Source organism: Triticum aestivum, chromosome 7D (genome assembly GCF_018294505.1).
Source record: "Triticum aestivum cultivar Chinese Spring chromosome 7D, IWGSC CS RefSeq v2.1, whole genome shotgun sequence".
In the NCBI taxonomy this organism is placed as follows: domain Eukaryota; kingdom Viridiplantae; phylum Streptophyta; class Magnoliopsida; order Poales; family Poaceae; genus Triticum; species Triticum aestivum.
The window spans coordinates 495,429,978-495,501,483 of record NC_057814.1 but is presented as its reverse complement, the minus strand read 5'-3'; the positions used below and the strand labels follow the sequence as shown (position 1 = coordinate 495,501,483).

The 71,506-nt window shown below is 47.4% G+C and overlaps 3 protein-coding genes across 3 annotated transcripts; 2 read left to right on the top strand and 1 right to left on the bottom strand.

The window, feature by feature from the left end:
- Positions 1-19,616: 19,616 nt before the first annotated feature.
- Positions 19,617-24,831, top strand: LOC123166179 (PHAF1 protein At3g51130). The gene is made up of 14 exons (XM_044583948.1): positions 19,617-19,915; positions 20,120-20,202; positions 20,289-20,363; positions 20,708-20,775; positions 20,944-21,049; positions 21,157-21,217; positions 21,299-21,468; positions 22,416-22,478; positions 22,562-22,609; positions 23,382-23,495; positions 23,602-23,701; positions 23,774-23,847; positions 24,336-24,440; positions 24,560-24,831. Exons 1-14 carry the CDS (start codon positions 19,750-19,752, stop codon positions 24,605-24,607), a joined length of 1,281 nt encoding a protein of 426 aa, XP_044439883.1. The 5' UTR covers positions 19,617-19,749; the 3' UTR covers positions 24,608-24,831.
- A 920-nt stretch (positions 24,832-25,751) lies between these two features.
- On the top strand, positions 25,752-29,327 carry LOC123164938 (uncharacterized). The gene is made up of 5 exons (XM_044582556.1): positions 25,752-26,090; positions 27,365-27,534; positions 28,028-28,106; positions 28,670-28,724; positions 28,814-29,327. The coding sequence occupies exons 1-5, from the start codon at positions 25,877-25,879 to the stop codon at positions 28,932-28,934; spliced, it is 639 nt and encodes a 212-aa protein (XP_044438491.1). The 5' UTR covers positions 25,752-25,876; the 3' UTR covers positions 28,935-29,327.
- Positions 29,328-29,343: 16 nt separating this feature from the next.
- LOC123164937 (alpha-amylase type A isozyme) lies at positions 29,344-31,807 on the bottom strand. The gene is made up of 4 exons (XM_044582555.1): positions 31,601-31,807; positions 31,346-31,478; positions 30,118-30,932; positions 29,344-30,022 (listed from the first exon to the last, which is right to left on the bottom strand). The coding sequence occupies exons 1-4, from the start codon at positions 31,694-31,696 to the stop codon at positions 29,744-29,746; spliced, it is 1,323 nt and encodes a 440-aa protein (XP_044438490.1). The 5' UTR covers positions 31,697-31,807; the 3' UTR covers positions 29,344-29,743.
- Positions 31,808-71,506: the final 39,699 nt, after the last annotated feature.

Sequence of the window (71,506 nt, the reverse complement as noted above, 5' to 3'; positions counted from 1 at the left end):
TGCACCATGTTTTCCATCCCGGTACCATGCTCGTCGGTGCGACGACGATCCACCTCAGCTCGGTCACGTTGGGCAGACTCACCATGAAATGTCCACACCGTATAATCGGGCGTAAAACCACTCTTCTGCAGGTGTTTGCCCATTTCAGCCTCTGTCCTCTTTTCCCAATTGCCGCACCGTAAACAGGGGCACCAGGTTTTCCTCTGGCCATTTGCAAATGCGGCTCGCACAAACCCCTTGGTTTTTGTGAACCATTCAGTGCTCCATTTGTTCTGACCAGTGTGACCGGTGTACATCCACGCACGATCACTCATCTTGACTTTCAGAGCTACTAGACACACAACAAATATATATATATAATTCACCATGTATGTATTCATCAGTTGATCTACTTTGTCAATTTTATTACGTCCATGCAACCTACACTCTAATAGGTAATGATAGGTCCTAATCCCACCCGAGTATGTTTAGATTGGGTTCATTTTCCCATGCTATGCCCCGGATCCTACGCAAAATTTCGGCAGCACCTCCCCGCTGTTCTCCTGATACACGTCTCTGCAATAAACAGAGAGGATGTGTACCCGGAGAACAACAGGGGAGGCACTGACGAAATTTATGCGTCGGATCCGGAGCAAAGCATATGGGAAAACGAACCCAATCTAAACATACTCGGGCTGTCCATGGATAGCGTTGGACAATTCGAAAGAATCAAGGTTATAAATATGCAAATGCATGCATATTTATAACTATGACGCTTTCGAATGGGAGACACATATTGGTTACGCATACTGATGATTCAAGACACATATATATCTAGCTATCAAGTTTCATCGGAATAGATCAAATAATTAATGGGGGAGGAGGACATGTCATTTGTGCTCACCCACGAACGAAGGGGCAGAGCTCGTCAAACGCACGGCGAGGTCGTCGAACACCAAACCTCGCAGCGATGAAACAACTGCACATTTAAAACTACCCGATCAACACAATTATATATGATGTTTTTCATAACAAAATCGAAAGATATATGACCTAACTAATAATTCACAAATATATGACCCCGTCGGCTTCTGGAAGGCCAAAGAACACCTTTTCGGGAGGTGTCGGGGGTCGGGGTGTCGTGTCGGTCTCGGGGTGCCGTGTCGGGGTCGGGGTCTCGGGGTCGGGGTGTCGGGTCGGGGTCGGGGTGCCGTGTCGGTGTCGGGGTCGGGGTGTCGGGTCAGGCTCGGGGTCGGGGTGTCGGGGTCGGGGTCGGGGGGTCTCGGGGTCGGGGTCGGGGTCGGGGTCTCGGGGTCGGGGTGTCGGGGTGTCGGGGGTGTCGTGTCGGGGGTCGGCGTGTCGTGTCGGTGTCGGGGTGCCGTGTCGGGGTCGGGGTGCTGTTTCGGGGTCGGGGGGTCGGGCTGTCGTGTCGGGGTCAGGGGGTTAGGGGGTCGGGGGGTCGGGGTGTCGTGTCGGGGTCAGGGGGTTAGGGGGTCGGGTGTCGGGGTGGAGTCGGGGTCGGGTGTCGGGGTGTGGTGTCGGGGTTGGGGTCAGGGTCAGGGGGTCTTCTCATTCTTCTACTACTTCTACTTCTTCTCATTCTTCTACTTCTTCTCATCCCCCGTCTTCTTCTTCTTCTTTCTCCTCCTCCTCCTCCTCCTCTTCTTCTTCTTCTTCTTCTTCTTCTTTCTCCTCCTCCTCCTCCTCCTCCTCTTCTTCTTCTTCTTCTTCTTCTTCTTTCTCCTCCTCCTCCTCCTCCTCCTCTTCTTCTTCTTCTTCTTCTTTCTCCTCCTCCTCCTCCTCCTCCTCCTCTTCTTCTTCTTCTTCTTCTTCTTCTTCTTCTTCTTCTTCTTCTTCTTCTCTTCTTCTTCTTCTTCTTCTTCTTCTTCTTCTTCTTCTTTCTCTCCTCCTCCTCCTCCTCCTCTCCTCTTCCTCTTCTTCTTCTTCTTCTTCTTCTTCTTCTTCCCCCTTCTACTTAACCTAAACCTAAACTAAAAACCTAAACTAATTAAAACTAAACTATTTAAACTAATTAAACTAAATAACCTAAACTAATTAATTCTAAACTGAAAAAACATAAACTAAAAAACCTTATCTAAACAGAAAAAACAAAAAAACAGAAAAAAATGGGAGGGGCTCACTGTGGGGGGCGCCGACGGGTCGGGGAGGGGCCGGCGACGGGGGGCCGGGGCGGGGCGGTGGAGGAGGCGGGGCGGCGGGGGCCGGCCGGCAGGGGGCCGGGGCGGGGCGGTGGAGGAGGCGGGCGGCGGGCCGGGGCGGGGGGGCCGGGCGGCGGGGGGCCGGGGCGGGGCGGTGGAGGAGGCGGCGGGGGGCGCGGGGTGGCGGGGGGCCGGGGCGGCGGTGGGGCGGGGCGGCGGGGGGCCGGGGCGGGGGGGCGACGGGGCGGTGGGGCGGCGGGGAGCCGGGGCGGCGGGGGCGACGGGGCGGCGGGCGGCGGCGGCGGCGGCGGGGTCGGAGGAGAAGGGCGCGCGAGGACGAAGTGAGTAACGGGCGGGGGGGCACTTGCCGTTAGTCAAGTGCCCTCTTTGCCGTCCGCCAGCCTTTGCCGTCCGCTTTTTTGCCTCTTTGTCGTCTGCTAGCGGACGGCAAAGAGGTGGGCCGTTAACATTTTTTCAAATGAGCGGGGGGTGGGGGCCACCACACTCTTTGTCGTCAGCTGGCAGACGGCAAAGAGCTGGCAGATGGCAAAGAGCTTCTTTGCCGTCAGCCTTTTCTTTGCCGTCTGCTTATGCGTAGCTGATGGCAAAGAGCTGCTTTGCCGTCAGCTAGCAGACGGCAAAGAGCTGGCAGATGGCAAATTAGCTGATTCCAGTAGTGTCAGAGGAGGATTCAGAGACTGATGACCAGTCCTATTTCCCCCCTGAGTTCTGTGCTCAAACTTGGCAGGGTTATATTACCCATGTCATGCATGTTGTCTTGCATTGCTTAGTTTTTACATCATATATGGATTGCCATCTGCTTACTTGCTTACTATATAAATCATATATTTGAATTATATCATGCCATCATGTTTACATAGTACATACACATCATCTATCTGAATTATGGCATGGCAACCCATTTAATAAAGACATCATATAGTTATATCATCTCATCCTGTTTAGTGTTTACAGTCATCATATTTTGAATTATGGCATTCTATCCGTGAATGTATGTGAATTATGGCATGCCAACCTATTTAATAAACACATTATATAGTTATGTCATGTCATCCTGTTTACATAGTCTCATATTTCGAACTATGTCTTTCCATCTTTTTTAGTTAGCCATCATAATGTGAAATTGTGTCATGCTATCCTGTTTAGTTAGCCATCATATATGTGAAATTGTGTCACGCTGTCCTGTTTGGTTAGACAACATAAATATGAATTATTTCATGCCCTCTTTTATTCCCCACTATCCATTGCACCTGTCTATCATACAATGTCTATACTTTCAATTACTTTTCTTGTTTATCAGCCATTTGAATTGGAGAGCGTGATGGCAGTATCTAAGGGAGTAACAGCACGGTCTTCAGAAAAGATAGTGCTACCAGTTGATGCAGATAGAACCACGGTTGTACTTGCCCAAGGACCAGATCCACCACACATAACCCAGACTCCCGCAGATTGTACCCCTACCCAGTTGGACAGAGAACCAGCTACACCCCTTCTAACCCCAACCCCGGCAGATAGTAACCCAGTTCCAGTTGACACAGCACCGTCTCCACCACAGAGCACCCAAACACGAGCAGTTAGTAAGGGAACTGTAGTGCCCAAAGCACGAGGACCACCACTCCGAATCCCAACTCAACGCTTAAAGGAGAAGAAGATTTGTTCTTAGGTCAGGTTCTGTAGCTATGGTTCATACTCCTTTGCTCTTGCATTACTGTATTTACTCATACCAACTATTTTCAAATTTGAAGGATGGAATTGAAACTCCAATGGCGCAACAGGTATGTTTTAAACCTGTTTCTTTAACTGGTTTGCTGTTGTAACCTGCTTTATGTTGATTTCAGTTTCAATTGAATAAACAGTTATGTTCTCATGTCATGCACATTACAAGTGTTGTTATTGCTCTATAGTTACCCACACTTATATTCTGTCTATTCTGCTTTGTCTTGAACAAATATTATTTGAACTGTGTCTCTATCTTGATTTGGCAACAAAAACTAGAATGATATAAACCATAAAGTGACCATGGTACATAGATATATGTTTGTTTCATGATGTTATCCTGTCCACTTTACTACTGAACTCATTTACCAAAATGAGTTTCATATACAACATGGTAAACATGTGATGTGTCTACTTGTTTCTCTTTTAGAATGCGGACAAAATATTGGAGAACAGTACCGCGTTATCCAATGGTAAAGGAAGTAATGCAGATAAGGTTCAAGATAGTGAGACATCCCTGTTGGCCTCCAAGAAAGCTGATAAAAACTATCTTGACGACAGTGAGGGAACCCAAAAGTCCTGTCTTGATGTAGTGTTCGAGTTACTGGCCACTACTGCTGGCACAAGCTCTTCGAACTCGCTGCCTGAATCAGTTCGTCTTCTTGAGTCTCAACTTCAAGTTGAAAGACATCGATCAGATGTGCTGTGACAGGGAGCTGAAGGACTAAGGAAGTCCCTGCAGAATTCAGATGCATATTTTCTGGTGCAACAGCAAGCGCTGGAGGATTTAAGCGCCAAACAAGAGAAAGTTAATAAGCTTGCTAAGCATCTTGCCAGCATTATGGGTACCCAGGATATTGTTTCTTGAGATCTTCTGAAGTGGTTTCAGTTCTGGATTTGTTTTGCTGCGGCGTTTATTTGCGCTGGTTGCCAACTTTGACAACCAGTGTATATGATATGCTGCTTTGTTCCCTATATTTGCACTGGTGGCGAACTTTGATGCCCAGTGGATGTAATATGTGTAATAGCCGTGATAGCCTAGCGTTAGTTGCTTGCTTATTTATTTCCTTGTTCTCTTGTTTATTTGTTTGCTTGTAGTCATTGCAGTTCTTTTTCCGCGGTTAGCTAGTGGCTGCAATAACCTATTTTTTTAAAACTAGGCCACAATAACCATGGGCTAATATTTACTGTAGTGACACTGGGCCTCCTACTGGCCGTAGAAACAGTGGGCCTTCTACGGGCCGTAGAAACAATGGGCCTTCTACGGGCCATAGAAACAATGGGCCTTGCGGGCCGTATCATCAATGGGCCTTATACGGGCCGTATGATCGATTGGCCAAACATGGGCCAAACAGACCGCATTATGGCCGTAAACGGGCTAGAGTTGGAATCGTTCGTTCATGGGCCGACCATAACGGGCCATCGTTAATAGGCCGTATTTGGTGATTCTATGAAAATGGCCCAACAGACTAACGGTCCACAAACGGGCCGACTGTAACGACGGGCTGAATTTGGCCCACAAGCAGAAAATGACAGTAACGGGCCGTAAGTAACCGAATGCTGCAAATGAGCCCAAGAATAAATGGGCCCTCAGAAGGCCGAAAGTTAACTTGGGCTGGAAACGGCCCAACGGAATAACGGGCCGTTAATGGGTATAAAGTGATACACTGTTCATTACGGGCCAGTTTCACCACAGGCCGTTAATGGGTGTAAAGTAATACACTGTTCATTACGGGCCAGTTTCAGCACGGGCCGCTAATGGGCCAAGAGTTACAAAGGGCCTCATATGGGCCGAAAGACGTCATGGGCTATACATGGGCCAGAAGTGAAAATGGGTTGGAATCATATTGGATGGCCCAGATGACGCTACTGGGCCTAATTCGGATAGGGCGTAACGGGCCTTGGGTTAGCGGGCTGTAAATGGGCTATATGCGAACAGGCCGTTAACAAGCTTTCCATGGGCCGGCCCGCCAGCTTTTGACCAAGTCAAACAGGCCGGCCTTTTCACAGGAATGGGCCACTGTTGGGCCGTGCCACGTGTCGATGTCTTATAGGCGCCTTCTGTCCAGTGAGTGGATGACATCTGTCCCAATGATGAGCCGACACGTGTTTCCTCTAGCCAATGATGATTTTACACGTGGAAAATCCCCATTGGTTGGGGCTGTTAACGGGTTACCGGATCCAAAACCCGACCCGATAGCTTAACGGCATTCCGTTACGGTGGATGCCACGTGTCGATCACCCTTGACGAAAGCACTTTTGTGACGCGCGATTTATCATCATGGAAGTGGACACTTCCGTGATGATAATTTTGGTAATGTCATGGAACACTTCTACGACAGCACAGGTATGACTATCTTGATTCTGTCATAAATTTGTCATGGATGTACATGCATGACAAAAACGCGACCTACTGTGACAAACACGTATCATCACGGAAGTGTATTTTTTTGTAGTGAGTGCACTCAACTAACTACCAATAGGTTCATCATAGTTGGATCTTTTAAAAAGATTAGCAAGTGGATGAGGATCCATAAGCTTTTTGTTCTTGGTTCCCAATAAACACACAATTATGCCAAGCGAACAAGCAAACAAACCAAGTAAGACATAAAGGCAAACGAAAAGAAGGCGGAAAGAAAAAAAACAAATATTTTTGTGTTTTTCTGAAAAAACATTTTAGAAGTGGGGGAGAGGAAAACGAGAGGCAAATGGCAAATAATGTAATGCAAGAGATGAGAGTTTATGATGGGTACTTGGTAGGCTTGATGTAGAAGCTCCCTGGCAACGACGCCAGAAATTCTTCCTGCTACTTCTTGAGCTTGCGTTGGTTTTTTCCTTGAAGAGCAAACGGTGATGCAACAAAGTAGATAAGTATTTCCCTCAGTTAATAACCAAGGTATCAATCCAGTAGGAGAAACACGCAAGTCCCCAATATATGCACCTACACAAACAATCAAACACTTGCACCCAACGCGAAAAAGGGGTTGTCAATGTTGGAAATATGCCCTAGAGGCAATAATAAATGGTTATTATTATATTTCTTTGTTCATGGTAATTGTCTATTGTTCATGCTATAATGGTATTGTCCGGAAATCGTAATACATGTGTGAATACATAGACCACAAAGTGTCCCTAGTAAGCCTCTAGTTGACTAGCTCGTTGATCAACAGATAGTCATGGTTTCCTGACTATGGACATTGGATGCCATTGATAACGGGATCACATCATTAGGAGAATGATGTGATGGACATAACCCAATCCTAAGCATAGCATAAAAGATCGTGTAGTTTCGTTTGCTAGAGCTTTTCCAATGTCAAGTATCTTTTCCTTAGACCATGAGATTGTGCAACTCCCGGATACCGTAGGAGTGCTTTGGGTGTGCCAAACGTCACAACGTGACTGGGTGACTATAAAGGTGCACTACGGGTATCTCTGAAAGTGTCTGTTGGGTTGGCACGGATCGAGACTGGGATTTGTCACTCCGTATGACGGAGAGGTATCTCTGGGCCCACTCGGTAATGCATCATCATAATGAGCTCAATGTGACTAAGGCGTTAGTCACGGGATCATGCATTGCGGTACGAGTAAAGAGACTTGCCGGTAACGAGATTGAACAAGGTATTGTGATACCGACGATCGAATCTCGGGCAAGTAACATACGATTGACAAAGGGAATTGCATACGGGATTGATTGAATCCTCGACATTGTGGTTCATCCGATGAGATCATCGTGGAACATGTGGGAGCCAACATGGGTATCCAGATCCCGCTATTGGTTATTGACCGGAGAGGCGTCTCGGTCATGTCTGCATGTCTCCCGAACCCGTAGGGTCTACACACTTAAGGTTCGGCGATGCTAGGGTTGTAGAGATATATGTATGCGGAAACCCGAAAGTTGTCCGGAGTCCCGGATGAGATCCCGAACGTCATGAGAGGTTCCGAAATGGTCCGGAGGTGAAGAATTATATATAGGAAGTCCAGTTTCGGCCACCGGGAAAGTTTCGGGGGTTACCGGTATTGTACCGGGACCACCGGAAGGGTCCCGGGGGTCCACCGGGTGGGGCCACCTATCCCGGAGGGCCCCATGGGCTGAAAGTGGAAGGGAACCAGCCCCTAGTGGGCTGGGCGCCCCCCTTGGGCCTCCCCCCATGCGCCTAGGGTTGGGAACCCTAGGGTGGGGGGACTTCCCCCTTGGCTTGGGGGGCAAGGCAACCCCTTCCACCCCTTGGCCGCCGCCCCCCCAACCCTAGATGGGTTTTGGCCGGCACCTCCTCCCAAGGGGGCCTATATAAAGGGGGGAGGGAGGGCAGCAACCTACAGCCTTGGGCGCCTCCCTCTCCCCCTGCAACACCTCTCTCTCTGGCAGAAGCTCGGCGAAGCCCTGCCGGAGACCCGCTACATCCACCACCACGCCGTCGTGCTGCTGGATCTCCATCAACCTCTCCTTCCCCCTTGCTGGATCAAGAAGGAGGAGACGTCGCTGCACCGTACGTGTGTTGAACGCGGAGGTGCCGTCCGTTCGGCACTCGGTCATCGGTGATTTGGATCACGGCGAGTACGACTCCGTCATCCACGTTCATTGGAACGCTTCCGCTCGCGATCTACAAGGGTATGTAGATGCACTCCTTTCCCCTCGTTGCTAGTATACTCCATAGATGCATCTTGGTGAGCGTAGGAAAATTTTAAAAGTATGCTACGATTCCCAACAGTGGCATCATGAGCCAGGCCTATGCGTAGTTACTATGCACGAGTAGAACACAAAGAAGTTGTGGGCGTTGAGTTTGCCAATTCTTCTTGCCGCTACTAGTCTTTTCTTGTTTTGGCGGCATTGTGGGATGAAGCGGCCCGGACCGACCTTACACGTACGCTTACGTGAGATAGGTTCCACCGACTGACATGCACTAGTTGCATAAGGTGGCTAGCGGGTGTCTGTCTCTCCTACTTTAGTCGGAATGGATTCGATGAAAAGGGTCCTTATGAAGGGTAAATAGAAATTGGCAAATCACGTTGTGGTCATACGTAGGTAAGAAAACGTTCTTGATAGAAACCTACAAACCACGTAAAAACTTGCAACAACAATTAGAGGACGTCTAACTTGTTTTTGCAGCAAGTGCTATGTGATGTGATATGGCCAGAAGATGTGATGAATGATATATGTGATGTATGAGATTGATCATATTCTTGTAATAGGAATCACGACTTGCATGTCGATGAGTATGACAACCAGCAGGAGCCATAGGAGTTGTCTTTATTATTTTGCATGACCTGCGTGTCATTGAATAACGCCATGTAAATTACTTTACTTTGTTGCTAAACGCGTTAGCCATAGAAGTAGAAGTAATCATTGGCGTGACGACTTCATGAAGACACAATGATGGAGATCATGATGATGGAGATCATGGTGTCATGCCGGTGACGAAGATGATCATGGTGCCCCGAAGATGGAGATCAAAGGAGCATGATGATATTGGCCATATCATGTCACTATTTGATTGCATGTGATGTTTATCATGTTTTTGCATCTTATTTGCTTAGAACGACGGTAGTAAGTAAGATGATCCCTTATAATAATTTCAAGAAAGTGTTCACCCTAACTGTGCACCGTTGCGAAGGTTCGTTGTTTCGAAGCACCACGTGATGATCGGGTGCGATAGATTCTAACGTTCGAATACAACGGGTGTTGACGAGCCTAGCATGTACAGACATGGCCTCGGAACACACGCAATACACTTAGGTTGACTTGACGAGCCTAGCATGTACAGACATGGCCTCGAAACACGGAGGACCGAAAGGTCGAGCATGAGTTGTATAGAAGATACGATCAACATGGAGATGTTCACCGATCTTGACTAGTCCGTCTCACGTGATGATCGGACACGGCCTAGTTAAACTCGGATCATGTTTCACTTAGATGACTAGAGGGATGTCTATCTGAGTGGGAGTTCATTAAATAATTTGATTATATGAACTTAATTATCATGAACTTAGTCTAAAATCTTTACACTATGTCTTGTAGATCTAATGGCCAACGTTGTCCTCAATTTCAACGCGTTCCTAGAGAAAACCAAGCTGAAAGATGATGGCAGCAACTATACGGACTGGGTCCGGAACCTGAGGCTCATACTGATAGTAGCCAAGAAAGATTATGTCTTAGAAGCACCGCTAGGTGATGCACCAATCCCACAGAACCAAGACGTTATGAACGCTTGGCAATCACGTGCTGATGATTACTCCCTCGTTCAGTGCGGCATGCTTTACAGCTTAGAACCGGGTCTCCAAAAGCGTTTTGAGAAACATGGAGCATATGAGATGTTCGAGGAGCTGAAATTGGTCTTCCAAGCTCATGCCCGGGTCGAGAGATATGATGTCTCCGACAAGTTCTTCAGCTGTAAAATGGAGGAGAACAGTTCTGTTAGTGAGCACATACTCAGAATGTCTGGGTTGCACAACCGCTTGTCTCAGCTGGGAGTTAATCTCCCGGATGACGCGGTCATTGACAGAATCCTCCAGTCGCTTCCACCAAGCTACAAGAGCTTTGTGATGAACTACAATATGCAGGGGATGGAAAAGACCATTCCCGAGGTATATTCAATGCTGAAATCAGCGGAAGGGGAGATCAGAAAAGAACATCAAGTGTTGATGGTGAATAAAACCACTAAGTTCAAGAAGGGCAAGGGTAAGAAGAACTTCAAGAAGGACGGCAAGGGAGTTGCCGCGCCCGGTAAACCAGTTACTAGGAAGAAGTCAAAGTATGGACCCAAGCCCGAGACTGAGTGCTTTTATTGCAAGGGAAGTGGTCACTGGAAGCGGAACTGCCCCAAATACTTAGCGGACAAGAAGAAGGCCGGCAACACCAAAGGTATATGTGATATACATGTAATTGATGTGTACCTTACCAGTACTCGTAGTAGCTCCTGGGTATTTGATACCGGTGCGGTTGCTCATATTTGTAACTCAAAACAGGAACTACGGAATAAACGGAGACTGGCGAAGGACGAGGTGACGATGCGCGTCGGGAATGGTTCCAAAGTCGATGTGATCGCCGTCGGCACGCTACCTCTGCATCTACCTACGGGATTAGTTTTAAACCTCAATAATTGTTATTTAGTGCCAGCTTTGAGCATGAACATTGTATCTGGATCTCGTTTAATTCGAGATGGCTACTCATTTAAATCCGAGAATAATGGTTGTTCTATTTATTTGAGAGATATGTTTTATGGTCATGCCCCGCTGGTCAATGGTTTATTTTTGATGAATCTCGAACGTGATGTTACACATGTTCATAGTGTGAATACCAAAAGATGTAAAGTTGATAACGATAGTCCCACATACTTGTGGCACTGCCGCCTTGGTCACATTGGTGTCAAGCGCATGAAGAAGCTCCATGCAGATGGACTTTTGGAGTCTCTTGATTACGAATCATTTGACACGTGCGAACCATGCCTCATGGGTAAGATGACCAAGACTCCGTTCTCCGGAACAATGGAGCGAGCAACCAACTTATTAGAAATCATACATACCGATGTGTGTGGTCCAATGAGTGTTGAGGCTCGCGGAGGATATCGTTATGTTCTCACTCTCACTGATGATTTAAGTAGATATGGGTATGTCTACCTAATGAAACACAAGTCTGAAACCTTTGAAAAGTTCAAGGAATTTCAGAGTGAAGTTGAGAATCAACGTGACAGGAAAATAAAATTCTTACGATTAGATCGTGGTGGAGAATATTTAAGTCACAAATTTGGTACACACTTAAGGAAATGTGGAATAGTTTCACAACTCACGCCGCCTGGAACACCTCAGAGAAATGGTGTGTCCGAACGTCGTAATCGCACTCTATTGGATATGGTGCGATCTATGATGTCTCTTACCGATTTACCGCTCTCATTTTGGGGCTATGCTTTAGAGACTGCCGCATTCACTTTAAATAGGGCTCCGTCGAAATCCGTTGAGACGACACCGTATGAATTATGGTTTGGGAAGAAACCTAAGCTGTCGTTTCTAAAAGTTTGGGGATGCGATGCTTATGTCAAGAAACTTCAACCTGAAAAGCTCGAACCCAAGTCGGAAAAATGTGTCTTCATAGGATACCCTAAGGAAATTATTGGGTATACCTTCTACCTCAGATCCGAAGGCAAGATCTTCGTTGCCAAGAACGGGTCCTTTCTAGAGAAGGAGTTTCTCTCGAAAGAATTGAGTGGGAGGAAAGTGGAACTTGATGAGGTGATAGTCACCCCTTCCGAACCGGAAAGTAGCGCAGCGCGGGAAAATGTTCCTGTGGTGCCTACACCGACTGGGGAGGAAGTTAATGATGATGATCATGAAGCTTCGGATCAAGTTACTGAACTTCGTAGGTCCACAAGGACACGTTCCACACCAGAGTGGTACGGCAACCCTGTCCTGGAAATCATGTTGTTAGACAACGGTGAACCTTCGAACTATGAAGAAGCGATGGCGGGCCCGGATTCCGGCAAATGGCTAGAAGCCATGAAATCCGAGATAGAATCCATGTATGAAAACAAAGTATGGACTTTGACTGACTTGCCCGATGAGCGGCGAGCCATAGAAAACAAATGGATCTTTAAGAAGAAGACGGACGCAGATGGTAATGTGACCATCTACAAAGCTCGACTTGTCGGTAAGGGTTATCGACAAGTACAAGGGGTTGACTACGATGAGACTTCCTCACCCGTAGCGAAGCTGAAGTCCGTCCGAATCATGTTAGCAATTGCCGCATACTATGATTATGAGATATGGCAGATGGACGTCAAAACGGCATTCCTTAATGGCTTCCTTAAGGAAGAGTTGTATATGATGCAGCCGGAAGGTTTTGTCGATCCTAAGAATGCTAACAAAGTATGCAGGCTCCAGCGCTCAATCTATGGGCTGGTGCAAGCATCTCGGAGTTGGAACATTCGCTTTGACGAAATGATCAAAGCGTTTGGGTTTACACAGACTTATGGAGAAGCCTGTGTTTGCAAGAAAGTGAGTGGGAGCTCTGTAGCATTTCTCATATTATATGTGGATGACATACTATTGATGGGAAATGATATAGAATTCTTGGAAAGTATAAAGGCATATTTGAATAAGTGTTTTTCAATGAAGAACCTTGGAGAAGCTGCTTATATATTAGGCATCAAGATCTATAGAGATAGATCAAGACGCCTCATTGGTCTTTCACAGAGTACATACCTTGACAAGATATTGAAGAAGTTCAGTATGGATCAGTCCAAGAAGGGGTTCTTGCCTGTATTGCAAGGTGTGCAATTGAGCACGGCTCAATGCCCGACCACGGCAGAAGATATAGAAAAGATGAGTGTCATCCCCTATGCCTCGGCCATAGGGTCTATTATGTATGCCATGCTGTGTACCAGACCTAATGTAAACCTTGCCGTAAGTTTGGTAGGAAGATACCAAAGTAATCCCGGCATGGAACACTGGACAGCGGTCAAGAATATCCTGAAGTACCTGAAGAGGACTAAGGATATGTTTCTCGTTTATGGAGGTGACGAAGAGCTCGTCGTAAAGGGTTACGTCGACGCTAGCTTCGACACAGATCTGGATGACTCGAAGTCACAAACCGGATACGTGTATATTTTGAATGGAGGAGCAGTAAGCTGGTGCAGTTGCAAGCAAAGCGTCGTGGCGGGATCTACATGTGAAGCGGAGTACATGGCAGCCTCGGAGGCAGCGCAGGAAGCAATCTGGATGAAGGAGTTCATTACCGACCTAGGGGTGATTCCCAATGCGTCGGGCCCGATGACTCTCTTCTGTGACAACACTGGAGCTATTGCCCTTGCGAAGGAGCCCAGGTTTCACAGGAAGACCAGGCATATCAAGCGTCGCTTCAACTCCATTCGTGAAAGTGTTCAAAATGGAGACATAGATATTTGTAAAGTACATACGGACCTGAATGTAGCAGATCCGTTGACTAAACCTCTCCCTAGGGCAAAACATGATCAACACCAGGACGCAAATGGGTGTTCGATTCATCACAATGTAACTAGATTATTGACTCTAGTGCAAGTGGGAGACTGTTGGAAATATGCCCTAGAGGCAATAATAAATGGTTATTATTATATTTCTTTGTTCATGGTAATTGTCTATTGTTCATGCTATAATTGTATTGTCCGGAAATCGTAATACATGTGTGAATACATAGACCACAAAGTGTCCCTAGTAAGCCTCTAGTTGACTAGCTCGTTGATCAACAGATAGTCATGGTTTCCTGACTATGGACATTGGATGTCATTGATAACGGGATCACATCATTAGGAGAATGATGTGATGGACAGGACCCAATCCTAAGCATAGCATAAAAGATCGTGTAGTTTCGTTTGCTAGAGCTTTTCCAATGTCAAGTATCTTTTCCTTAGACCATGAGATCGTGCAACTCCCGGATACCGTAGGAGTGCTTTGGGTGTGCCAAACGTCACAACGTAACTGGGTGACTATAAAGGTGCACTACGGGTATCTCTGAAAGTGTCTGTTGGGTTGGCACGGATCGAGATTGGGATTTGTCACTCCGTATGACGGAGAGGTATCTCTGGGCCCACTCGGTAATGCATCATCATAATGAGCTCAATGTGACTAAGGCGTTAGTCACGGGATCATGCATTGCGGTACGAGTAAAGAGACTTGCCGGTAACGAGATTGAACAAGGTATTGGGATACCGACGATCGAATCTCGGGCAAGTAACATACCGATTGACAAAGGGAATTGCATACGGGATTGATTGAATCCTCGACACCGTGGTTCATCCGATGAGATCATCGTGGAACATGTGGGAGCCAACATGGGTATCCAGATCCCGCTGTTGGTTATTGACCGGAGAGGCGTCTCGGTCATGTCTGCATGTCTCCCGAACCCGTAGGGTCTACACACTTAAGGTTCGGTGACGCTAGGGTTGTAGAGATATATGTATGCGGAAACCCGAAAGTTGTTCGGAGTCCCGGATGAGATCCCGGACATCACGAGAGGTTCCGGAATGGTCCGGAGGTGAAGAATTATATATAGGAAGTCCAGTTTCGGCCACCGGGAAAGTTTCGGGGGTTACCGGTATTGTACCGGGACCACCGGAAGGGTCCCGGGGGTCCACCGGGTGGGGCCACCTATCCCGGAGGGCCCCATGGGCTGAAAGTGGAAGGGAACCAGCCCCTAGTGGGCTGGGCGCCCCCCCTTGGGCCTCCCCCCATGCGCCTAGGGTTGGGAACCCTAGGGTGGGGGGACTTCCCCCTTGGCTTGGGGGGCAAGGCAACCCCTTCCACCCCTTGGCCGCCGCCCCCCCAACCCTAGATGGGTTTTGGCCGGCCCCCCCTCCCAAGGGGGCCTATATAAAGGGGGGGAGGGAGGGCAGCAACCTACAGCCTTGGGCGCCTCCCTCTCCCCCTGCAACACCTCTCTCTCTGGCAGAAGCTCGGCGAAGCCCTGCCGGAGACCCGCTACATCCACCACCACGCCGTCGTGCTGCTGGATCTCCATCAACCTCTCCTTCCCCCTTGCTGGATCAAGAAGGAGGAGACGTCGCTGCACCGTACGTGTGTTGAACGCGGAGGTGCCGTCCGTTCGGCACTCGGTCATCGGTGATTTGGATCACGGCGAGTACGACTCCGTCATCCACGTTCATTGGGACGCTTCCGCTCGCGATCTACAAGGGTATGTAGATGCACTCCTTTCCCCTCGTTGCTAGTATACTCCATAGATGCATCTTGGTGAGCGTAGGAAAATTTTAAAATTATGCTACGATTCCCAACAGTCAATCCCTTCACGGTCAATCGCAACGGTGAGATCTCATAAAGATAGATATAAAAGATTACTAAAACGTAAAACAAAATAAAAGTAAATAAAACTCAGCGAGGTATTTTTGGTATATAGACCTGAAAATATATGAAGGAAAATAGACCCGGGAGCCATAGGTTTCACTAGAGGCTTCTCTCTTGAAAGAAAATAATACGGTGGGTGAACAAATTACTGTCGAGCAATTGATAGAAAAGCGCAAAGTTATGACGATATCCAAGGCAATGATTATAATATAGGCATCACGTCCGTGTCAAGTAGACCGACTCCTACCTGCATCTACTACTATTACTTCACACATCGTCCGCTATCCAGCATGCATCTAGAGTATTAAGTTCATAAATAACGGAGTAACGCCTTAAGCAAGATGACATGATGTAGAGGGATAAACTCAAGCAATATGATGAAACCCCCATCTTTTTACCCTTGATGGCAACAATACAAATACGTGCCTCGTTACCCGTACTTTGTCACTGGGTGAGGGCACCGCAAGATTGAACCCAAAACTAAGCACCTCTCCCATTGCAAGAACTACCAATCTAGTTGGCCAAACCAACCAATAATTCGAAAAGAAATACAAAGATATCAAATCATGCATATAAGAATTTAGAGAAGATTCAAATAATATTCATAGATAAGCTGATCATAAATTCACAATTCATCGGATCTCGACAAACACACCGCAAAAGAAGATTACATTGGATAGATCTCCAAGAACATCAAGGAGAACATTGTATTGAGAATCAAAGAGAGAGAAGAAGCCATCTAGCTACTAGCTATGGACCCGTAGGTCTGTGGTAAACTACTCACGCTTCACCGGAAGGGCAATAGGGTTGATGTAGAAGCCCTCCGTGATCGAACCCCCCTCTAGTAGAGTACCGGAAAAATCCTCCAAATGGGATCTCACGAGGTCAGAGACCTGCGGCAACGGAAAAGTATTTTAGTGGACGCTTCTGGTCATTTGGGAATATTTGGGAATTTATAGGCCAAGAATTAGGGTTAGAGGACCTCCGAGGGGCCCACAAGCCAGGGGCGCCCCCCACTAGGGCTCGCCCTGGAGGCTTGTGGCCTCCTCGGGACTCCTCTGACTTCATCTCCAAGTCCTACGTATGTCTTCTAGTCCAAGAAAAATCATCGCGAAAGTTTTATTCCGTTTGGACTCCGTTTGATATTCCTTTTCTGTAAAACTCAAAAACAAGGAAAAAACAGAAACTGACACTGGGCTCTAGGTTAATAAGTTAGTCCCAAAAATAATATAAAATAGCATATTAATGCATATAAAACATCCAAAACAGATAATATAATAGCATGGAACAATAAAAAATTATAGATACGTTGGAGACGTATCAGTAGCCCTTTGTGCCGATGTCGAGGTAGCCGAGAGTGTAGGGGTGGTGTAGCCGTGGTCGAGGTAGCCATGCGAAGATTGCCATGGTCGATGTCGAGTCGGGGTAGCCGGTGTCGAGGAAGTCGCCGTGGAGCCGCTGGCGCAAAGAGGCGCCGAGTTAGTCATGGGCGCAGTGGTGCGCCAGGAAGAAGACGTTGTTGACGAGGTGTCGCACCGGGTTTGCCAAACCCGGGGACACGTCGTAGACGAAGACACATGTCAATATTGCCAGCACCAGGCATGCGTAGACGGACGAAGGCGAAGTTGACGAAGCGCCACACCAGGCTTGCCAGGCCCGGGAACACGTCATGGACAAAGGCACACATCGGTGTTGCCAGCATCGGGCATGCTTAGACGAGGGACCTACACAAGTTGTACGCCATGTAGAGGAGTCAGAGAGGCCAACAGAGAAGGAGACTCGACGACAGTTGTGGCGCCAATCGGCGTGGGGCCGATGTCACCAACGGTGGACGAAGTAGACGAAGTGGTCGGGGAAGATGATGGTGACGCTGGCAACGGGCTGGTGTTGCATGAAGACGAAGGGAGTGCAAGGGCGTCGCCACTCGGGTGAGCGAGCGGAAACAACGCCGAAGAAGAGCGACGGCGGGCAGCAGCAACTGTGTTAGGAGTGCGGCATCGACGCTCGAAGTAGGCGAGAAAAACCCAACAACGTGACAAAGACCGGCGCGGACGGTGGCGTTCACACGCCAAGGGAGGCGCGCGCGGCGCATACCACAGGAAGTCGACGTGCGGGGACGGCGGGGTGGACCGCGGGGCGCGGCGCTACGGCCCGAAGGGGCGACAGCGGGAAGACCTAGGGGCAGCGGCGTGGACTGCGGTGCTACGACCTGAAGGGGCGGCGCAGCGCGGGTCGGTGCAGCCACGGGAATGGCCTTGTGCAATGGCAGGGACCGCGTGTTGCGGCCTTACAGCCTGAAGGGACGGTGTAGCGGCGGTGCAGCGGGTCGGTGCAGCCATGGGAACGGCCTCGGGCGGCAGCGGGAACCGTGTGCTGCGACCTTACAGCCTGAAGGGGCGGTGTAGCGGCGGCTCGCGGGTCGGGGTGGCCGCGGTGAGAACCACTTGCCGGCGGCGACAACCTGACAGGCGGCGGCGGAGGTAGCCGTCGGGAGGATCGCGGGGTGGCGGTGTGAACCGTGTGTTGCAGCAGGATGTCCCGAAGGGGCGTCGACGGGAGTGGCGTGCGGGCAGGGCAGCCGGCGGGATGACCTCGGGGCGGCGACATAGCGATCCAAAGGGACGACACGACAACAACCTGTGGCTCAATCGGCGGTAGGCGCGTGCTAGGGGACGGCTTGGTGGAGACAGGCGCGTGATCGGTTGATCAGACCGACGGCGGCGCTATACGCGCCATGGCGGGGACAATGCGCATATCAGAGTCGATGGCAACATTGTCGGTGATGTCCCGGTCGATGACGACGAAGACAGACCGGCAATGGAGACCACGCGGATGAGCGACCGGCGTCGACGCACGAAGGCGTCCCCTTGGCGGCGCGTCCAGTCTTGCCGCGAGGTTGATGACGAAGTGGCCAGTGTAGTCGACGCCGATGTCGAAGTAGAGGTGCAGGGGTCAACGGCGGCGGCGGGCGACGCAAACCAATCTTAGATCGGAAAACTAAAAAATAAACGCCGATCAAAGCGACCGGCGAGAGAGAGAAAATCCGGATTAAAGAATCGGGAAAAAGACTCTCTAGGGCAGCCGGTCGACACGGCCGGCGGACGAACCCTAGGTACGGACGACGCGGCCCCCAGCGACAGTCATGGAGGCCGACCGCCTGGGGGTGGCGCGCGGGCGGCGGCTAGGATTGGATCGGTTAGGCTGATACCATGTTAGAAGGATAGATAGGAATTGGTGGAGTTGTTGTTTATTGCTTGAGCCACGTGTACATATATATATAGGAGTACAATACCAATTTAAAGCAGTACTCCCTCTGTAAATTAATATAAGAGCGTTTAGATCACTACTTTAGTCATCTAAACGCTCTAAAAGCATTTAGATGACTAAAGTAGTGATCTAAACGCTCTTATATTAATTTGAGACTAAAGTAGTGATCTAAACGCTTTTATATTAATTTGAGCGTTTAGATAACTAAAGTAGTGATCTAAACGCTCTTATATTAATTTACAGAGGGAGTACAAAACAAGGCAGGAACAAATCCTATTCTATCATATACTTCCTAATAATCATAATACTCAACACTTCAAAATATTATTTCATCACGAAATTTTCCACGCGGGTCAAACATTCATCAATGTTTATCGTAAAAAGAATTCAAAATATCTTGACATTTTTCTACTATTGTTTTGAATTTTACTGTTCATCCAAGTGCATGTGAGCTCGGGATTAGAGGAGGGCTTTCGAAAAAGAAAACCCTAACGGGGAAGCAAACGTAACGTGATAAAACGTGAGCACAAGCAAGTAAGCAACCGGTGGCCTTGCCAAGTGTGAAGCCGGCGCCAACCTTACTGACAGGTGGGGCCCACGCCCGCGGTCCTCACACTGACAAGGCGGCCCCGCGCACCGTTCGTTGGCTTCTCGTTAAGCTAAACTACTAGTCGGCGAGAAGAAGGAATCGAAGTAGACGCAAGCCCACGCGAATCCCCGAACCCAATCGGAGCGACGAGAGGAACAAACCGGCCGACGAGGGGAAGGAAGGCCCGCCGCAGCGATGCAGACGCAGAGGTCACCGGCGATGGTGGGGGGAGGGCCCGGGTCAGCGGTCGGGTCGCCGTCCCCGGCGACGGTGCCGGTGAGGCGGCGCTGCGAGGGCACGGCCATGGGGGCCGTCACCCTCGACCTCCGCCCCGGCCTCGGCGTCGGCCCCTTCACCCTCGGTGAGTTTCCCCCAACAACCCTAGCGAACCAACCAACCGCCGTCGCCGCGTCGGTTGGGATCCGATTTCCGAACCCGTCGGTTGCTTCCTTTCGCCCCGCACGCGACAACGGAAGAGAAACCTGCGTTTGAAGCAACCGCTTAGCTGAAAGTTTCGATTTTTTTTGCCAATTCTGACACAAGAGCTCGGGGATGGTCCGTGCAGGGATGCCGATTTCCGATGCATTTGCGCAGATTGAACACCAGCCAAACATTTACGATGTTGTCCACGTGAAGTACTTCGACGAGGTTCGTGATGGGCAGCCCTTGTTTAGTGTTACCAGAGCCACCAAAATAACCTTAACTGATTGGTGTGGTTCATTCTGTGATTCCAGGAGCCTCTAAAGTTGGACTTCGTCATAAGCTTTCCGGATCACGGGTTTCACTTGCGCTTCGATCCTTGGTCGCAGGTTTGTTTCAGTCATATGCTTGGGTTTTCCTTATACTCTGGTTGCATTGTAGACATCGTTGATCTCACTTGTACTGAATTCATATATACAGTAGCATTTGTTTGTTGGTATTGAATACTGTACTGAAATGTTTATATAACCAAATTATAGTGGTTCTATGCTTCGTTGACAGTAGGAAGTGTAATGCAGACCCGTCAGTAGTTTAGTGCCGTAGTTATTTGAATTCTGCAGCAAAATTTACTTAAAGAATCTGGTATAAAAACTTGTACATGCTTTGCATTTGAGATTTGTGAAAAAATTCACTATCGATCAGGAAATCTTGTTCTTTTATTTTTCTCCTGCAGAGGCTTCGTCTCATCGAGATTTTTGATGTTAAGAGACTGCAATTGCGTTACGCGACGTCTTTAATTGGGTGAGGAGCTTCTACGCATTCCCTCTTTTCTGTTTAGTCTATTTTCAAGAACCCTTGGGTCGAGTAAAGCTTATATGTGGCATGGTCACTCATTTTTTGCCCTAACCGTTCAGCAAAAGGTTAGGTGCTGTGTTACTGACGATTTCCTTCTCCCTTCTATTCTTTCAGCGGTCCATCGACGCTAGCTACTTTTGTATCTGTTTATGCTCTATTTGGACCGACTTTCCCTGGGATATATGATAAAGAGAGGGGCATGTATACCCTCTTCTATCCAGTATGCCATGACAAATAGCCCTTGCTTTGTTTTATTTCTTTCAAGATTTTGTTCCATGTTCCATTTCTTGGTCTGTTTGGGTTTATCTTATTCACAAGATTTTGCAGGGTTTATCATTCGCATTCCCTATCCCCAGTCAATATACAAATTTCTTCAACAATGGGGAAGGTATGTTGCTAAATAGTCACATTCATTTCTGCATAACTATCATCCGCAGCATTTCTTCTCAGCTTCTTATTGCACTTGCAGTGGCAGATTTGCCCCTGGAATTTCCCGATGGAACAACTCCAGTTACGTGCCGTGTTTCTATATATGATAGCTCAACAGATAGCAAAGTTGGTGTTGGATCATTGATGGATAAGGCAGTTATTCCTGCCTTACCTGCGGGCAGCCTATATATGGAGGAAGTACATGCAAAGGTACATTGCCTATTTATTGATGATATTTCCAGTCCATTAATCCTGTGAAAACTGCAGAGATTTTCCTGTTTCATGATTCAGTAATCCATACGATCTGGTTTTACAACTGCACACCACCACCACCACCACCACCACCACCACAACAACAAAGCCTGAAGTCCCAAACAAGTTGGAGTAGGCTAGAGCTGAAACCTATAAGATCTCGCAACCAACTCATGGTTCTGGCACATGGATAGCTAGCTTCCACGCACCCCTGTCCATGGCTAGTTCTTTGGTGATACTCCACTCCTTTAGATCTCTCTTTACAGACTCCTGCCATGTCAAGTTCGGTCTACCCCGACCTCTCTTGACATTATCAGCACGCTTTAGCTGTCGGGTATGGAGCTTCTGGAGGCCTACGCTGAATATGCCCAAACCATCTCAGACGATGTTGGACAAGCTTCTCTTCAATCGGTGCTACCCCAACCCTATCACATATGTCATCATTCCGGACCCGGTCCTTCCTTGCGTGGCCACACATCCATCTCAATATGCGCATCTCCGCTACACCTAACTGTTGAACATGTTGCCTTTTAGTCGGCCACACTCAGTGCCATACAACATTTCGGGTCGAATCGCCGTCCTATAGAACCTGCCTTTTAGCTTTTGTGGCACTCTCTTGTCACAGAGAACACCAGAAGCTTGGCGCCACTTCATCCATCCGGCTTTGATTCGATGGTTCACATCTTCATCGATATCCCCATCCTTCTGCAGCAAAATGTTTTTGAGCAAGTATATACACCAAAAGAAAGTAAATGCAGAATTGTAGGTGAACAGCTGGTAGTGTATGTGTCATGCACCATTGTTACTGTCTTTTGTGCGTATGATAAAATACATATGTGACTGAATAAGCTCTCGACATAACATCACTGGAGCAAACCTTTTTTAAAGCTTCATCTTGTTTTCAGCTTGGTGAAGAGCTTTGGCTCACTACTGGGGGGCAGCATATTCCTTTCGGAGCATCGCCACAGGTGTAAATCATTGTACTGTCTGCTCTCTTTTTCTGAAGCATGCTTTAATGGTTTCTTACGTGATGATGCGGTATCTTTGGCAGGATATCTGGACCGAATTGGGTCGTCCATGTGGTATCCACCAAAAGCAGGTGTGCCTGTAATTTTGATTTTTTTTACTGAAGCATTGCAATATGGATTTTCATAGAGATTGTGGCAAGCTAATCTTTCAATTGTTACAAATAACATGTGCTAGATTACTAGAATGCATACTTTCCAGTTTATTCTTTGGAAACATGTATCTCTACCTCCATATTTTATCCTATACTGAGCTGGTGACGATAACCAGGATGTCACTTCTAGTTTATATTCTGGGCATGCTAGAGAAGCCAGAGTTTTCTGTTATTTCAAAGATCAGTAAACAATAAATGATTCCATGCACTCAAGCAATTCAACATATGGTCAAAAATATCCGAGGACATCTCAGTCTCATACTGAACTAGGTGTTTGGTGCTGTTGCAACATGTGAGTATTGGTAGAATACAATGTGGAAATTTGATCGAATAACCCAAAAAATATGCTTGGAACATGTGAAATGTCATAGTTCGACAAGTACTTTTCTTGCACTTGCAGATTGCTTTGAGGTTTGAGTGTTACTTGCAAAACAATGCTGCGTCAGATGCAGTTTAAAGATAAAGTAGCCAAAGCCCAAAAGGCTGTTTCACCTTTCGCTTTCTGATTTTCTGATTTATATTTTATATCCAGAACCATTATTTTACCTCTTGGTACATGTCAACTCTTCTGTAATATATGCTCTCCCTTTTTTGTTATTGAAAGAATAATATAAGGAAAGACCAAAATCCTAAGCACTCTCAATACTGCATTCTCATCTTTAACGCTTAGCACATCGTGCTCTCATGTTAGGTGGACCAAATGGTTATACACTCCGCATCCGACCTCCGCCCTCGGACTACTCTTTGTGGAGACTACTTCTACAACTACTTCTCGCGTGGTATAGATATCTTATTTGATGGTCAGGTATGGAGCTTTGTATAGTAGGTGTGCCTGCACACTTCAAAGTTTACAACATTTCTTTTGTGAGGTTCAACCAGCATGTTGACCAGTTGATTTTGTTTCATTGCAGACTCACAAGATAAAGAAGTTTGTTTTACATACAAACTTCCCTGGCCATTCTGATTTCAATTCGTACATGAAATGCAACTTTGTTATCTATGACGCTGAAGGTACGAACTGCTCGCTACAGTCAGTTTGCTGCTGATGAGGTCAATACTAATTAACTATTGGCTTTGTTTCAGCTGAAGGGGCGCAGCAGCCGGGTAACACTTCCAAAAATTGCATAACACCTCGAACAAAATGGGAACAGGTCAAGGTATGGTGTTCACCATGAGTTTATGCTGCATTGATTCCCATATAGATTTATCAGTTAACCTATAACTATCAGCTTTGCTTTGAGTTGCCATTTCATTACTAAACCTTTTGTGCTCCCTTTATGACAACTTGTTTTTCCTAGATTTATTTATGAGATATCTTGATCTTTTAATGGTCCTTCGTGAAAAGTTGGTGAATGACAGACTTTTTGAACTTGTATGCAAATAAATGAGTTACTGATGCTTCTTTGACCCCGGTAAAGAAAATGTTTCTTTGATTGGCATACAACTAAAAGTAAAATCAGGTCGTGGGCAATGTGCTCCCATATTTAAACAGCATCAGTTCTTTTACTTCTTAAAAGCAGCTCAGCATGCCATGTAGCAATTGTTTGAGCAGTAACGCTGTTTCTCGGTCATGGCCATTATTTTTCTTTTGATTTCTCATGCTTATTTGCTAACTGACTAATGTGTGTTGATTCTACTGTATTAGGAGATCCTTGGCGACTGCGGTCGAGCAGCAATCCAGACGCAGGGCTCGATGAATAACCCATTTGGATCAACTTTCGTCTATGGATACCAAAATATTGCTTTTGAGGTGGGCTACCTATCACTCGGCATCAGAAACCTTCTTTTCCTGCGCGAACTGTGTCATCAATTTGTTTGTTATCACTCTGATCTGACATTGGCAACTCTTCTGTTCCCATTGACCAACAGGTGATGAAAAATGGATATATCGCCACCGTTACTCTCTTCCAGTCATGATTAGCATAGTCGCACCAGCACCCGCACCTGATGTACGCGGCATGCAATGTCTGTGAAGCATGCCCCTTCTTTACGTTGTAAATTAACCTGTATATCCCACTCATTGTACAGGAACTGCGTTCCTCGGGTCTCTCTGTAAATATCATTCCATCACTATTGTTTTATGAACTAATTAATCATGATGTCGGCGTGATTCCGTATCACCCTGAACACAACCTTGTACAGGGCTTCTTTTGCTGTCAGGATACCTTGAACAATAATTCCGTGCAAAATCAAACTCCTTCCATTCTGAGTCGGCAAAAGGGAACAGAAATGTTAAAATCTGACAACTGGGTTGGCAAATTATGTTGTCGTGAGTATGACAATTTCCTTAAACCAACACGGCAAATCCAAGAATGAAAATGCTTAAAAAGAAAACTATTTGCCAACCGGGGAGTTAACCTTACGTGTGACAACCTCTAAGGCAGCCTTAGGCACAAACCGAACACCTTTATAGCGAAATCCAAGGACAGAAATGTTAAAAAGAAAATTAGTCTCTCTGTTTCAAAATAGATAACTCAACTTTGTACTAACTTTAATACAAAGTTAATATAAAGTTGGATCATCTATTTTGGAACGGAGGGAGTATTTTTTTCTAGCGCAACCAAGTGACATAAATGTGTATCCCTTCAGACGGGTAGTACATAGGGTGTGCGCGTTTTTTATGTCGCTGATTCTGACTAATTTAATATATGTTATACGCCATCAAAATTGTATATTTAGAAACTTTGCTTGAATATGAATCCAATGACATGCTTTTTATGTCCGGCATGCGAACGGAATATGATACAAGTACATGTTTAGAAACTTTGTTTGAGTACGAATGGTATATGATACATGTACCCGGCACACCTGACCGGTGTGACTGAGTTTGATGAAAAAATATCAACATTTAAAATATCAAATACTATCTCCGGAACAAAATGTAAGACCTTTTTATGTCCTATGCAAAATCAAAAATTTGGTCAAATGGACCTTTTTTTTTGAATTGTGGTCAAACAGACTTGGGATAGAAGCAATATGCAAAGTACTCCTATCTGAAACGGAGGGAGTGCTCCAAATTCTTGATAAGACTGCACAAAACGAAATCAAAAAACAAACACAAGAAGCTCCGACTGAATAAACGCCAGAGGCGGCGGCACCAGGAAAGCGAAGCCCTCTCCCTCTACAGTCTCTCCACGCGGGGCACAGATCACCACTCGTCGCCGCCGCACCTCCACGCCGGTGGATATGGAGCGCGCCGGCTCCGGCGCCGGCGCCGCGCCGGGGGTCCCTGCGGCAGGGGAGGGCGCCGCGGCGGCGGCGGCGGCAGCGGCGACCCCGGTGGCAGGGGCAGGGGTGGTGAAGGGGAGGTCGTGCAAGGGCTGCCTCTTCTACTCGTCGGTGCTCAGGTCCAAAGGGCGCGGCCCCGTCTGCGTCGGCGTCACCCGCGGCATCCCCCAAGGTCGAAGATCGCGCCCGCACCACCCTCCTCCTCTCCTCTTCTCTTACCCTCGATTGCCTGCTGCTTGCTTTAGGGTCTCTAGTGGGCTAGGGTTCCCCTGTTCCTAGTTCAGCCATTAGCCATGCAATCTGTGCCCCCTGAGCTTTCGCTGGGCTCCCTGTTCTGCACAAGATTTCGTTTTTTGCGGTGATGCACACACGCACCAACCATGGGGATGCATAGGGATTAGGGCTCCTGTGTTGTTTGCAAACAGGGATACCCATTCCCACACACCGGGAAGAAATCACCTTGATTGCAACTCATGTCTTCAGTGGAATTCGACAAAATTGCAATGCTCACATCATAGGTTTATCTGGAAACTAAGCTGTATTGTGGTACTGGGTTTCCCCATTCTGTTAGTTGCATAACGGAGACAAACAAAGTTCGCAACCGTACAATGGGAAAACATGAAACGGGAAACAGCTCGGCACGCCTGAGGAAAACCCACTGTCCGCCCCTGCTTCCGGAAAAAGACAATTGGACGAAAACAAATCCTAGCACCATCCCGTCAAACATTCAAAGTTATCACATCCCATACTGACGTGTAACATCAGTGCCACAAAAGAGTTCTACCAATCAATCTAGTAGGCTATCGATCATACAGATCCCAGGAAGCTTGCTGTAAAAGTATTCTCTACTACTGCCAGTTAGTGTTAATACCTGGACCTGTGGGAAGGATAAGCGCCTGGGTTTGTTTGTTGACTCTTCAGAGCAGTACAAGAAAGTCACTGCATTTATGTGATTATGTCATTACGTATCAGATTCTGGATCTTCTGTTGAGTTTATATGTGCCACCGATGTTCTGGGAACCGCACAAGGACAATCGAGTGTATGAGATTAGGTCCTCATTATGTGACTGCAAAGATGGCTAGAAGCAGATATCCAGAATGTTGTTGATCAACCTAGGTTCACCAATAAACTCTTGTATTTCATTTGTACTCTGTACTGATGATCAGTTGAATATGCAAAATCAGTAAAAAAAATACGATCCATTCTATAACTTTGAGATTGTCTCTCATGACAATCTCTGCAGAACAGCAGAAGTACCGCTTCCTATCATGAATGTTTATCTCTGTATCATGTGCACTGGATTTATCGTCTCACCAGTCACCATAGCAGTAATAATAGCTGACTTAAATTCCTGACTTAATTTTATCTGATTTTTGTGATTCTTAACTTTTGGGTTGACTTGTTTTGTCCTATTCTGGGTGTTTTGAACTTGCTACGGATACCAGTTCCTGATCGTATGGTTGGAGAAATTGAGCTGGGAGCTATCCAAGAAGGTCGCAACCTGTCCAACTTCAAATATGCATGTGCTGGATATTCCATATACCTAGATGACAAGGATAGCTCTACAGTGAAGGGAGAGAAGCATGCAGAGCTCCCTATCTGTGTTGGAGTTGAGGTATTTCTTCTTCTTCTTAAGCATTTATTGCTCTGAAATTGTGCTTAACATGTCAGCTCACACATAAGCAGTATGTCAGTGTGACTTAATGTGCATGGGAATTATGCTGTCTGTTTATGGTTTATACTGTATAGGCCGTCTTAGTATAGCAGGCATAGTCTATGACAGTTGATTTTTTTTATAAAAGAAGCAATTTAGTGTGCAAGCCTAGTTCTGTATTATGTATATGGAAAAAATGGCTGGCGTGTTCATGGCAATCCATATACCTTTTATTTGTTTACAATGATGAATTGATGCCACTTCCCTTCTTTTCTCAATCACAGTAGGAATGAATGCTGGGCATGCCATAACAGTAAACATATATTCTTGATCTTTTCCCTAATATGTTTATTATTATTATTGAAACTGCTTGGCCAGTATCTTACTGTAAGTATATGTCAAAGGATAAATTATGTGTAAGCAAGAAGTGTTTTTCTTTTTTCTTTTTCTGCAGCTATTGACAGACAGAGCTCCAACTAAACAAGCTCCAGCTCACGTGACTAAACAAGCTCCAGCTCACATGAAAAAAGATGGTAAGGAAAATATTTATTTTATTGCCTGACAAGTATGTAACTGTATAAAATAATACTACAATAGCAACTGCAAAGCCTACCACGGTATGCTAGATCACTGCCAGAGCCCAGAGGTGCTTAACATGTCACACTTTCCTTCAGTAGCCTCTGTACTGCAGATTCTCTGTAGAATGTAATGAACGGTCTCACCTGTTACTTATAGCCTGCCTGTTAATGAAGAAATGAGTGGATATGCTAATGTTGCATCGTTGGTTATTGCATGATTCAAAGCTGCCAAATCTTATTCTTAAAGTTAATTTTGCCACAGTAGACAAACAATACAGAAAATGTTCCCTAAAACATAATATCAGAAAAGGTACTTTAATTTACTCGCGGTGATTGGAGGAACTGGATCCTAAAGTAGTCTGCATTCTGAGTCGAATAATCTTGGAGCTCGCCTATATCTCAGTGTGCCTGAAACTAAACTTATTTTACGTTGGTTAGTAAGACTCGCTCTTCACGAGAAAGATGTGATGATTAACTTATTGGATCTAGAAATTTCACTCATCTTGATAACATTGCAGCTACTCAAGCACATGGGCACAAACCTGCGCTGACACAAGCCGATTTCATAACCAAGTACGTTGCTCTTTTGGTTTAAACTCTAATCGAGTCCATGGATTTGCATTGAATTTTAACAAACGGCGAATTTTCAACTGAACCTGCAGATTTCAGAGGAATGCTGGGCTTGTGGCCAGTGGTGTGGTTAGGAACATGAATAAAGTTGGGACTTACGTCAAAGACACTGTGGATGACATCCTGTACCCATACCGCAAGCGTCCCAAGTAAAACCCAGCTCTTGTTCTCCTTAAATCCTGGAGTAGAATAGAGAAAAAATGTGGGAGCATGTAACCTATTACTTCAGGGGACACTAGCGTAGGAGTAGCCTTGCTTGGTTTCTGAGGCTCTGGCTGGGATTTCGCTGTTTGTCAGTTGCCTAACGCTAGCAGGCTGTTGTATGCCTGTTTTGCTTCTTATCGTGTTTCCTTCGGTAGAGCCTCTCTGCTCCCCAACTTGCAATGCCATCTTCATTCTGCTGGTTCCTCCAGCAATGTATGGGATGCAATGTAACAAAACTATGAAAGAGCTCATCTTTCGCCTATTTGAGGCTAGCCTTTGGAGAATAATAAATTAATAATAGGCTGCCATTTTGGCTTCCTTTGCTGGATTTATTTGGATTCATGGCAGTGTCTTGGTATTACTGAGGAAATCTTATTTGCAGTAGTCAGAAAAACCGTCGATTTGTTGTTTCTTACTTCCTGGCATGCCGGCGTGCTCCTCATATTACTGGAACCATTGTGTAAATCATATATGGTGTGTCATCGTCATAACAATGTCATCGTCAGGTATTACCGTTGATTTTTTCTTTCTTGCCCTGGAACTGTATTTTCCTTTCCTTTATCCTGAAGCATCCAAATGGCCCAATTGCCTTCTATACCTCTTCGTATCCTCAATACTTTATTTACTATAGTCGTGTGAGCCATTCGTAAAGCTCATTTCTGGGTACAAGTATATACTACAATAACAATATCTGCGTGTGTATAGCAGAACGGACAATGTAGTTCAAATCATGTTGCCGCCGCGCTTCAGTGGAGGCTTCAGCTCCGTTGTAGTGTGGCCGCGGCTGCGGTCTTCTCCCAGACGGCGTAGTCGTTGCCGTGCGCCGTGGTCACGAACCCGGCTGGGATCACCGCCCCGACGTCGTACCTGGACCCGATCTTCACCACCACCTTGCCGTCGATCTCGGCGACGTAGGCGTCCCCTTCGTGCATGAGGATCTTCAGGGCGCTCGTCGCCGTGATGCCGTTGCGCTTCCTGATCGCCACCAGGGCCGCGATCTGGTCCTTGAACCCCAGGTTGAAGAAATGGTCGTAGAACTGCAAATCATTGAAGCAACAATTCTGAGTTTCCTGAATGAATGAATGGTCGTGACTTAGTGAGAGTGAAGGCGAGCTCGGAGCTGTTTGCTTACGATGCATGGGATGCCGGGATGGGTGAGGATGTACGCGTAGCCCTGCATGACCTTGTCGTAGGGGAATGGCCACTTGGCCTGGGTGGAGCCGGTGTCGTGGTTGTCGACGAAGGTGACGGCCTTGGCCGGCCACCACCCCATCACGCCGGGAGCCTTCCCCTGCGGGTCGATCAGCCGCCACAGCTCGCCCTCCACGGCGGCGTTCAGAATCCCTTTGGTCGTGAAGTCGAACACCATGCCCGCAGACGCAACGCCGCCCACCTTGTCCACCCAGTTCACCAGATTCTGCCGATGCGCGTCCTGGTCGTAGTTGGGCTTGCCGTCGCCGCCGGGGACCATGTCGTCCCAAATCTCGGCCACGGCGAGGCTCGGGGACGTGCCGTCAATGTACACCTTGGCCATCTCCGGCGAGTAGCCCTTGGCGAAGTCCAGGCGCCACGCGTCGAAGCCGAGGTCGCTCTTGAGCCAGAGGAGCCACTCCTTGAGCTCCCTTTGGACGCGTTCATTGAGGTGATCGATGTCAGGCGCGTGGTCGAAGTCAGCGCCGGTGTCGAGGTTGGCGGTGCCGTCGGAGTAGGTGGTGTCGTCGCGGCAGATCATGTGGGGGCCCCAGTCGAGGCGGCCGTCGGAGGTGCCGCCCTCGTAGATGCAGTAGATGCCGCGGCTGTCCTTGTAGTCGGCGCACCGGTGGTTGATGACGATGTCGGCGATCGCCTGCACGCCCTTGCCGTGGAGCGCCGCGATGAGCGACTTGAGCTCCGCCGCGTTGCCGTACTTGGATGCGTCGATGTCGTACAGCCGACCTGGCATGTAACCTGCACCCAAGTCGATCGTTTTAGTTTGTATCTATACCTGATCCTATTTGTACATTTTTCTTTTTCGTCACTAGTGTAGTACTAATATCTTTTGAAATCTATTGCCCGCCTCTCCTCCAGTTCAAATTTTTAGACAGTGCATGAATTTAATACGATATCACAGCCGGAGGTCGGGAAGTGTTGAAACATATGGTCTGCCTATTCCATGGGTTCGGACTTTTGGATAACCGGATTGGTTCATGGATGCAGTCAACTCATACTGTACTTTGCATCGCAATCGAACTTAGCATGTTGTCCGTCCCACGGCCACGCGTCTATGATTGAATGATTCCCTCCCTTCTTTTTTTGTTGCCTCTAGATGTTGAGACACGAATGATTTAGTGGGAAGAGGGAGGGGGAGACTGGAGGAGGACCTTCGTTGGCGACAGAGTGCGACGGCGGCGGGAGCCAGACGTGGGTGACTCCGGCGGCGGCGATGTCATCGACCTTGCCCATCATCATGTTGTACCACCCACCGCTCTGCTTCCACGACTCCCAGTTGAACCCCTGCAACATGATTTCGCGCCATGAACAAACATCCATTAAGCTCCCACAGTTAATGAAACCCCTGAGCTCAAATTCTTTTCCTCAGAGAATCAAACCAAACCCCCACAGATACGCACGCGTACCTGAAACAGGACCTGGTGGCCGGATGCCAGCCCGGCGAACAGAAGCAGCAGCAGCAGCAGCAGCGAGAAACAGCACAGGTGGGTGTTCTTCCCCATGGCTCTATCTCAAAAGGCACTCTGCTTCTTCTCCGAATGACTGGCCGGTTGATGGCTACAAGGGTACTACGTGCTTGGTATTTATAGGCAGGGGACTCGATGGTACTCCAGAATTTAGCACGAGCTGCTACGCACTGTGGAGTGTTGCTTGCAGGCAATGCAGGGGTACCGAACTCTGTTATGGAAAAGAGAGGGAGTAATTGATGATGGTCAAGTCAAGTAGGGGCGGCACTGGCACAGCCTCCATGGAAAACGATCGATGATCCAAGTTGAGATCGCAAAGCAGCATTGCCTTTTGCTTTCGGAGCAACCGATTGTCTGAAGAAAAATAAGCATGGAAGGATTCGTGCAAAAGATTGTCATGCCTTCAAGGCAGAACACACCTCTCGGCGATTGACTTACCAATGTTCCAAGATTGGCTTGTTGATTTGCACGTAAATATTCTGACGCGGAGCAAATCTGAAGCTGGAACCGAGAACTGCGGCGTGCTTGGCAGAAGGGCCATGGAAACATCAGATCGAAGACACTCCTGTTGTGTCAGAGGAATGAACGGCGGGAAACGAAGCCGTAAAGTAACTGCTGCGCCTCCACAGCATGATGGTGAGTCATACAAGTATGTACTGTTGTAGACGAATGGCGTGTCAGTGTTGCGTGAAGGCGAGAGCGAATTGCGACAGTGACACCTTTTGTCCTCGGTACTAGCGCGTCCGTGTTGCAGACACTGTCAGCAGCAAATGCAGGCAAAATTTCGTGTTTTGACCCTTTTCACATCTAAAATCAGGATCTGATCCCGGTTTGATTTTTTTTGACATTTGACCCTTTTGGCTACCGCCGGAACCTTCGGCGGTAGATGTGTACAGGCTACCGCCGTCCTCCCTGGCGGTAGGTTGCTTTGACGGCCGTCTGGCCGTTAACGGGGTCTGACGTGGCAAAGGGACCTACCGCCGCACCCCTCAGCGGTAGGCTCCAACACCCTACCGCCGAGGTCTCTGGCGGTAGGGTCCTGGAGATAAGGTTCGGTGGGGTTCACTCACCACCCACCCACTCCACTCATCTTCTTCCTCCCCGAGCTCACACTCTCTCCCCCTTTTCTCCCCCACCCAAGCACCCACTAGATCCACCTCCATTGCTTGAGATTTGTCCCGTGGATCGAGGCCATTTGCATCACCCAAGGTACCTCCCCCATCCCCCTTCATTTGGTTGGTTCAAATCATCTAGTTTTGTTGGAATCAACTAGTTTTGCAACCCCCCTAGTTCTTCCTCTAGTTTAGCATTTATTGTGCATTTATGGCACATTTATGGGGCATTTATGGTGTATTTATGGTTGATCTAAGTAATATGTGTCACTCTTTGTTGTGGCAAGCTAGCTTAAGAGTTAGGGTTAGGGGTTTAGTTAGGTTAGGGTTAGGGTTAGTGCTATGATTAAGGTATACTAGTTGTTAGATTCAAAATCTTATATTTTAGATAGTTCATCCATATGAAATGACTGGTCCATGGATGACTCAATTTTGTTCCATTGTTTTTAGATGGATAAACTAGTGAATGTGCATTATTTGGACAAGGCGGCTTTCATGGATGGAAATGCCGACGAAGGGGAGGAGGCCATGGTTTTTGACACAAGCCCGAGCTATGATGATATTGTCGTGAAAGTGAGAAACGTCCTCAATTGGATTAACCCAAGTGATGGTGTGAAGCTTATTGGACGGTATGATGTGGGAGTGGGAGTAAGATCTCGATTAAAGAGTATGCCCATCACCTCTCAATTGCATTGGGATGTTTATAAGGAGAAAGTTGAGGGATCACAAGACAAGTCACTTGAGTTATTTGCCACAAGACAAGTAAAGGTTGAAGTTCCTCAGCCACTACTTGACTTGAACCGGAATGTGTCCTCCCCAATACATGATGCTGTCGTGGTGTATGACCACAATGCGGCTAGCCAACCACCAAGTAGCCAACCAAATGAAGAGGACATAAATGCTAGAGCAATAGTTCTTGTAGGTGATGATCATGTTGAAGATGAGGCCGTTGCTCATGTTGATGAACATGCAAATGTTCATGTTGATGAAGATGCCATTGCTCATGTTGATGGAGATGCTATTGCTCAAGAAGATGTGTATGCGGAAGAAGAAGAGATTCATTACAATCCCCTTGGTGACTTGGATGTCATTGTGCATCAACAAGACATGGACCGGAACCTACCTTATAGCCGTATGTGTAGGTATGAGTCGGATGATGAGGGTCCACCGGAAGAATTGGATGAGGATGGATTCACGCCGCAAGAAAATCAAATTTACAAGAAGGTCAATGGCAAGGAAAGAGGACCCTCTTTGTTTCGTGATCTTAGCCTTGCCGACAAGGCCGTTGTTGATGGTGGCATGAGGTTGGGCTTGATCGAGCCATCGCCTTGCCCGAGGATGGGTGATCCAAGGCCACCGGGTGAGGACGAGAATGCTCATTTGAAGAAAGGGATCAAGTTTGGTTGTTTGCAAGAGTTCAAGATATGGTTGAGTGACTATGCCATTCGGAACCATAGGCTGTTCGTTGTTGGTCATTCCAACAAAAAATTGCGCTACACAATCAAAATGTGACAAAGAAGGTTGCCCATGGAAGGTCCGTGGAAGAAAGATCAAGGAAACCGGGCAATGGGAGTTGAAGAGTTGTGTGGCCACCCACAAGTGCATACTGCCGGAGAAAGCGCACCGAAGCAAGGGACACCGCCAACTCACGTCCGAGTATCTAGGCTATAAATTGTTGAATGAGATATCCCATGATCCAACCGTGAAGGTGAAGTTCCTCATGAGTTCGGTCTTCGAAAGATTCGGGTACCCGGTCAAGTATGGAAAGGCGTGGATGGCCAAGGCAAACGCTATAAGGATGTTGCATGGTGATTATGTCGCCGCGTACAACATTCTTCCGAGAATGTTGGGAGCCATTGCTCATCGGAACCTGGGCATGCGCCATAGGGCCGAGTCAATCGAGGGAGTGTTTCATCGAGCTTTTTGGAGCTTTGGGAAATGCATCGATGCATTTAGGCATTGCCGCCCGGTGTTGTCAATTGATGGCACGTTCTTGACCGGAAAGTACAAGGGCACGTTGATGGTAGCAATGGCCCACTCGTCCAATGACAATGTGTTGCCGGTGGCATTTGCGTTGGTGCCTTCCGAGCACGATGATAATTGGCAGTGGTTCATGGATCATGTGAGGACGAAGGTGATTGGCCCCAAAAGAGAGGTGTGCATCATATCGGATCGCCATCATGGGATTCTCAAAGCAATAGAAGTTGACATTCCAGGCTATCCAAAGCTCCAACACCGTTGGTGCATGAGGCATTTCATGGCAAACTTTTACCGTGCATGCAAGAGTAAGGAGTTTTGCAAAGATCTTACCCATGTTTGTGTGGCATTCAACACCGACACATTCCAAAGCTGCTATGATAAGCTATTCAAGGCGTTGGAGAAGAACAAAGGAGGGAGAGAATTCTTGACAAGGAATTTTCCGGAGAAGCATAAGTGGTCACGTGCTTACGACGAAGGAGGTTTCCGACACGGAGACATGACAAGTAACATGGTGGAATGCTTCAACAATGTGCTCAAGGGTGTCAGTTCTTTGCCGGTCACTGCAATAGTGAAATATACCTTCTTCAAGCTCAACGAGTATTTTCTGAGGCATTCCGAAGAGACGGCCAAATGGATAGGTGAGAAAATGGAATTTCCCTTCAAAGTTGAGGATGGGTTGAAGCATCAAGCGCGCAAGTCTTGGCGTCAACAAATCATTAGTTTCAATGAAAAAGAACAAATCTACCAAGTCGATGAGCCGGGTGGCACAACAAGGGACGGCATGACATACGGTGGAGTAGCATATGAGGTGGGCCTCAAGACCCGGTGGTGTCAGTGCGAGAGACCTCACAAGTATCATTGGCCTTGCTCGCATGTGATGACCGCCGCAAGGTTTAGAAACTTGAAAGTATCCGATGGTACCACCTTGCGGTTGCATGAGTTCACATTGGAACGAACGAGGTTGACATGGGCTCCTAGGTTTCATCCCTTCTTAGATCAGTCACAATGGCCTGAGTATCATGGGCCACACATTGTCCCCGACCCCGAACTCATGGTGCCTACAAAGGGAAGAAGAAGAAAGAAGAGGTTTAGGGGTGACATGGATGACCTAGCTGGATACACCGGAATGAAACAATTTGGTAGCGGCCATTTCATGGAGGCACCGGACATCAACAGTTGTGGTAAATGTGACGAGCCGGGACACAATGTTAGGAAATGCACGAAAAAGCCACAGACCGATGCCAACACTCCGAATCCTAGTCAAAGTGGTGCCCGAAGAGGAGGTACCGGTGGCACACGAGGAGGTAGGAGTGGTAGTGGACGAGGAGGCAGGAGTGGTGCGCGTGGAGGACGGACGAATCTTGGCGGTAGTGGACGAGGAGACATTATTAGAGGGCGTGGGGAACGGTCGGGTACCGGTGGCCGTGCTCGTAGGACGAGAAGGGTTGATAGAGGAAGGCCTATTGACATCTTGCTTAACCCAGATGGTTGAAATAAGGTGAATGGTACTTGTTATTTGGTCTTGTTTATTTGTTTTTTGCATACATACATGTTATTTTACTTTACTAACTACCAAATTTGTCTTTATAGGCATGGCTTCTTCCGGTTCCGTGATGAGGCCACCGTGTGCTAACCGCGAGGATATGCCGGACAAGTGGACAGACGCCGAGTTGGATAAGGTGAAGGACAAAGATATGAGAACTCCATCATGTTGGTGTGGAGATGTTTGCAAAGTTAAGGTATCCACCGACCGCAAGAAATCATGGACGGAAGGAAGAAGATATTTTGTTTGTCCCAACTATGCCTACGATCGTCCTCGTCCAGCTCACGCCTATGATGTACCGCCGGTAAGTTGTTCAAGTTCAAACATGTCGTCAACCATTGAATCTATCTTACTAATGACACCACATTTCTTCTTTATTCGTACCTAGTCATCGCCTCCACTTTGTAAGTACTTCACATGGATAGATCAAGATGTGCCAGAAGATGTTAAGAAAGATCAACATCGAGATTGTCTAAGGAGGCAGCGGTTGTTTAAAGAAGCATTTCAGAGAGGCTTGGATGAAGAGCGTCGTGAAAAGGAGAGGATGGAGCGCAAGAAGCGTGAAGAGGAGAGGGCACGCAAGGAGAAGATTGCTCGTCAAGAGGAGAGAGCAAGAAAGCTTGCAAGGGCTCGTGAAGCCCAAGAGGAGGATGAGGCACGCGACAAAAAAGGAAAATGGCCTCATGTGACCCAATAGGGCCTTCGTTTCGAAAAACTAGTCATGAATTATGCCTTCGATTCGAGAAACATGTGATGAACTATGTCTTTGATTTGTGATACCTATCATGAACTATGTGCTTTATTTGTGAAACCTGTCATGAACTACGTCTTTGATTTGATGAAACTATGTCATGAACTATGTTTGTTTTGCTCTTGCTATGACTTGATTTGTCTTGGAAGTGATGAAGAAGAAAAATAGAGCAAACAGAGAAAAACAGAGCACCCTACCGCCAGTCCTCATGGCGGTAGGATATGAAACCTTACCGCCAGTCGGCTCGGCGGTAGGTTGACGAAATGTTCTGTGACCGAAATGGTCCCCTGTTCTGCGGTAGGGTTGGCCACCCTACAGCCAGCCGGCTCGGCGGTAGGCTGCTACCGCCAGGGATCATGGCGGTAGGGTTGGCCATCCTAGCAGCCATTTTTCTATGACCAAGCCGGCCACTATTTTTCTGGTAGGGTTGGTTAACCTACCGCCGGTGCCTATGGCGGTAGGGTTGGCCATTTTTCTGTGACCAATTCGGCCACTGATTTTGCGGTAGGGTTGGTCAACCTACCGCCAGTGCCTATGGCGGTAGGGTTGGCCATTTTTCTGTGACCAAGTCGGCCACTGATTTTACGGTAGGGTTGGGCACCCTACCTCCGGAGCCTACGGCGGTAGGTGCTGATCTATGTTATTTTTAGCCCTTTGCCTTTCCATTTCTTACAACTTTCTATGAGCTAAGCATCCACAAATGATCGAGTAGCAAATACATCAATAACTGAGCATCGTTCATTACATCCACAAATGACACTTTTTTAACGATTCATGTCCCGCTTCTAACGATTCGAATGACATAAGTTCAAACTAGAAATGATCAAGTAGAAAAGACATACATAACTGATCCATGTCCATGTCCCCCTTCTAGCGATTCGAATGACATAACTTCAAACTACAAAGCTCAAGCTCGGAGCATACATTTTCTACTTCGGAAAGAAAGATCTAAAACGCATAAGACGTTCAATTTGTGCGTCACGATCAGGATTAGGCTTTAGTTGATAATCCGACGATCCCGCCCAATTCTCCAACACACCTTTTCGTTTCGCCGAACCAGGCCCATCGAGCACGGCGTTCCGGAATCTCTGACTTTCCTTGTGTGATTGCCCATCCAATGACCTGTCCGAGTTTTCTCAAGTCCAGCTCACGGAATTCTTCTATGTTCACAGAGAAAAATATCTCCGTTGCCACAGAATGTCTGCAAGCATATGCCTTCTCATGCAGCTCATCAAGTATCTTCTGTTTTTCTTTCACAAGCCTACGGAAAACTTTTCTCTCCTTAAGATCAGAAGGTTCCTCCATGAATGGATACTCGTTGAAATCCATGATGGCAGCAAACTCCTCATCATTGCTCTTGAACCATGCTTCAAGCTCCCTCTTGATAGCAAGTTGTCGCTCCGGTACAATCTTCTCAGACGCTGCCGCCAAACTCTTAGATGCAATGCCACAACACTTCTCATATACTTTCTTCAACTGCTCCGGGGTCATGTTTTCCATGCTACATGAAATGGAACAAACCATAACTCAAATCAAATGATACAATACAAACACAAAGCATAACTTATTTATAATGTTCTCACTGGTTCAAATGACATAGGTTGCATAAATGATAAGGGTACATGCCATTACAGTCCAAATGACACCACAACATCATTTGTTTCAACCCCCTCTACTACTCCATCAACAAGACATCATTGTTGTACGGCCCGGGGTTGCAACAAATGACATCATTTCTTTCACGGACCCAAGCCCAACGAGTTGCCCGACTAAGTATCGCCGACGATGGTTGCCTAACTAGCCAATCAATGATCTGGCCAGGGTTGTTAAAGTCCATCTCATTCACTTCATCCCTTGTTCCACACAATGCAATTTGCCTTGCAAGAGTGCGTCTATGATTTTTCTCTTCATTCTTGAGGTTGCTTATGTTTTTCTCTTTAGCTTGGTATAACTTAACTCTGGCATCGTCGCACTTCGACACATAATACTTTGAAAAATCTCTACAAGCCGCATTCAATGCATCAATGGCTTTGACCCACAAGTCCATCTTTTCCTCAATGACTGCACGTTCACGCTTCGCCGCCGCCTCCGCGGAAGTCTCAACAAAGATGATCGATCCCATCCTACAAGTCGAGGGATTACTGTAACGGTCATCCAAGGCAAAAATCCTAACCGTCTCTTGACAAAAACTAGAACCCTAGGAGTAGATCGAGCTATAATTCAAGAGGTACCTACTCTAACAAAACCCTAATTAAACTATAACCATAACGTTCGTCATATAAGCATTTACTTAAGCATAACCATAAACACAACCTTAACCCTAACCATGTCATTAACCCTAACAAAACCCTAAATGATATTTCTTACTACCCAAACAATGCTAGTGACACAATACATTGTCAAAGCACAAACATTACCCTAAATGCATCATATACATTGATTTCACCACAACAAAACCATGAACTAGTGATTCCAACAAAATGAGCAAAATGCATGATTTGAACCAACCAAATGAAGGGGGGATGGGGGAGGTACCTTGGGTGATGCAAATGGCCTCGATCCACCGGCAAAATCTAAAGCAATGGAGGGGGATCTAGTGGGTGATTTGATGGGGGAGAAGAGGAGGAGAGAGTGAGAGCTCGAAAGAAGAGTGGGGTGAATGAGTGGGTGAGGGAGCAGCACAACCCCCTCCTTCAAAATCTTATCCAGGAACCTACCGCCAGAGAGCCCGGCGGTAGGTTGCAACAACCTACCGCCATAGACGGCGGCGGTAGGTCCTTTGCCATGTGTACACGACCGTTAACGGCCAGACGGCGCCAGGGAACCTACCACCATGAGGGGCGGCGGTAGCCTGCACACATCTACCGTCGGGGTCTCCGGCGGTAGCAAAAGGGTCAAATCTCGAAAATTTTCCATAACGGGGTCCGATCTCGATTTTAGACATGAAAAGGGTCAAAACACGAAATTTTGCCGCAAACGCAAGAGGTTGTTCACGTCTATGTCATGGTGTCGGAGTATCGGAAGTACCACGTCGACGATGTTAGTGATGTGAACTGGGGACCCGATCTTTCGATGAGAGAGGATAACTACGATTTTGGGTGGGACTTGACCCTCACGATCCGGCTACCAACCATACAGGGAGAACCGTACACGACTAATATCCACGGCAATCGCTGAACCAACTCCACGGCATGATCGACCGAGCCAACGACGCGATCGACCTATCCACGAAGGATTTTTCCTACAAGCAAATCGAAGAACATGCAAGAAAGTAATAGCCAAGCAATCTCAAAATTGCGAATATGCTAGATGGGATTAATCTCACAAGATGGGTTCCGATAGGATGTCTTAACGGTCGCACTAGCCGCTACGAGCGAAGACAAATAAAAATAGCAATATAGCTAAACTTCTCTAAACAAAACCCCAGTCTAAAACATAATCTAGGGTAGCTATTTATTAGAGGCAGACGTGCGGTCGAGTCGGTTCGCTGTGTCCCATCCGGACTCTGCTTCGGGCGTACGTGCACGGGCCGACGTGTAGAGGCCGCAGCGTTCCAGGGCCAGACTGCGAGTCCACGTTCTGATTCCTAATCCAAGTGCTTCGGTCCTGGTGCCATCTGTCCTTGTGCACGTAACATCAAATGATGGTTGTGATGGTTCGATGGTGCATGCATGACATGTACATGCATGTGTATGTGTTCCATGCATATGAACTGCTCCTCATTTTCACACGGCTCTTGGAAAAATATTCTGGTATTCTGCATACAATGAAAGAACGTGTTGTATTTCTACTCCGAGTAACAAAATTATAATTTATATAATTATTAATAGAAATCACCTGATTATTGTATATGAGGATAATATTTTTGGTCTCATCGGTGGAGGCTATGTCCACATCATCCTCCCTTTCTTGAAAACAAAGCCGTCCTCGGCTTTCATTTATCTGAAACACATCATAGAGCAACGCAAAAATAGATGCAACATATATAGGCCGTTCCGAAGGCATTAACTCATGAGGATGAAATAAATTTGTTATAGCATCATTAAGAATATCATGAAAAGTTTGATCCCACACAAAGTCTATGTATGAATTATGGGGATGCAAACTAACTATATGGGTACACTGTATATCCGGATCACAAGTTGGGACACTCAATGGAAACATTTCAGAATTGATAGCAAGCATAGTGTGCATAGCATGATCCGTTGATTTAGATTTCCCATCATTTACTATTTCATCAGGGGTCATAGGAAGCAAGTTGATGGTTTTTCCTTCAAACACAAGAGTATACGAATTTGTTCTACCATGATGAGTAACACTATTATCATATTGCCAAGGTCGACCTAACAATAAAGAACAAGCTTGCATAGGTACAACATCACAGTCAACGTAATCACGATATGAACCAAGTGTAAATTGTACTCGCACACGACGTGTTACCTTCAACTTACCACAGTCGTTGAACCACTGGATGTAATATGGATGGGGGTGTCTCGTAGTGGCGAGGCAAAGTTTCTCGACCATCTCTATACTCGCCAAATTATTGCAGCTTCCACCATCAATGATCACACCAACGGGATGTCCTTTGACAACAAACTTAGTTTGAAAAAGATTATGGTGTTGAGGCATCTCAGCATGCCCCACCTGGGCACTAAGTACCCGCATGGTTACAAGGCTTGGGTATTGATCGGCCATGTCAACATTAATGTGTATCTCCTCCGTGTCATTCTCCTTGGTGTCACCTGCATTATTAGTGGCAAGCATAGCACACGTATCTTCATCCAAATCACTAGAAGAGGAGTACTCACCATCTTCCCGCACAATGAATGCACGTTTATTTGGGCAGTCCTTCATCAAGTGCCCGCCACCTTTGCATATATGACACTTCATGTCTCTTGTGCGTCCAGATGAAGTAGTGGGTGCTATAGACATTGCTTTCGAAGCCTCAGATGATTGTGGAGCTGATTTTGAACTTGATGGGTGTGCACCATTGTTCAAGATAGGTGGTGTAGACTCAGTAGTGGATGAAACAGTAGGAGAGGGTGTCCATGATGAGCGGCGACCTGCAGAAAAGTTACTTCGTCCCTTGTTGTGTCGTCCCTGTACTTCCCTTTCAGCTTTACAAGCGAAATGAAACAAACGAGTAATAGAATTGTACTCCTTATAGTCCAATATATATTGAATATCACGATTCAAACCACCTAAAAATCTAGCCATCATAGCATCTTCTATTTCAACTAATCCACATCGCACTAAGCCAATTTGCAATTCTTGGTAATAATCCTCTACAGAACTGCTACCTTGTTTTAAACGTTGCAATTCATTCAGTTTACCACGAGCATAATAGGAAGGAACATAACGTTGTCTCATAGCTCGTTTTAAAGCATCACAAGTAGCAGGTATATTGTTTGCATTAATACGATAATATTCACTCCACCACATAGAAGCAAAGTTTGTAAATTCACTAGTGGCTGCCCTAACTCTTTGGTTCTCAGGAATATCATGACATGCAAATTTTTGTTCAACGGAAAGTTCCTAGTCAAGATAAACATCTGGATTATATTTACCATTGAAAGCAGGCATAGTAAATTTAATTTTAGCACTTGAGTGGTCGTAGTCTCAAACATCATACCTATGCGGACCTCGTGCCATACCTTGACGGTTGAAACGCAGTTGCTGATGAGCACGGTCATTGTGGTGGTCGACCTCGGTGTCACCAGAATAATCCTCGTAATTGTCCCCATGTTCGTTGGTGACGCGGGGAGGAATTTGTTGGTGCTGGTTTATGGTAGCAGCATCAGTGGCAGTAGCTGGGTGTTGTGGATGACCCATGGGCACACGCCGAGCGCGCGGAATAGCGGCGCCACCCGAGGAGTTGCGAGGATCAACGTTGTTGTTGACCGGGGGTGCAGTTCGCAACTCGTCCAGGCGTGACAAGATGTCCTTTAGTTGTGTGTTCGCAACACCCTGTGCATCCTCTATGGCTTTGAGCCTCTCTTCGGCCGCAATCTGAGCAACCTCAAGTTGGGCGAGATGCTCGCTGGTGACTTTCACATCCGCGGTGAGGCCCTCAAGTGTGGGTTGATCCTGTGCCATTGTTAGCGAAAGAGAGAAAAACACCATGTATAATCCCTATCAACTAATAGGATGTGGTGGACAAAATTCGCTCACACTCAAGCTTAGTATCAAATTCTTACTTGTTCTTACCAATGCAACAGGTGGTGATCGGCGCGTTGGTGTTGGCTTCAAACGACCGATGAAGATTGGTTGGAGCGATAACCAGGAATCAACGGAACCGGGACCTGTACTTATTGGTAGGAAAGAGTGTAGCTTGGAAAGGCTTCTCAACTCACAACATCGGTGGCACAATTTAGCAAAAAGCAATGCAAGTTGAATAATTGCTCAAACTCCTAACTAGTGCTGGCAGTCGACTAGCAAGAGATAAAATAATCTAAGCCCAGATACTGAATCAAATGAGTGGAAAGCGATGAAAGTATGCTAGCTCTAAATAGCGAGATATAAGTGAGGTATAAACACAGTATATGGCAACACTCGAAAATACTCCCTCCGTCCCATAATATAAGAGCGTTTTTGACACTGCACTAGTGTAAAAAACGCTCTTATATTATAGGACGGAGGGAGTAGATGATAGACAAAGTTGCGAGCAAGTAGCAGAAAAAATAATGTACGGACTAGCAAACAGAACAAAGTAGTCCAAAAGAGATGAGGCGGCCTGATATATTTTTTTCAATTTTTTCCTCTTTTTTTTTCTTTTCTTTTCTTTGCTTATTTTTTTTCAAGCCGGTAGTAAGCAGGAAGTCACGTACCAAAGATGATAGCTGATTCACTGAAAAAAATTTTGATTGCTGATGGCACGTGTGCTGCTAGCGGTGGTACAAATCAAGTACTGATGGATGGATGTCCTGATGGAATCGATATGCTTGGGCGCTAGCGGCCGAAGGCTCGGGCGTGCGTGCTACACAAACAAGCTGCAGGAGGGGACGTGGCCAACCTCAGATGAGAACGTGTACGCAAGCACGGAAAGCAATGATTTTTTTCTTGGTAGGACAGCGGATGCTAACCAATGCGGTGTCAAATTGCACGCAGTTAATACACGGACTAGAGATAGAAAAGACCGACCGAGAATCAGCAAAACCTACGAACAAACCAATGTGATCTTTTTTTGAAGACGAGCGTTGCGGCAAAGATTTGGAGGGTGGACAAAAACAGATTGATCTAGTAGATGATTTTCTCTCAAACAAATCTATACCAGCACTAATTCTAGGATGAATGCAACCAAAAATTCAACAAAGCAAATACTAGATGCAAATATTGCTAAAGGCTAAAAAGATAGGTGCAATGGATGAACTAATATTTTTTTTTTGCTTTTTGTGGGTTGCAGGACTGAAAAACAATCTAACCTAATAAAACTGTAAATCTCTCATCGATGAACCTGAAAACTGATACCACTTGATGTGAACTGGGGACCCGATCTTTCGATGAGAGAGGATAACTACGATTTTGGGTGGGACTTGACCCTCACGATCCGGCTAGCAACCGTACAGGGAGAACCGTACACGACTGATATCCACTGCAATCGCTGAACCAACTCCACGGCGTGATGGACCGAGCCAAAGGCGCGATCGACCTATCCACGAAGGATTTTTCCTGCAAGCAAATCGAAGAACATGCAAGAAAGTAATAGCCAAGCAATCTTAAAATTGCGAATATGCTAGATGGGATTAATCTCACAAGATGGGGTTCCGATAAGATGTCTTGACGGTCGCACTAGCCGTTACGAGCGAGACAAATAAAAATAGCAATATAGCTAAACTTCTCTAAACAAAACCCCAGTCTAAAACATAATCTAGGGTAGCTATTTATTAGAGGCAGACGTGCGGTCGAGTCGGTTCGCTGTGTCCCATCCGGACTCTGCTTCGGGCGTACGTGCACGGGCCGACGTGTAGAGGCCGCAGCGTTCCAGGGCCAGACTGCGAGTCCACGTTCTGATTCCTAATCCAAGTGCTTCGGTCCTGGTGCCCTCTGTCCTTGTGCACGTAACATCAAATGATGGTTGTGATGGATCATGGATGGTTCGATGGTGCATGCATGGCATGTACATGCATGTGTATCTGTTCCATGCATATGAACTGCTCCTCATTTTCACACGGCTCTTGTAAAAATATTCTGGTATTCTGCATACAATAAAAGAACGTGTTGTATTTCTACTCCGAGTAACAAAATTATAATTTATATAATTATTAATAGAAATCACCTGATTATTGTATATGAGGATAATATTTTTGGTCTCATCGGTGGAGGCTATGTCCACATCAGTTAGTTTGCGCAGAGTACTAGTAGATCTTTGCAATTTATTGGTAGTATTTTGCATCAGGCAGGTGACTAGTTCTCTGTATGTAAAAAAAAAAACCAGTCGCCCTACAGGAAGCCGAATTCCGCCAGTTCGGCTTATTTTTTGAGCCCGGTGATTCCAGGCCGAACCCAGCGCACTGGGGGGCATTTGGGGGCTCCGGCGGAAGGAAAAGGGGTGCGTGGGACACCACTGTCAGGCGAGAAATGCCTTTTCCCCGCCTAGATTCGCTCCGCGCGCTGTAGGACGCCACTTCCCCTTTCGCCGCCATGCCGATCCCGGCGCCGCCCACCTGCCCAGCCGCTATAAAGGCCATTTCCCCGCTGGAAAGAGAGGGTTTCACCGCGGCAGCCTCCATCCCGCACCTAGGCGAGCTTTCCAGGGCTCCGACCACGCAGGCGGGGGATATCGGCGGCTGCGCACCCACCACGCCCATTAGCTGTTCGGCAATTTGCTTGTTCGGCAATGGACTCCGATGAAGAGGAGGCATTCACGGCTCTGATGGAGGAGGAAGCCGAGGCCGACACCCAGGACAAAGAGCACCGCATGATCCTCGCCGCTCTGGTGTTAGGGCATTTCCCGTCTTTGTGTTTTGGTGATGATGACAACTCTGTTTATGGTCTAATCGTGTGCCAAGATCTCTAGGTACTCTATGTTTGGGTACAAGACGATTAGGCATTCCCTCTGGACAGAAAAGATCGAAGATGGCGTTTTGTCTGCGTGTTTATTTCTTTGGTCGTAGGGAACCCGTACTATTAAGAGGGAATCCACATCGGAAGGTATTGGGTGAATCAATGCACGTACACATTTCTCTTCACCCACCGTTCCATTCCGTTTGAGTAGAGAGAGGTCCCCTTTTCCTTCTAAACCAGTGTTTTTACCTCCTAACGGTTGTACCGCCCTCCAGGGCAGTTGTACCGCCTGCCCTGTTATACCGGCTCAACCACCGCCCCGGGGGTGATACCCTAGGGTTGCACCTCCCAAGTACATGCCCAGCAGAAGTACTGCTGCCCCTGGGCAGTGGTACTGCCTCTGCTCTAGGAAAACCCAGGAGATGCTTCACGGGCGGTTGTACCGGCCAGGTACCGCCCAACCACCGGACTTTGTTCTGTGATGGGGCGATCCTTGGGCGGTGATGGCCCAATTGTCCCGGTTGTGCTATGCTAAATGGGTACTACCGGTGTCCCGAGCGGTTGTACCGCTCTGGAGTTAGTCATCTCCGGTTCCAGGGTCAGGCGGTAGTTCTGGTGCAACTATCGCTCAACCACCGCCCATAGGGGTGACTCCCTTCTGTCTTCAGAGCGGTTGTTGAGCGGTAGGCGAGCGGTTGGTCCGGTTACTCATTGTTAATCGGTACTACCGCTCGTGACACCAGTTGTACTGCTTGCTAGGGTTACTGCAGCCTTCCCGTGAATCCCAGTTGTACCGGGGTCATGAGCGGTTGTACCGCTGCAGTGTAAAAACTGCTGTAACGGTTGGAAAAAGGGGGTCCCTATATAAAGGGGGTTTCTTCCACCTAGCTCCTCACCTCTTGCCCCTCTCTCTCTCCTCCATTAATGCCCTTCAAGCTTTCTAGCCCAATCTCTTTCCTTAGCCACTCAAACTTGTTGATTTTCTCGAGATTGAAGGAGGAGACCTGGATCTACACTTCCACCCACTGTTCAAGATATCTTCCGATATTCCGATAAATCGGCCGATTTATCGCTTATCGTGGTCTGATCGATAAGATAAATCGGCCGATAAATCAACCGATATGGCGATATATCGGCCGATATGCCGATAAACTGGCCGATTTACCACTTATCGTAGGTCGGCCGATAAGTTCCCGATAAGCGATATCCCCAACATTGCTTCCACCAAAGGAAATTTGATTCCCCCATACTTTCTTGTGTGGATTTTGTTACTCTTGGGTGTTTGAGCACCCTAAATGGTTGAGGTCACCTCGGAGCCACATTCCATTATGGTGAAGCTCTGTGGTTCGTTGGGAGCCTCCAATTCGGTTGCACTACTAGAAAAACGCCTACTAGTGGCGCACCAGTTTTGCCTACTAATGGCGCACTACTGGCGCACCACATAGAAGTGCGCCATTAGTAATAATTTTTTTTCAAATATTTTTTCAGAAATATTTTTTATTTTTTTTTCAAAAAAATTTCAATTTTTTTTTAATCTCGGATCACTATGGCTTAATCTCAAGTCAATATGCTTAATTTCAAGTCAAATCGCACTAAGTGGTCAAACTTCCCGAAAGGTCACCCATCCTCACACTACTCCAGCCCGAGCACGCTTAACTTCATGGTTCTATCCAACCCCAGCACCACCTCACTTAACAGCCACTTGTTGATATATCTATCATATCAATCCTATTAAACCTTGTTGATGTCTAGGACTTTGTTCATATATGAGTATGATGAAATTTTGAAAAATATTTCAAACTTCCCTGTCATATTACGAATCATTTTTTGAAAAAAAAATCCAAAAAAATAAATTCAAAACCAATATTTTGTTCTGTTACTAGTGGCGCACCTAGCAACCGGTGCGCCACTAGTAAGTTTGAAATTTTTTGAATTTTTTTGCCTCTAGATCTTGAAAGCCCCGTATCTTTTTTTCTGTTAGGTTTTTGAGGATTTTGAAAATGTTTAACGGGGTTCCCCTAGTTAAATTTGGATGTAACTTTTCGAGTAGATGATTTTTCATATAAAAAACTTTTTCATCCGAGTTCGTATGCAAAAGTTATGCCCATTTTAATAAATTCCAGAGAGATTTTGCAAATAAAGTCGAAATTCATATTTGTTAATTTTCCCAACAACTAGACCACATATCACATGGGAAACTTATTTTATTTTATTTTTTTGACATTTCCATCATTTTCTTTTATTTTTTTTAAAACTGAAAAGGCGGTCCAGGGGGGTGCATTCGGTGGAATGGGCCAAGTTACTAATGGCGCACCGTGGGGGTGGTGCGCCATTAGTAGTTCAACTAGTAATGGCGCACCACCCCAATCGTGCGCCATTAGTAGTTTTTCAAAAAAAAATTGAAACAAAATTTGTAACAAAATTACTAATGGCGCACCTGTGAGTGGTGCGCCATTAGTAGTTGAACTAGTAATGGCGCACCGTGGGAGTGGTGCGCCATTAGTAGTTTAACAAATAAAAATAAAAAAATTTAAAACATAATAACTAATGGCGCACCGTGGGATGGTGCGCCATTAGTAGTTGAACTACTAATGGCGCACCATCCCACGGTGCGCCATTAGTAGTTTTGAAAAAATTAATTTTTTTTACTAATGGCGCACAGTGGATGTGGTGCGCCATTAGTATTTTCACACTAATGGCGCACCAACACATGGTGCGCCATTAGTATTTAGTAATGGCGCACCACATGTACAGTGCGCCATTAGTGTCCATATTGGCTATAGCTGTTTTTGTAGTAGTGTTGTGGAGAGTGCCCCAACCTTGTTTGTAAAGGTTCGCTTGCCGCCTTCAAGGGCACCACTAGTGGAATCATGGCATCTCGCATTGTGTGAGGGCGTGAGGAGAATAGGGTGGCCTAGTGGCTTCTTGGGGAGCATTATGCCTCCACACCGCTCCAACGGAGACGTACTTCCCCTCAAAGGGAAGGAACTTCGGTAACACATCCTTGTCTCCACCGGCTGCACTTGTGGTTATCTCTTACCTTTACTTTGTGCAAGCTATTGTTGTGTAGTATCCTTTGCTTGCACTTGCACTTGTTGTTGTTAGCATCATATAGGTTGCTCACCAAGTTGCACATCTAGACAACCTTTGTTGCTAACCTTAATTTGTTAAGGAAAGTTAAAATTTGGTAGTTGCCTATTCGCGCCCCCTCTAGTCAACCATATGATCCTTTCAATTGGTATCAGAGCCTCGTCTCTTTATTAAGGGTTTCACCACCCGAAGAGTATGGTTGACACCGAGGAGGAAGTGCCCGAGGCCGTGGAGTTGACTTTGATCACACGAGATGACTTAAATGAAGCTATGGCTTCACTTAAGACGTTTATGACGACCGAAGTCAAGTCTATGCTTAAAGATCCTTTGCTTGTGGTTAATCCCACCACATCGGAGTCGGAGGCCAATTCCGGCAAGGAAGCGTCTAAAGGCACTCAAACTTCTACCCCTTCATGACAAGAATGGGACGGGAACCTTTGCCTCAGTTCCCCCTCCCCCGGTCTATGGAGGACCGGTCCCTACACCGCGCATCAATAATTTTGGCCCTCCTCCTAAGCTTGTTAAGGGTGATTTTGCTAATTGGGTTTTTCGCATCAAGTCTCATTTGAATCACAACTCAACAAATCTTTGGAGAGTCATTGAGCAAGGCTTCTACCCGCATGATCCAAACAACCTCACCCCAAGAGAAGAAGTGGGCAATCAATACAATCACTCCGCTTTGTTCATCCTTCAAGATGCGGTCCCTCCCGAAGATCTATCTCACTTACGTCCCTTCACTCAAGCAAAGGATTGTTGGGATCACATCATGTCTTTGTACAAGGGAAGCTCATGGCATCCAACGGTCCAACTTTGAAGTGGTCCTTGATGAGGCCGATGAATTCGTGATGCTAGAAGATGAGGATCCGCGTGATCTCTACCGGAGTGTGACAACTCTTGCGGTTGCTCTCAAGACCATGGGAGCAAGGATACATATGACAATTGGATCAAGCGCAAGTATCTCAAGGCCATCATGCCTTTCAACAAGGCCATGTCTTCCGTGATCCGTCAAAGGCCGGATTTTCACACTTTAACCTCAAGTGAAGTGTTGGATGAGTTTATTGCCATGAACATAATGAACAAGACCGCCGACAATGCTCTTGCTCGTGTCCGGTCAAAGAAAAGCTCATCAACTCTTGCTTTGAAGGCCAGACCATTCCGGAAGAAGAAGAGAAGAGTTGCCCCAAGGACACTAAATATGCTTACCATGAGCACATGGCTCTTGCATCAAGGCAATTTGGAGCAACAAGAGGAATTCAAGGCCCAACTTCACCAAGAACAACATAAGTGGGTCAAAGAACAAGCAACAAGTGAGGACTTGCTACAATTGCGGCAATGTGAGTCACTTTGTGGCGGAGTGCCCTTATGAGAAGAGGGAAGACAATGGTGGCAAACTCATTCGCAAAGACAAAGCCAAGTCCTTCCCAAGCAAGAACAACTTCACCAAGAAGACACCTCAAAAGGGTTTGGTGGCGCATGAAGAGTACGCCTCCGATGATGATGAAGATACAAGTGGAGAAGGAATGGCAACGACAACCATTTCCATTGCCACATCTTCCCCCTCCAAGGTGTCTCTCTTCGGCGCCACCAACGAGAACACCATTGCCAAGTGCCTCATGGCCAAAGGTATCAACAAGGTGTTGGGGAACGTAGTAATTTCAAAAAATTTCCTACGCACACACAAGATCATGGTGATGCATAGCAACGAGAGGGGAGAGTGTCGTCCACGTACCCTCGTAGACCGTAAGCGAAAGAGTTATGACAACGTGGTTGATGTAGTCGTATGTCTTCACGATCTGACCGATCCAAGTACCGAACACACGGCACCTCCGAGTTCAGCACACGTTCAGCTCGGTGACGTCCCACGAACTCACGATCCAGTAGAGCTTCGAGGGAGAGTTCCGTCAGCACGACAGCGTGATGACGGTGATGATGATGCTACCGACGCAGGGCTTCGCCTAAGCACCGCTACGATATGACCGAGGTGGATTATGGTGGAGGGGGGCACCGCACACGGCTAAAAGATCAACAGATCAACTTGTGTCTATGGGGTGCCCCCCTCCCCCATATATAAAGGAGTGGAGGAGGGGGAGGGGGCCGGCCTCTTAGGCGCGCCCCAAGGGGAGTCCTACTCCCACCGGGAGTAGGACTCCAACCCTTCCATGAGTAGGAGTAGGAGGGAAGGAAGGAGGAGAGAGGGGGAAGGAAAAAGGGGGCACCGCCCCCCTTCCTTGTCCAATTCGGACTAGAGGGGGAGGGGGCGTGCAGCCTGCCCTGGCCGCCCCTCCTCTTCTCCACTAAGGCCCAATAGGCCCATTACACTCCCCGGGGGGTTCCGGTAACCCCCCGGTACTCCGGTATCTGTCCGAACTTACCCGGAACCCTTCCGAAGTCCAAACATAGTCATCCAATATATCGATCTTTATGTCTCGACCATTTCGAGACTCCTCATCATGTTCGTGATCATATCCGGGACTCCGAACTACCTTCGGTACATCAAAACACATAAACTCATAATACCGATCGTCACCGAACGTTAAGCGTGCGGACCCTACGGGTTCGAGAACTATGTATACATGACCGAGACTCATCTCCGGTCAATAACCAATAGCGGAACCTGGATGCTCATATTGGCTCCTACATATTCTACGAAGATCTTTATCGGTCAAACCACATAACAACATACGTTGTTCCTTTTATCATCGGTATGTTACTTGCCCGAGATTCGATCGTCGGTATCTCAATACCTTCAATCTCGTTACCGGCATGTCTCTTTACTCGTTCCGTAATTGTCGGGGATATACCCTGCGGTATGACCCGGCCGGGCTTGGCGCTTCATCGTAACCCGACGGAGGATTGGCGACTCATGAGCCTGGCGACTTAATGATGGCCCCGACGGCGGGTCAGACAGATGACAAGGGCCCAAGGCCCAGTAGGCCGGCTCATGTTATTATGGGCCGGCTTAAGACAGAAGGCATGAGGAATATTTCCTTTACGAGGAAGCAAGACCCGGACTTGTATTCAACTTGTAAGAAAAGATAGACTAGTCCTAGTCCTATTAGGACTCCACATGTAACCCGCCCCTCTAACTTATATAAGGAGGGACAGGGCTCCCCAAGAGGGACAAGAAGAAGAAACAATCTCGAGGGCTAGACACAAGAGCCGGTTTACGGCGACTCCATCGTGAGCGTAATGAGACCTAGCCACAAACAACATGTAGGGTTATTAACGGATGATGTTTCCCGGGGCCCGAAGCTGTCTAAATTTTTGTCTTGTGTTGCGTTTCTCGATTCCGCTCAACCCCTCTCAAGCTACCGCATAGATGCGCTGGCCTCGCGACTAAGTCCTGACACTAAGGACATCTGCCGTGACAATTCCACGACAGTTGGCGCCCACCGTGGGGCAGGCGCACGGTGGTGTTGAGTTCTTGGAGGGATTTCTTCAAGAACCGAGAAGCTCGCGATGTGCCGGGGAAAGAAGAGCTGGCATGGAACAATTGCGCTGGATAACCCGACATGAGACAACCCTGGGCACAGCTGACAAATTCAAAGGAAGATAGGGTTATGTTTATGTGTGCGTCTGCCGTTTATATGATCCGTCTAAATTAAGATTCAGCCAAGCTCGACGGAAGTTTTTTTTACGGAAATCATGGCAGATATCCACTGCAGGTTCACCGGCCGGGTCTGATTATTATTGATGCTGCTGTCCGACTCACGCGTCCGCGTGGTTGCTGCCCCTGTATGTTTCAGTTTCCCGAGAAATTCCAAAGCGGCGGCTGGAGGCGAACCAAAGGCGATCTGCTGTGTTATTTGGATATACTCATCGTGATGGAGAAACCAACTAGTATTGGTATGCCACAAACGGACAATCCTAGTACCACTCGATCCGGGAGATCAAACAAATATTAATTAAGTGCTAGTTGCTGCGTGTGGAGCCAAGGATTACTAAATGCTACTGGTTTTGCCTGGTGGTATGTTGCCTCTGTCTCGCAGCCGGTTTTCTAAAATCACCGTTTTTACCACGGCCGACCAACTTCGCTCTGCTTCGCTGTGGGCTCCCGCTGAAACACCAAGGCCATGACCCGCCGACTTCAACTCTGCTAGGCTGCCGCATCAATTCCTCGCCTTTCCACGACCCCGCATCACCAAAACCGACTGTGCGCCGGCCAGGTTTAGATGCACGACTACGTATTCTTTTTCTCGGATGGATCAAGACCCGAGAGACTTTCGCTTCCTTGATGTACGGACGCAACATCGCGCGCATACCTGACCGGCTGACTGATGCTGCTCCTCCACTCGTGATCCACTCCCATCAAGGAAAAATTGTGTGGGTCAAGTACTGAGGCAGTCACGATCTCTTGGGTGAAGTAGCACATCCTCAAATACTAGTGGGAATGTGGGGCACACCCTCAAGTACTAGTACATATGTACTGATTGATTTTGGAGAAGTCTGCTTACGTGAAGGTTACTGGTGGTTTGGATTTTGTTGGTTGATCAAACAGTACAACCAGTCAAACCAGTCAAAAAGCAAGCACGTGGCCATCAATTTGTGCTATTTCAATACTAATGGCCACACGCATGTCAGACGAATTGTGGTGACCGCTTTACCCGTCAAAGAACAGTCTGTCAAGTCAGCAGTACCAACTTCATTGTTATACGCTTACAGACATTCTCATGGACAATGCATCACATGAAAATTATCTGTCGTCCAAATATATCAGTGTTGTTATACACAGGGCAATTATTCACTATAAAGGTGTCGTCAAGACCCCGAGTATGGAGTGCGAGCTAGTGACATCTGCATTGCTGTTTAAGTGTGTTGCGCTGCCCGATGATACGTGTGCAAGTCGCCGCCCCGCTGTTCAGTTTATGTCAAATGAGGCCGACTCATCCGTCTGCACCTGCGGCCGATTTGTGTGTCCAAATCCGGCTCACAAATGTTGCGGCCGCACCCGACTCTCTCGACCGCACCGGCTTACAACACCGCGGCCGACTCATCTGTTGTCCGGGCGAATCCGGTGACATCCTTCTAAATATAATTTTGGCACATATTCCTTTTGTCAAAAAGCAATCACTCTGGTCTGTGATATTTTTTAGGCAGGACGGCTATTAAAAGAAAAAGGATGGTGTTATGTCACGGATGCACGTTCGGCGGTGCTGCATGGCTTCATGGGCACGCGTACCGCGGTCCGGTTTACATCAAATGCGTCAGCTGACTCGCTCGTCCGCACCACCTTACAACTCCACGGACGACTCGCCCGTCCGCCCTCGCGGCCGGTTCACGTGTCCGCGCCAGCTTACAACGCCCTGGCCGACTCGCTGTCCGCACCGGCTTACAACGCCACAGTCGACTCACCCGTCTGCATCGGTTTACCATGCCGCGGCCGGTTCACCCGTGAGCGATTTCAACTTCACCTAGCAATCATTAATTTCATGGCGGATTAACAGGAGAGAAGAGATTAACTAAACGAAGCGATCCAGCAAGACGGACAAGAATTGGTGTGTCGCCGAGTGTACCATGAGTTCCATAGCGCACTGCTTCTTCTTTCCATCAAAAACAGCAGCGTTTCAGCCTCAAAGACTGATCACACGTGCCTCAAGACATCAAGTGGAGTACTACTTGGACTCGAATATGGATCAAGTGCAAAGGAGAAAAAGGCAAGGACACGGAAGTTGCTAGCTAGCAACGATGGGCTCTCCAACCAACGCCGTACCGCCACGCCAGAGGCTGCCGAAGCCCGGCATCGTGGTCTCATCTTGCTGTGGGCGAGTCGCCGGCGATGACCATCCTTCGCTGATGACCGCCGCCGGGTTGAGCCGGTTCTGCCGCCACAAGTCGCCGCCACCAAGTTGCCTCGCCGGCGCGTCGAGCCACCCCGGCCACGCCGCCTCGCCTTGTTTCCAAATTGCTCTGCAGATGTGTACGGATATAATCAGATCTATTCAGCTCAAGAGTTTTTTGCTGGCGTTTTTTATTGCGTCACTTCCAACAATCTTTTGAGCCGCCACGAAGCGCGATTCAGATAGCAGACGCGCGATTCAAAGCCCGGGGGTTTAAAAAAGAGGGAAGGGGGAGTTCAACATGCACGAGCGACCCGCCTCCGGATCAGTCTTCATGATTGACTCGCCCGACCGCACCGGATAAATTCCGGCCTAATGTATTAACAAAGGTGTGCGCAAGTCGCCGCCCGTGCAGCTTAATCTACATCAACCCGCCAGAGCCGCGTTGAGCTGCCCTTGCCGCTTTGAGCCGCCGGGGGTATATTAAGTCGCCGGTCTGCCTGAGCCACATCTGTCGCGATAAACGGATCATCCGTCGTCCTAACAAATCAGGTGATATTCATCTAAGTCTATTTCTAGTATATATTGTTTTTTGTAAAAGAGCAATTACTTTGATCTATACATTTTTGTATACAGGATAAATGTTCACTACAAAAGTGATTTATACAGCGGGTACGGAGTGCACGCTAGCAATATTCTGCACTAGCGCTCGCCCGTATTGTGTTGCTGAATGTATATGTGAGCAAATCGCCGCCCCCGCGGGCCACCCCCGCTGCTGTCCGAACATCGCTGACTTCTACCACGTTGCCGCCTGCTCCGTTGCGCATGAGCCGCAGCGGCCCGGTCCTAAGCCGCCCCGGCCTCTGTTCCAAGCCATCGTCAACCCGTCGCTCTGCTGTCCTCTTTCCCGCAGCCTTGAGCCGGCCTTGCCTTTTCTGTACCGCGGCATTAATGGTTTCACGGGGTACCAGGTCTGGATACTAGTATGCTGATGAAGGGTACGATGAAGGAGATATCCTGGGCATTGAATGCATGTGTGATGGTTTAAAAGGAAATCTGTTTACAATAATGGAACAAGAGTATCAGTGGGCGAGTACCATTATTAATTTTACAGCAGATCAAGGTCAAAGGCAGTTGAAGCAAGAGGCAGTCGGCAACGTGCTAGGCAATTGTTCTTACTGCATCAATACTCACTGTTACATATGGTGGTCTGTAGCTGCGCAGTGCTTACTACACCGTGCACAGTCTATTGAGATATGGATGTTACTTATGATTCATCGGTCATCCGAACTAATCAGTGTTGTTATATACAGCTGTCGCCCTCGCGTCCGGTTCACATGTCCGCGCCAGCTTACAACGCCGTGGCCGACTCGCCGTCCGCGCCGGCTTACAAACGTCGCGGCCGACTCACCCGTCTGCACCGGTTTACCACGCCGCGGCCGGTTCACCCGTGAGCGACTTCAACTTCACCTAGCAATCGTTAATTTCATGGCGGATTATTTCCGGCCTGGCACATCAGGTGATATCCATCTAAAATATATTTTATTGGTACATATTATTTTTTATCAAAGAGCAGTTTATCTTTGTCTTGGTCTGCAATATTGTTGATGCAGGACAATTGTTCACTACATCAAAACGATGTGGTTAACTCGCTCATCCGCACTGGCTTACAACGCCACGGCCGGCTCATCTGTCTGTGCCGCCTCTGATGCAACGGTCGTCTTTACCATCCGTCTCTCGCGGGTTGGTCTATATAAACACACTGGGCCGCACCTGTATGCATGAGCTGTTTATTAAATATGAGCGAGTCACTGCTTGGGAAGCCCGGTTTTCTTCCAACAAATATGGGCCGAATTATCATGTATTATCAGCCGCCGTCTGCACTGGATGGTTCAAATGGGCAGGCGCACAAGTCGCCGCCACTACAGTTTGGTTAACTTCAAAATATCCAGTTGGAAGGAACCATTGGCCGAGTTGCTGACACGGCTCATACGGGATCATTTATAACCCGCCGCAGTCACTTCAACCTTCTGTGGATTCACATTGCACTATCAATACCAATGATATACACCTTATGCTATGATCAATATGGAGAATCTCAAAGCCAACTCCTCGAGTCGACTTGACACTCGGGGGCTACAATGATATGACTCGACAGCATTGGTCGGTTTTAATGCATTCAAGAACTCCGGGTCATTGGAGGGAAAAAAACCCGGTCCTGGAGGCTACCGCCATATTGGTAAAAAGTTTAAAGGCCGTCAGAAAATTTCCGGCTTAAAAAGAAGGAGTCCGGTCTAAATCCGGCTCAAGAGACTTGACATCTCCCACAAGGCATTGAAGCTCTTAATATCCGGTTTAAAATCCGGTTCAAGGTAAATTTGTCTATCACAAAACTTTGAAACTCTCAATATCTGGTTTAAGAACTTCCGGTTCAAAAAGAATTTATCTCTTGCAAAGTTCGAGTTCTCAGGGAAAATTAAAGGGACCAAAGAGTCTGTTACAAAGCACAACTCAAACATAGGTACCCTACTTTAAGGACCATTGGGAGCTGATCGTATTCGAATTTAGCTTAACCCTTTTGGTGTGACCCTGATCGTATTCGAATCAGAGTCGTTAAATATTCTCATGATCACTAGGGGGCTTCCTATTCAAACATAGGTCGTATTCGAACCAAAGAGAACATAGCTGTCGATACCCTTTTGATCGGCACACTACCGAGCTCATTGGGGAGTTTCTTGGCCATATTTGAACCATAAGTCAACCCCCTTTGGGAACCGACGTGGATCGTATTCGAATCAGCGTCGTTAAACAACTCACAAGGTCATTTGGGGGCTTCCTGTTCAAACATAGGTCGTATTCGAACCAAAGAGAACATAGCTGTCGGTACCCTCTTGATCGGCAACGCCAAAGTCACTGGGGGCTATATGATCGTATTCGAATCTTAGCTTAACCCCTTTGGGATGGTTTTCTGATCGTATTCGAATCAGAAGCCTCAAAATTTTTGAAGTCTCTTTTTGCAAATAATTTTTTGGATTTTATTTGAAAGCTCTTTTGAACACATCTCAAGTGTATATGAGTGGTTTCTATTTAAACCCGGCTTGATTTTCGATGATAAGTCACCGGCTTATGACAATCATCATCTATGTGGAAGCATTGGCTTCTAAGGATTAGGTTATCACACTTACTGCACAGGTATCATAAGCCGGCAGTACAATTCAATATCACAGGTATGATATTGTTTATACATGATTATGTTTAAACTGGCCCTGGCTATGGACTTTAAGCTGCCGGTATGTTTTGAATTGCGCCATTGGAATCATGCGCGTATCAAAGATTGGGTTGTCACCCTTATCGCGCAGGTCATATAAACCGACAAATGCAAATTCAATATCACAAGTATGATATTATAGTTATGTTTCAAAGTTATGATTCATAACAGGCTTATCTGTGACTCCTTTTTTACACATCAGTGGTCATATGTAAGATATTATGACCCGCCCTGCGGTAAACCGCCAAGGGTTCTTGTGATCTACTTGCGTGCAGGATAAGACTACATTTGGGTGGTTACCCGCCCTGGTTTTTGACGTTAAGTCGCCAGGGCATATGTTGTTTAAACTTTGCAGGATTTACAGAGCTATGACTTACATAAATGATTAAATTCAAGCCCATCAGCATAGATGGAAATTGGTGTCTCAAAAGGGTTATCAATTCTTGATTTTCTCAAAGGCTATAAGCCGCCGGGTTGTACAAATTCCGGCTTACAATGGAGGCGTATTAAGTCGCCATCGGCCAAGAGCCGCCGAGTATTTAAACTCCGGATTGACTTATCAGCTGATGAGGTATTCAAAGTCGCTTTGGTGCAATGGCTATTATTTTATCAATGGATATGATTTATTCTACAATGGAAAGAATAGTCCCGAGTCGCTGCAGACTTACGACCCGGCACTTGGGGGCTACATTATTCAAATTGATATTACATCAAATATGCAAGTCCCATGTCACTGCGAGCATGCACCATGGCACTTGGGGGCTAATGCAAAGTCATTTTTTGCTCAACTTATTGAAGACCCGACTCATCACATTCTAAATGAGCCGGCCCTTAGGGGCTACCAATTGCTCCTGTCGAAAATTCAAGGTACACAAGCCTTAATCCATTATATTGAAAGATCCACTATTCAGTTGGTAGAGTACAAAGCTCTTAACCTTGTGGACGTGGGTTCAAGCCCCATAGTGGAGATTACATCATATACTGTTATTTATCAATGATCATATTTACAAAGTCCCTGCTCATTATTGCATAATGACCCGGCCCTTGGGGGCTACGCTGGTTGAAGTTTATATGAGCATAAGGCAATTACAAGTCCCAGGTTGCTGCAAGCATGACAACCCGGCACTTGGGGGCTACATAATATAGAGTATTCAGTTATTACTAGTGACTGAGATGAACAATATGGATTTCTTCAAAGTGGCAGCATTTATATTGAAGCAAGTCTTAAGCCATCACTTTGTTCTACCCAAGACTTGGGGGCTACAGGTATTATATTATTATCGAAGAAATATTTTCAAATTCTTTGTTTTGAGAAAACCAGATTGACCCGGCGTCACCAATCATTATGACCCTGTGTCTACAACCCGGCGTCATCCATAATCATGAACCGGCGTTGGCAACAATCATGACCCGGAATTATCAGCTTTTATAACCCGACAATGGTGGTAATCATAAACCGGCAAGTTTTACATCTTCAAGCCGGCTGGATATCAGTTGAATATTTCAGAGACTAATATTTTTGTCAAGTCAGAGCATTGAAAGCCAATTCAAATGGATTCTTTATTTACAAGAGCCAATATCAGCAAATGGATTATGAAGCTGGCCTATTGACCCGGATATTCCAGGAGAAAATGTCAAGGACTCAAGGATGATCAGGTGCCGGTTTACAAGAATATTTAACCCGAAGCACAACCTGTCAAATTTGTTCTTGTGTTTATGTTGCAGGATCAGTTTAACATGGATAAATCCAAATTAAACTGGGGGCTAATGTCGGGGATATACCCCGCGGTATGACCCGGCCGGAAGTATGACCCGACCGGACTTGGCATTTCACTGATGACCCGGCGGAGGACTAGCGACTCATGGGTCTGGCGGCTCATTGGTCAGATAGCTCATGAACCAGACGACTCATGGATGGCCCCGACGGCGGGTCAGATGGAAGACAAGGCCCAAGGCCCAGAAGGCCGGCTCACGTTTATGATGGGCCGGCTTAAGAAGAAAGGGATGATGAATATTTCCTTTACGAGGAAGCAAGACCCGGACTTGTAATTAACTTGTAAGAGAAGATAGACTAGTCCTAGTCCTACTAGGACTCCACATGTAACCCGCCCCTCTAACTTATATAAGGAGGGGCAGGGCACCCCAAAGAGGGACAAGCAACAAGAAATAATCTCTAGGGCTAAACACCGAGAGCCGGAGCCGGCGACTCTCCCGTGATCATAATGAGACCTAGCCTCAAATAGCACGTAGGGTTGTTACCGGATGATGTTTCCCGGGGCCCGAAGCTGTCTAAACCCTTGTCTTGTGCGTTGATCCGCCCTGCGTCTCTCATCCCAATCAACCCCTCTCAAGCTACAACATAGATGCGCTGGCCTCACTACTAAGTCCTCAAGCTAAGGACATCTGCCGTGACAATTCCACGACAGTTGGCGCCCACCGTGGGGCTCGCGCACGGTGGTGATGAGTTCTTGGAGGGATCTCTTTAGGGATTGAGAAGCTCGTGTTTGAACATATGAAGGTTTGAGTTTAAGAAAATTAAGATCGCGTCAGGTGTCCCGTCAGTACTGCAAGTCGAAGGCGTGTTTGAGATCGATCAGTGTATGGATCACGTCGCCGGGACGCAGTCAAATCGCAAGTCGCCAAAGACCTTCATTTCTGGTTGCAGCATGTTTCACCTGTGCGCCAAGTCTCGATGGTGTTTGTCGCTACTGCTAGTACTACTTTTGAGTTGTAGAGCACCACATCATTGTACAAAGGACCAACAGGAGAGAAGAGATTAACTAAACGAAGCGATCCAGCAAGACGGACAAGAATTGGTGTGTCGCCGAGTGTACCATGAGTTCCATAGCGCACTGCTTCTTCTTTCCATAAAAAACAACAGCGTTTCAGCCTCAAAGACTGATCACACGTGCCTCAAGACATCAAGTGGAGTACTACTTGGACTCGAATATGGATCAAGTGCAAAGGAGAAAAAGGAAAGGACACGAAAGTTGCTAGCTAGCAACGATGGGCTCTCCAACCAACGCCGTACCGCGGCGCCAGAGGCTGCCGCCTCCGCTGCGGAAGCCCGGCGTCGTGGTCTCATCTTGCTGTGGGCGAGTCGCCGGCGATGACCATCCTTCGCTGATGACCGCCGCCGGGTTGAGCCGGTTCTGCCGCCACAAGTCGCCGCCACCAAGTTGCCTCGCCGGCGCGTCGAGCCACCTCGGCCACGCCGCCTCGCCTTGTTTCCAAATTGCTCTGCAGATGTCTACGGATATAATCAGATCTATTCAGCTCAAGAGTTTTTTGCTGGCGTTTTTTTATTGCGTCACTTCCAACAATCTTTTGAGCCGCCACGAAGCGCGATTCAGATAGCAGACGCGCGATTCAAAGCCCGGGGGTTTAAGAAAAAGGGAAGGGGGAGTTCAACATGCACGAGCGACCCGCCTCCGGATCAGTCTTCATGATTGACTCGCCCGACCGCACCGGATAAATTCCGGCCTAATGTATTAACAAAGGTGTGGGCAAGTCGCCGCCCGTGCAGCTTAATCTACATCAACCTGCCGGAGCTGCGTTGAGCCGCCCTTGCCGCTTTGAGCCGCCGGGGGTATATTAAGTCGCCGGTCTGCCTGAGCCACCTCTGCCGCGATAAACAGATCATCCGTCGTCCTAACAAATCAGGTGATATTCATCTAAGTCTATTTCTAGTATATATTGTTTTTGTGTAAAAGAGCAATTACTTTGATCTATACATTTTTGTATACAGGATAAATGTTCACTACAAAAGTGATTTATACAGCGGGTACGGAGTGCACGCTAGCAATATTCTGCACTGGCGCTCGCCCGTATTGTGCTGCTGAATGTATATGTGAGCAAATCGCCGCCCCCGCGGGTCCGGGCCCGGGCAGCCACGGGCCACCCCCGCTGCTGTCCGAACATCAGTGACTTCTGCCACGTTGCTGCCTGCTCCGTTGCGCATGAGCCGCCGCGGCCCGATCCTAAGCCGCCCCGGTCTCTGTTCCAAGCCGTCGTCAACCCGTCGCTCTGCTGTCCTCTTTCCCGCAGCCTTGAGCCGGCCTTGCCTTTTCTGTACCGCGGCATTGATGGTTTCATGGGGTACCAGGTCTGGATACTAGTATGCTGATGAAGGGTACGGTGAAGGAGATATCCTGGGCATTGAATGCATGTGTGATGGTATAAAAGGCAATCTGTTTACAATAATGGAACAAGAGTATCAGTGGGCGAGTACCATTATTAATTTTAAAGCAGATCAAGGTCAAAGGCAGTTCAAGCAAGAGGCAGTCGGCAACGTGCTAGGCAATTGTTCTTACTGCATCAATACTCACTGTTACATATGGTGGTCTGCAGCTGCGCAGTGCTTACTACACCGCGCATAGTCTATTGAGATATGGATGTTTCTTATGATTCATCGGTCATCCGAACTAATCAGTGTTGTTATATACAGCTGTCGCCCTCGCGTCTGGTTCACGTGTCCGCGCCAGCTTACAACGCCGTGGCCGACTTGCCGTCCGCGCCAGCTTACAAATGTCGCGGCCGACTCACCCGTCTGCACCGGTTTACCACGCCGCGGCCGGTTCACCCGTGAGCGACTTCAACTTCACCTAGCAATCGTTAATTTCATGGCGGATTATTTCCGGCCTGGCACATCAGGTGATATCCATCTAAAATATATTTAATTGGTACATATTATTTTTTTATCAAAGAGCAGTTTATCTTTGTCTTGGTCTGCAATATTGTTGATGCAGGACAATTGTTCACTACATCAAAACGATGTGGTTAACTCGCTCATCCGCACTGGCTTACAATGCCACGGCCGGCTCATCTGTCTGTGCCGCCTCTGATGCAACGGTCTTCTTTACCATCCGTCTCTCGCGGGTTGGTCTATATAAACACACTGGGCCGCACCTGTATGCATGAGCTGTTTATTAAATATGAGCTAGTGACATCTGCATTGCTGTTTACGTGTGTTGCGCTGCCCGATGATACGTGTGCAAGTCGCCGCCCCGCTGTTCAGTTTATGTCAAATGAGGCCGACTCATCCGTCTGCACCTGCGGCCGATTTGTGTGTCCAAATCCGGCTCACAAATGTTGCGGCCGCACCCGACTCTCTCGACCGCACCGTCTTACAACACCGCGGCCGACTCATCTGTTGTCCGGGCGAATCCGGTGACATCCTTCTAAATATAATTTTGGCACATATTCCTTTTGTCAAAAAGCAATCACTCTGGTCTGTGATATTTTTTAGGCAGGACGGCTATTAAAAGAAAAAGGATGGTGTTATGTCACGGATGCACGTTCGGCGGTGCTGCATGGCTTCATGGGCACGCGTACCGCGGTCCGGTTTACATCAAATGTGTCAGCTGACTCGCTCATCCGCACCGCCTTACAACGCCACGGACGACTCGCCCGTCCGCCCTCGCGGCCGGTTCACGTGTCCGCGCCCGCTTACAACGCCCTGGCCGACTCGCTGTCCGCACCGGCTTACAACGCCACAGTCGACTCACCCGTCTGCATCGGTTTACCATGCCGCGGCCGGTTCACCCGTGAGCAATTTCAACTTCACCTAGCAATCATTAATTTCATGGCGGATTAACAGGAGAGAAGAGATTAACTAAACGAAGCGATCCAGCAAGACGGACAAGAATTGGTGTGTCGCCGAGTGTACCATGAGTTCCATAGCGCACTGCTTCTTCTTTCCATCAAAAACAGCAGCGTTTCAGCCTCAAAGACTGATCACACGTGCCTCAAGACATCAAGTGGAGTACTACTTGGACTCGAATATAGATCAAGTGCAAAGGAGAAAAAGGCAAGGACACGGAAGTTGCTAGCTAGCAACGATGGGCTCTCCAACCAACGCCGTACCGCCACGCCAGAGGCTGCCGAAGCCCGGCATCGTGGTCTCATCTTGCTGTGGGCGAGTCGCCGGCGATGACCATCCTTTGCTGATGACCACCGCCCGGTTGAGCCGGTTCTGCCGCCACAAGTCGCCGCCACCAAGTTGCCTCGCCGGCGCGTCGAGCCACCCCGGCCACGCCGCCTCGCCTTGTTTCCAAATTGCTCTGCAGATGTGTACGGATATAATCAGATCTATTCAGCTCAAGAGTTTTTTGCTGGCGTTTTTTATTGCGTCACTTCCAACAATCTTTTGAGCCGCCACGAAGCGCGATTCAGATAGCAGACGCGCGATTCAAAGCCCGGGGGTTTAAAAAAAAGGGAAGGGGGAGTTCAACATGCACGAGCGACCCGCCTTCGGATCAGTCTTCATGATTGACTCGCCCGACCGCACCGGATAAATTCCGGCCTAATGTATTAACAAAGGTGTGCGCAAGTCGCCACCCGTGCAGCTTAATCTACATCAACCCGCCGGAGCCGCGTTGAGCTGCCCTTGCCGCTTTGAGCCGCTGGGGGTATATTAAGTCGCCGGTCTGCCTGAGCCACATCTGTCGCGATAAACGGATCATCCGTCGTCCTAACAAATCAGGTGATATTCATCTAAGTCTATTTCTAGTATATATTGTTTTTTGTAAAAGAGCAATTACTTTGATCTATACATTTTTGTATACAGGATAAATGTTCACTACAAAAGTGATTTATACAGCGGGTACGGAGTGCACGCTAGCAATATTCTGCACTAGCGCTCGCCCGTATTGTGTTGCTGAATGTATATGTGAGCAAATCGCCGCCCCCGCGGGCCACCCCCGCTGCTGTCCGAACGTCGCTGACTTTTGCCACGTTGCCGCCTGCTCCGTTGCGCATGAGCCGCCGCGGCCCGGTCCTAAGCCGCCCCGGCCTCTGTTCCAAGCCGTCGTCAACCCGTCGCTCTGCTGTCCTCTTTCCCGCAGCCTTGACCCGGCCTTGCCTTTTCTGTACCGCGGCATTGATGGTTTCACGGGGTACCAGGTCTGGATACTAGTATGCTGATGAAGGGTACGATGAAGGAGATATCCTGGGCATTGAATGCATGTGTGATGGTTTAAAAGGCAATCTGTTTACAATAATGGAACAAGAGTATCAGTGGGCGAGTACCATTATTAATTTTACAGCAGATCAAGGTCAAAGGCAGTTGAAGCAAGAGGCAGTCGGCAACGTGCTAGGCAATTGTTCTTACTACATCAATACTCATTGTTACATATGGTGGTCTGCAGCTGCGCAGTGCTTACTACACCGCGCACAGTCTATTGAGATATGGATGTTACTTATGATTCATCGGTCATCCGAACTAATCAGTGTTGTTATATACAGCTGTCGCCCTCGCGTCCGGTTCACGTGTCCGTGCCAGCTTACAACGCCGTGGCCGACTCGCCGTCCGCGCCGGCTTACAAACGTCGCAGCCGAATCACCCGTCTGCACCGGTTTACCACGCCGCGGCCGGTTCACCCGTGAGCGACTTCAACTTCACCTAGCAATCGTTAATTTCATGGCGGATTATTTCCGGCCTGGCACATCAGGTGATATCCATCTAAAATATATTTTATTGGTACATATTATTTTTTATCAAAGAGCAGTTTATCTTTGTCTTGGTCTGCAATATTGTTGATGCAGGACAATTGTTCACTACATCAAAACGATGTGGTTAACTCGCTCATCCGCACTGGCTTACAACGCCACGGCCGGCTCATCTGTCTGTGCCGCCTCTGATGCAACGGTCGTCTTTACCATCCGTCTCCCGCGGGTTGGTCTATATAAACACACTGGGCCGCACCTGCATGCATGAGCTGTTTATTAAATATGAGCGAGTCACTGCTTGGGAAGCCCGGTTTTCTTCCAACAAATTGGAGGCGAATTATCATGTATTATCAGCCGCCGTCTGCATTGGATGGTTCAAATGGGCAGGCGCACAAGTCGCCGCCACTACAGTTTGGTTAACTTCAAAATATCCAGTTGGAAGGAACCATTGGCCGAGTTGCTGACACGGCTCATACGGGATCATTTATAACCCGCCGCAGTCACTTCAACCTTCTGTGGATTCACATCACGCTATCAATACCAATGATATACACCTCATGCTATGATCAATATGGAGAATCTCAAAGCCAACTCCTCGAGTCGACTTGAGACTCGGGGGCTACAATGATATGACTCGGCAGCATTGGTCGGTTTTAATGCATTCAAGAACTCCGGGTCATTGGAGGGAAAAATAACCCGGTCCTGGAGGCTACCGCCATATTGGTAAAAAGTTTAAAGGCCGTCAGAAAATTTCCGGCTTAAAAAGAAGGAGTCCGGTCTAAATCCGGCTCAAGAGACTTGACATCTCCCACAAGGCATTGAAGCTCTTAATATCCGGTTTAAAATCCGGTTCAAGGTAAATTTGTCTATCACAAAACTTTGAAACTCTCAATATCTGGTTTAAGAACTTCCGGTTCAAAAAGAATTTATCTCTTGCAAAGTTCGAGTTCTCAGGGAAAATTAAAGGGACCAAAGAGTCTGTTACAAAGCACAACTCAAACATAGGTACCCTACTTTAAGGACCATTGGGAGCTGATCGTATTCGAATTTAGCTTAACCCTTTTGGTGTGACCCTGATCGTATTCGAATCAGAGTTGTTAAATATTCTCATGATCACTAGGGGGCTTCCTGTTCAAACATAGGTCGTATTCGAACCAAAGAGAACATAGCTGTCGATACCCTTTTGATCGGCACACTGCCGAGCTCATTGGGGAGTTTCTTGGTCATATTTGAACCATAAGTCAACCCCCTTTGGGAACCGACGTGGATCGTATTCGAATCAGCGTCGTTAAACAACTCTCAAGGTCATTTGGGGGCTTCCTGTTCAAACATAGGTCGTATTCGAACCAAAGAGAACATAGCTGTCGGTACCCTCTTGATCGGCAACGCCAAAGTCACTGGGGGCTATATGATCGTATTCGAATCTTAGCTTAACCCCTTTGGGATGGTTTTCTGATCGTATTCGAATCAGAAGCCTCAAAATTTTTGAAGTCTCTTTTTGCAAATAATTTTTTGGATTTTATTTGAAAGGTCTTTTGAACACATCTCAAGTGTATATGAGTGGTTTCTATTTAAACCCGGCTTGATTTTCGATGATAAGTCACCGGCTTATGACAATCATCATCTATGTGGAAGCATTGGCTTCTAAGGATTGGGTTATCACACTTACTGCACAGGTATCATAAGCCGGCAGTACAATTCAATATCACAGGTATGATATTGTTTATACATGATTATGTTTAAACTGGCCCTGGCTATGGACTTTAAGCTGCCGGTATGTTTTGAATTGCGCCATTGGAATCATGCGCGTATCAAAGATTGGGTTGTCACCCTTATCGCGCAGGTCATATAAACCGACAAATGCAAATTCAATATCACAAGTATGATATTATAGTTATGTTTCAAAGTTATGATTCATAACAGGCTTATCTGTGACTCCTTTTTTACACATCAGTGGTCATATGTAAGATATTATGACCCGCCCTGCGGTAAACCGCCAAGGGTTCTTGTGATCTACTTGCGTGCAGGATAAGACTACATTTGGGTGGTTACCCGCCCTGGTTTTTGACGTTAAGTTGCCAGGGCATATGTTGTTTAAACTTTGCAGGATTTACAGAGCTATGACTTACATAAATGACTAAATTCAAGCCCATCATCATAGATGGAAATTGGTGTCTCAAAAGGGTTATCAATTCTTGATTTTCTCAAAGGCTATAAGCCGCCGGGTTGTACAAATTCCGGCTTACAATGGAGGCGTATTAAGTCGCCATCGGCCAAGAGCCGCCGAGTATTTAAACTCCGGATTGACTTATCAGCTGATGAGGTATTCAAAGTCGCTTTGGCGCAATGGCTATTATTTTATCAATGGATATGATTTATTCTACAATGGAAAGAATAGTCCCGAGTCGCTGCAGACTTACGACCCGACACTTGGTGGCTACATTATTCAAATTGATATTACATCAAATATGCAAGTCCCATGTCACTACGAGCATGCACCATGGCACTTGGGGGCTAATGCAAAGTCATTTTTTGCTCAACTTATTGAAGACCCGACTCATCACATTCTAAATGAGCCGGCCCTTAGGGGCTACCAATTGCTCCTGTCGAAAATTCAAGGTACACAAGCCTTAATCCATTATATTGAAAGATCCACTATTCAGTTGGTAGAGTACAAAGCTCTTAACCTTGTGGACGTGGGTTCAAGCCCCATAGTGGAGATTACATCATATACTGTTATTTATCAATGATCATATTTACAAAGTCCCTGCTCATTATTGCATAATGACCCGGCCCTTGGGGGCTACGCTGGTTGAAGTTTATATGAGCATAAGGCAATTACAAGTCCCAGGTTGCTGCAAGCATGACAACCCGGCACTTGGGGGCTACATAATATAGAGTATTCAGTTATTACTAGTGACTGAGATGAACAATACGGATTTCTTCAAAGTGGCAGCATTTATATTGAAGCAAGTCTTAAGCCATCACTTTGTTCTACCCAAGACTTGGGGGCTACAGGTATTATATTATTATCGAAGAAATATTTTCAAATTCTTTGTTTTGAGCAAACCAGATTGACCCGGCGTCACCAATCATTATGACCCTGTGTCTACAACCCGGCGTCATCAATAATCATGAACCGGCGTTGGCAACAATCATGACCCGGAATTATCAGCTTTTATAACCCGACAATGGTGGTAATCATAAACCGGCAAGTTTTACATCTTCAAGCCGGCTGGATATCAGTTGAATATTTCAGAGACTAATATTTTTGTCAAGTCAGAGCATTGAAAGCCAATTCAAATGGATTCTTTATTTACAAGAGCCAATATCAGCAAATGGATTATGAAGCTGGCCTATTGACCCGGATATTCCAGGAGAAAATGTCAAGGACTCAAGGATGATCAGGTGCCGGTTTACAAGAATATTTAACCCGAAGCACAACCTGTCAAATTTGTTCTTGTGTTTATGTTGCAGGATCAGTTTAACATGGATAAATCCAAATTAAACTGGGGGCTAATGTCGGGGATATACCCCACGGTATGACCCGGCCGGAAGTATGACCCGGCCGGACTTGGCATTTCACTGATGACCCGGCGGAGGACTAGCGACTCATGGGTCTGGCGGCTCATTGGTCAGATAGCTCATGAACCAGACGACTCATGGATGGCCCCGACGGCGGGTCAGATGGAAGACAAGGCCCAAGGCCCAGAAGGCCGGCTCACGTTTATGATGGGCCGGCTTAAGAAGAAAGGGATGATGAATATTTCCTTTACGAGGAAGCAAGAACCGGACTTGTAATTAACTTGTAAGAGAAGATAGACTAGTCCTAGTCCTACTAGGACTCCACATGTAACCCGCCCCTCTAACTTATATAAGGAGGGGCAGGGCACCCCAAAGAGGGACAAGCAACAAGAAATAATCTCTAGGGCTAAACACCGAGAGCCGGAGCCGGCGACTCTCCCGTGATCATAATGAGACCTAGCCTCAAACAGCACGTAGGGTTGTTACCGGATGATGTTTCCCGGGGCCCGAAGCTGTCTAAACCCTTGTCTTGTGCGTTGATCCGCCCTGCGTCTCTCATCCCAATCAACCCCTCTCAAGCTACAACATAGATGCGCTGGCCTCACTACTAAGTCCTCAAGCTAAGGACATCTGCCGTGACAATTCCACGACAGTTGGCGCCCACCGTGGGGCTCGCGCACGGTGGTGATGAGTTCTTGGAGGGATCTCTTTAGGGATTGAGAAGCTCGTGTTTGAACATATGAAGGTTTGAGTTTAAGAAAATTAAGATCGCGTCAGGTGCCCCGTCAGTACTGCAAGTCGAAGGCGTGTTCGAGATCGATCAGTGCACGGATCACGCCGCCGGGACGCAGTCAAATCGCAAGTCGCCAAAGACCTTCATTTCTGGTTGCAGCATGTTTCACCTGTGCGCCAAGTCTCGATGGTGTTTGTCGCTACTGCTAGTACTACTTTTGAGTTGTAGAGCACCACATCATTGTACAAAGGACCAACAGGAGAGAAGAGATTAACTAAACGAAGCGATCCAGCAAGACGGACAAGAATTGGTGTGTCGCCGAGTGTACCATGAGTTCCATAGCGCACTGCTTCTTCTTTCCATCAAAAACAACAGCGTTTCAGCCTCAAAGACTGATCACACGTGCCTCAAGACATCAAGTGGAGTACTACTTGGACTCGAATATGGATCAAGTGCAAAGGAGAAAAAGGAAAGGACACGAAAGTTGCTAGCTAGCAACGATGGGCTCTCCAACCAACGCCGTACCGCTGCGCCAGAGGCTGCCGCCTCCGCTGCCGAAGCCCGGCGTCGTGGTCTCATCTTACTGTGGGCGAGTCGCCGACTATGACCATCCTTCGCTGATGACCGCCGCCGGGTTGAGCCGGTTCTGCCGCCACAAGTCGCCGCCACCAAGTTGCCTCGCCGGCGCGTCGAGCCACCCCAGCCACGCGGCCTCGCCTTGTTTCCAAATTGCTCTGCAGATGTCTACGGATATAATCAGATCTATTCAGCTCAAGAGTTTTTTGCTGGCGTTTTTTATTGCGTCACTTCCAACAATCTTTTGAGCCGCCACGAAGCGCGATTCAGATAGCAGACGCGTGATTCAAAGCCCGGGGGTTTAAAAAAAAGGGAAGGGGGAGTTCGACATGCACGAGCGACCCGCCTCCGGATCAGTCTTCATGATTGACTCGCCCGACCGCACCGGATATATTCCGGCCTAATGTATTAACAAAGGTGTGCGCAAGTCGCCGCCCGTGCAGCTTAATCTACATCAACCCGCCGGAGCCGCGTTGAGCCGCCCTTGCCGCTTTAAGCCGCCGGGGGTATATTAAGTCGCCGGTCTGCTCGAGCCACCTCTGTCGCGATAAACGGATCATCCGTCGTCCTAAAAAATTAGGTGATATTCATCTAAGTCTATTTCTAGTATATATTGTTTTTTGTAAAAGAGCAATTACTTTGATCTATACATTTTTGTATACAGGATAAATGTTCACTACAAAAGTGATTTATACAGCGGGTACGGAGTGCACGCTAGCAATATTCTGCACTGGCGCTCGCCCGTATTGTCCTGCTGAATGTATATGTGAGCAAATCGCCGCCCCCGCGGGTCCGGCCCCGGGCAGCCGCGGGCCACCCCCGCTGCTGTCCGAACATCGCTGACTTCTGCCACGTTGCCGCCTGCTCCGTTGCGCATGAGCCGCAGCGGCCCGGTCCTAAGCCGCCCCGGCCTCTGTTCCAAGCCATCGTCAACCCGTTGCTCTGCTGTCCTCTTTCCCGCAGCCTTGAGCCGGCCTTGCCTTTTCTGTATCGCGGCATTAATGGTTTCACGGGGTACCAGGTCTGGATACTAGTATGC

What these genes read in the sequence shown, in the direction of transcription:
- LOC123166179 (XM_044583948.1), top strand. Translation starts at nt 19,750, where the DNA reads ATGCAGACGCAGAGGTCACCGGCGATGGTGGGGGGAGGGCCCGGGTCA. An exon ending in ACGTGAAGTACTTCGACGAG is followed by an intron (nt 20,203 to 20,288) that starts GTTCGTGATGGG and finishes CTGTGATTCCAG; the next exon opens with GAGCCTCTAAAGTTGGACTT. An exon ending in TGGAGGAAGTACATGCAAAG is followed by an intron (nt 21,469 to 22,415) that starts GTACATTGCCTA and finishes TCTTGTTTTCAG; the next exon opens with CTTGGTGAAGAGCTTTGGCT.
- LOC123164938 (XM_044582556.1), top strand. Translation starts at nt 25,877, where the DNA reads ATGGAGCGCGCCGGCTCCGGCGCCGGCGCCGCGCCGGGGGTCCCTGCG. An exon ending in CTATCTGTGTTGGAGTTGAG is followed by an intron (nt 27,535 to 28,027) that starts GTATTTCTTCTT and finishes CTTTTTCTGCAG; the next exon opens with CTATTGACAGACAGAGCTCC. An exon ending in AGCTCACATGAAAAAAGATG is followed by an intron (nt 28,107 to 28,669) that starts GTAAGGAAAATA and finishes ATAACATTGCAG; the next exon opens with CTACTCAAGCACATGGGCAC.
- LOC123164937 (XM_044582555.1), bottom strand. Translation starts at nt 31,696, where the DNA reads ATGGGGAAGAACACCCACCTGTGCTGTTTCTCGCTGCTGCTGCTGCTG. An exon ending in GCACTCTGTCGCCAACGAAG is followed by an intron (nt 30,933 to 31,345) that starts GTCCTCCTCCAG and finishes ACTTGGGTGCAG; the next exon opens with GTTACATGCCAGGTCGGCTG. An exon ending in ATCCCGGCATCCCATGCATC is followed by an intron (nt 30,023 to 30,117) that starts GTAAGCAAACAG and finishes AATGATTTGCAG; the next exon opens with TTCTACGACCATTTCTTCAA.